The sequence below is a fragment of the Camellia sinensis genome, chromosome 11 (genome assembly GCF_055761805.1).
Source record: "Camellia sinensis isolate YWXY chromosome 11, ASM5576180v1, whole genome shotgun sequence".
Classification (NCBI taxonomy): Eukaryota; Viridiplantae; Streptophyta; class Magnoliopsida; order Ericales; family Theaceae; genus Camellia; species Camellia sinensis.
In genome coordinates this window covers 131795837-131867925 of record NC_138971.1, presented here as the reverse complement: position 1 = coordinate 131867925, position 72089 = coordinate 131795837, and the positions used below count along the sequence as shown (strand labels likewise).

Genomic DNA, 72089 nt, shown 5'->3' with positions numbered 1-72089 from the left:
TTAGTGGTGACATTTGGCTTCTCGAGAAGCGCAATCACTTTGTTGTCAATGAGATCTTGAATCTTATGACGTAAACTGAAGCACAAATCAATATCATACCCATGTTGCTGATGGAAGGCACAATACTTGGCCGGGTTATGTGAGGGAGGGAGGTTATTTGGTAGTGGGCGTGGTTTCAGGGGCTTCAGATGCCCCTTTCTGATTAGAACCCCCAAGGCTTTAGACAGAGACATGTAAAGTGGGATTAAAGTCCTTTGGCCCCTGGGTCGGTACTTTGCAGGTTGTATGGTGGCTCCAGATGAACCGGTGAAGGGTGTGGTTATTTTTTGAGGTGGTGGTGGTGATCATGCCTACGTCAGAAGTCCTCACAACTGCATTGCTACTTGTAACTACATTCAAACTGTGGGTAAAGGCCCTCTTGGGCTGTTCTTTCTCTTGGTCAATCAGACCTTGCTTCATAGCGTCTTCTATCTATACCCCAATCTCGTGAAGATTAGCAAAGATGGGGAGGGGTAAGACAATCATTTTCTGCAGCAGCTTCGGTTGCAGATTCTGCACGACCATCTTTTTTTGGTCTTTCTCGGTTGGCCTGGTTGTCATCATGGAGGCCTTAGTCCTCCACCGAGTAACAAAGTCAGAGAAGCCCTCTTTTGGCTCTTGCCTGGTTGCCTCAAGATCACGGGTTGTGACCTCAATTTGAGTATTGTATGAATATTGAGCAATGAAGGCCTCGGCCATCTCCTCTCAATTCCTCTTCACTAAATCCTCCAGTTTGGCGTACCAAATGGCCGTAATACCCGACAGGGTCTGACCAAAGAGGGATAGCTTCTACATTCTAATCAAGCCCATCGGGCGCAGAATATCTGAAAACAACCTCAAATGGGACATAGGATCGCCTGAGCCGTCGAAACGGTCTATGTGAGGCATTTTAAATCTATCCAGTAATGTCACCGCCGAATCTGTGTAGCCATCCTCTATGTCCAGGATCGAGTTAACTCCCTGAGCTTGTTTAAATAGCTTTTCGAGCTTGCTTACTTTCAAAGCTGTAGGATCAACCTCAAATTCGAACGGTGTGTCAGTTGGGTAGGCCGGTGCTTTTGAAGTCTGTGGTAGGACTGGTGATGGGACTGGCCCTGTAGGAACGTCCGTATTCTCCCGGATGTTAACTATCTCCCCGGGTGTTGGAACCCTAGGTGGGGGTGGATGCGAAGCAGAAGCTCCGACTTATTATGGTTGCTGTGTAGATGAAGCTTGGAAATCAGCTCAGCTTGCTGGGCTACAACTTCTGCTTGTCGAGCGGTAACCTCCGCTTGGCGAGCAGCGTCCCGCTGCATGCTCTCGATAGTTTGCTGGAGCTGACGCATCATTTCCTCCATACTGACTGAAAAATGCTGATCTATCAGACTCTGTGTACCCTCTGAAGTAGAAGCAGAAGCAGAAAACTGGTTCTCACTGAGCACAGGTGACTGATGAACTGGTGAATTATGCCGAACTCTCCTATGTCTTGTAACCGGGAGAAGCGAAACAAACACAGGTTGTCCTCTCACAAGATCCCTAGATTGATAAAGCCTTCTTACTCTAGTCCAGAGTGCTTGGGGCGTAACTGCCTCGTCGGAAGCAATGATGAAAATACTACCTTGCAAAAACAGAAAATAAAGCAAAAGAAACAAAAATAAAAAAAACGCACAACACCTCGGCTTAGATAAAGACAACACACAGTTGAAATCGTAAGCTGGACATTCTGTACTCAAACACTGATTTCTGCCCCCCAAATTTTCTGCCATAATACTGATACCCTCAAACACTGATGTCCTCAGACTGTTACCAGACTTGCAACTGATACATACATTCCCTGTAGAGACACACCCTAACAGCACATATCAAGCAAGTGAGAGCCAAAACACCCCTATGGTGGGGTAGGGTTTCCCTGTCCTTGTTTCGTCAGGAGCTAGGGTTTCACTACGCACGCATGCAGTTTCAAACAATCCTGCATTCGGGTAAGCAACCTGTCCTAGTTTAGAACAGTCTCTACGACTTCCGATATGCAACTAGGTCAAATGGTCAAAAAATGGTGCCTCAGCAAGACCACCTAATATACCTCTCGCACCTAACACTGAGAAGTGAAAGGTGGATCAAACGGTACAGCGGTAGTCCAAATCCAAGATTTGTGTTCCCATCGTGGCAGAGCCCGCAACCGATCAGCCTTATGGCACGCTTTTCCAAGCAAGCCTCCGGCAAACCGTTCAGAAAGAGTAGATGGCAAACACTGTGACATAGGCGCATCTATGCAAATGCAATGCAAAGAAACACATAAATGTAGATAAAACAATATATCGTGAGTTTCAAGTCAAGTTCTCTAAATCCCTAGCAGAGTCGCCAGAAACTATAGACTTGACTTTCTCTGCGCGCTGTAGACACCCCATTTTGACCGGCCCTAAGACTTGGGCGCTTTCTTTTGATTACCCAATGATGACAATTAGAATGTATTTCTCACAGAATCCTCAGTAAGAGAGATAGAGTTTGAACTTTAATCCCAACCTTCACCATGATGGCTAAATTGTTTAACTACTAAATATTTTATTAGTTTAGTATTTTGTAATTTTGGATAATTTTATGTGTTTATTCATATTTTTGGTATTTTTATATAAATTGGTATAAATTATATATTTTATATATAAAAAAGAAAATAATAAAAAAAGTTATATTATTATATTATATGTTTAGTATTTTGGTATAAATTATATAAATTATATATTATATTATATATATTATAAAAGAAAAATAATAAAAAAATTTATGTCGGTCAGCCATCCAAATCCAAGCACATAATGCATATATATATATATATATATATATATATATTAGATATATATTATTATTTTATACTTTTTTGTTTATATAAGGACAAAGAGGGAGAGGCTTAGTAGGAAGAAAAAAGAAAAAAAAAAAGAAAAAGAAAGGGGAGGGCTGATCAGAGAGAGAGAAAAATGAAGTGGTGCGAGAGAGTCTGAGAGAAAAAGCATCAGAAAGAAAGAAAATTAGTTTTTTTTAGAGAGAGAGAGAGAGGGAAAATAAAATATTTTCTTTGATATTTTTATTTCCATTTCCTCAATACACCATTCAAAAACCAACCACTAAAGATGTACTTCCAAATTTTGAACTAAGAATTGAGAACAAATTCCACAGACTTGAGAGTAATCAAAAGAAAGTTTGTGACTTAGAAAATTCATCATTTCCCCAGAAGGTGAGTTTTCACAAATTTTCATTTACCTTAAAAATGTTATATAATTTATTTAAATACTTCATTTATTTCTTTTCATAACTGTTTTTTTTTATCGCTTTAATGGGAAGGCTGCATCACCCACATATCTGCTGTAAATTAAATATTGTATATAAACTGGTGTAATTTATCACTTTAAATGATTTATCCCACCGGATGAATAGTAGCCTTCAGTGATGAATAGTAACCTCGATAGTGAATAGTAACCTCCGGCGATGAATAGTCCCTCCGGCGGTGAATAGTAAAAGTGATAGGTTTCTCTCAAATTCTTTTGGGGCTGTTTTTTAACATCTAAACTATGTGATTTAAAGTTGTAAAAGTGGAGAGGTTAGCCACCTTCCTTCCACTTGTTTACTAACTTGATCCTATTTAATTTTGTTCGCTTTCTATAGCTTAATTTCAGCACTATTATATGTTATTTTGGTGGCTGTTTAATTTATTTCAACGATTTATGTTTTAAATATCAAGTTTGTTTGTACTAACCAATTAATCAACTTCGCATAATCATCTCTGTAACCTCCCTCCATTCTTTGCTTATTTCGATTAAAAAGTTGTGAAAAATTAAGATTATGGTTCAAGAATAAGAAAGGAACTCTTCCATACTTAATGGTTTAATCTCTTCGGAGGTTCATTACTAAGGCATAAAATGCTCTATGCTTAATGGTCTAATCTCTTTGGAGATTCAATACCAAAGGCATAAAACGTTTTATGCTTAGGAGGTTCATTACCAAAGGTATAAAATGCTCTATGCTTAATGGTTTAATCTCTTTAGAGATTTACTACCAAAGGCATAAAATGTTTTATGCTTAGGAGGTTCATTACCAAAGGTATAAAACGTTCTATGCTTAATGGTTTAATCTCTTTGGAGATTCATTACCAAAGGCATAAAACATTTCATGCTTAGGAGGTTCATCACCAAAAGTATACAACGCTCTATGTTTACTGATTTAATCTCTTAGGGGATTTACTACCAAAGGCATAAAACGTTCTATACTTAACGGTTTAAATTCTTTGGAGGTTCACTACCCCAAATGTATACATGTTCTTATACTAAAACACAATCTTTTATTTTTTATTTCTCTTTATTCATCAGTGTGTTTACTTTTAAGGGACTAATTGACCCTTGGAAATCACCAAGGAAAGTATCATTATCACTTATTATCAAGTTTGAATTTCAAGTCATTATCACTCAAGTTTGGATTTTTCTAAGTCATTATCACTCTTTTGCGTTTGACTAGTCCTTGTTACACATCTTGAGTTTGACTTGGAATCCCTTATCGCTTGTAAATAAGTTTGACTCTTCCTTTGTAATTTCCCCCGAAGATAATAAGATTTATTTCTCGGGTTAAGTTGATGCTTGTTTCTCTTTATTGCGTTTTGGACTTAGTGGACGTAAATATCACTTTTGCACAACCAGGAGAAAAGATAAAGAAATGGAAATGTAATAAAAAAGGCTAATAAAATTGGTTAAAATTGGATTACAACTGACATAAAGAACCAATATGATTAATTGAATTTGGTCGGACGTTATACCGAGTTTATTGTGTCAAGGCTTGGCTCACATTAATTCATAATAATTTGATGAATCTTGAAGTGTCTCTACTTCCCTTCTTGAATTCACTTCATGATAGGACGGAGGGGAGGTTGTTTATTCATTGCATTTATTGATCCTTGTCCAAATTGTATCTGAGATCATCAAGCAATCAACTTGCTAATTGATGGTTTTGGAGATGATTCCAACCCTCTCTTGAGTGTTTTTATGATAGCGAAGGGTAAAAACAAAGACAAACATGGCTAGGAATACCCTGTCTGCACTGTTTCACCTCAGGTACAAAAAACAGATTTCCACAAGAAAACAAAGTATTGAATTTATTTGGGGCTCGACTGAGTCGCATTTCAGGTTGGCAAGGCTCCAATAAATTGCAAAACAATACACTTTTCGAAAGCAGTAACTAGGGGTGAAAGATAACAAATCCCAACAAGGCAGACAGAATAATTCCTGAGGAGCATCGAGCAATCATTGCATATTATTATTGTAATAAATTAGATAGCCCCTTTTCATTTATTATTCATTCGGCTTTGTAATAATTATTTGTTCGAACACTTGGACATTCGGACCATCCTTCGCGAGGACAAATATGTAATAAGTTGTATGTCTTCCAACCCCCATTCTTTCTTTCTTTTATTTCACTGCTTATGATGGTTAGATTAGGGACATCATGTTTAATTAGCATTTTCCATGATTTGCATCCATTCGTTTATATGCATAAAAGTTCGGCTCATCATATTATTCAAATGTCAAATTCAAACTCCTTCCTTGCATACATGTGCTATCACATGCCTTGAATTGACTCACATGCCATACTAGTAGCCGAACCTTAATTGCACATTGCATGTGTTGCATTAGTCATTAAATTAGGATCATGCATTTTTTTTCTAACTATTTGCTTTCTTTTTGGACTCGCCTTTGGACATTAAGGTAAGCATTTTTGCTTTAGCATATTGTATAAGTGTGAATGCTGTCATATCAAAACATACTACCATGAGGCTAACTCCTTATTTGATATGCCCGTTTGAATGCCTGTGAATGAAGGCTAATCACTTAAATTGGGATACTTTGATTCATGTATATATGAGATAACAATTTTCAGTGATACATATTCAAAACATTTTTTTCAAAAGAAACATGATATCAAACGTTCCAACTTTTCATGAAATTAGTCTATACTTGTATGTTACGTATAGAACAAGAGCATATATTGTACATAAAACCACATCACGATTAGTAGAGGCCGATCTTTGATCGGGTGAGTGGGGTGTTCAATTATTGACCTTCCCCTCTCATACCTAAGTTCCCGAACCAAGACACTTTGGTGACGACGGACTAATGGCCTTTGGCACGAGTCGCGGGTTTCCTAAATTTTCCAAAATAAATATTTAGGTGGTGACTCTAAAATCTGGCAAAGCAGTCTATTTTTGGCATTTGATTCAAACATCGATTTTCCAAAAGAAATTGCCAGATTTGGACTCTTTTTGTGTTTCCACTGTTTCACATTGCACTTGTGAAATCAGATTCAAAACCAACACAAATGGAGTCCGAACTGTAAGGGCTATTTCATTCTTTCGAAAGGGAGCGCGAAAAGCTGAGCTACAGTTTTTGGCGACTCTGCTAGGGAACTAGAGAACTTAACTCAAACTTCATGATGTGAAATTTTATCTACATAAATATGTTCTTTGTATTGCATTTGCATTGGTGCGCCTAAGTCCCTGTGTTTGCCATCTGTTTGTCCTGGACGGTTTTCCGGAGGCTTGCCTACAATGCTTGCCAAAAGGCTAACCGGTCATAGGCTCTGTCTAGTTGGGAACATAACCTTTGGATCTGGATTACTCCTGTATCGCTTGATCCTCCTTTCACTTCTCGGTGTTAGGTGTGAGAGGTATATTAGGTAGTCTTGCTGAGGTTCCCTTTGTGACTATTTGACTTAATGTATATAGTATGCTCTAGTGACTATTTAAATTAGGACAGGATGCCACCCATACAGGATGTTATGAAAACCACTTGCTTGAAATAGTGTAACCTAGATCATGTCAAAATCTAGGACAAGGTAACCCTCCCCTCTCATAGGGGTGTTTTGGTTCTTTTTATGTGGTATGTGCTTTTACAGTGAAATATACAGGGTGGTTCATAGCAGTGGTACAAATGAGCAATTAGTTTGAGAACAAAGTTTAGTGAGGATCACAGTTCAGCTGCGTGTTGTGATTAATTGAGAATTGGGGCCGAAGTGCTGTCCATTTTTTTAAAATATGTTTTCTTTCTTTCTTTTTGCTGGGTAGTTTTTCATCATAGCTTCAGAAAGACTCGATATCCCCCGAGTTGTTTGGACTCGTTCTCGCAGGCTTTGTAAAATGCAAGATCTTGTTGACGGTCAGCCAGTGTTAGTTTCTCTCCCGCCGGTTACTCGATGAAGAAGGAATACACAGTCAGCATCAGTACCAAGCACTCAGCAAACTCTTGTTCACTCACCAGCATCTACTTTATCCAGAGTTGCTGCCATGATGGCGGCAGTCAAAAGGACCATGGATACGGTCAACAAACGGATAGATGCACAGGATGAAGTCATCGCTGATCTGCGACGCCCATCTGGGGCATCTGCATCTACTGTACATCTGGTCTTGATCTCCCACCACCACTGGAAACTACTCAGGTCCTAGATCCACAGGAGATGTTTCTAACAGCTTCAGCTTACAAACCTCCGGTATAACCTCCTACGGGAACCATTCCCTTCGATATGAATGAAGTTGATCTAGCCATGATCAAAATTGCTAGGCTTGAGAAAGCCTTGAAGAAATCCCAGGGTTTCAATTCAATTCCTGACATTGAGGACGGGTACACTGAGGCTTCAGTTAGGTTGCCAGAAAAATTCAAAATGCCTCGCATCGATAGATTTGATGGGAGCGGGGATCTGATTGTGCATGTTCGCCTGTTTTCAGATGTGTTGAGGCCCATGGGTTTATCTAGGGCACAAAAACTCTTATTATTTAGGACGACCCTGTCAGATGTAGCGGCCATCTGGTACACCAAACTGGAGGACTCAACGAAGCAGAATTGGGAAGAACTGTCTGAGGGGTTTGTTAACCAATACTCATACAGTACTCAGATAGAAGTAACAATCAGTGAGCTAGAAGTAACCACTCAAAACCCCAACGAACCCTTCATTGACTTTGTAGCAAGATAGAGGGCAAAGGCAGCCAGAATGACGAACAGACCTTCTGAAAGAGAACAAGTCAGGTTAGTGGTTCAAAACCTTAAGCCAGACATGTTGCAGAGAATGATAGTGGCACCATTGTCCACATTTATTTCATTACATGAGTTAGGGGTTCAAATTGAGAGCGCCTTCAAAAAGGGCATCGTCTACAGAACAAGTGAACTCACAAAAAAACCATTCACTCGGAGTACTACTGCTAGTACTAGCACTATTCCGTGGCCTGCAGATGTTAGTACCATTGCTACATCATCGGCTAAGATGGTCGATCCCTTTGTTACTGCCATAAACTCACAAACCGCACAAAATAGTCAACCTTGGAACCGAAGAACTTTTTCCCCCCTCCATATGAGTCCAACTCGCGCCCTCAAGGTGTTGATGGACAAGGGGCATCTCAAGCCTCTTGATCCTCGCCCTCTCCCAGACCCACTGCCAACTAGACACGACCCAACCCAATATTGTACTTTTCACCAACAACATGGCCATCATACAGATTCATGCTATCGTCTACGTCATGAGATTCAGAATCTCATTGATAGCAAAGTCATCGCCCCTCCTAAACCAAATGTGACAACCAACCCACTTCCTACACATAACCAAGCTCCTCCCCCTAGAAATATTAACCACATCCAAACACTACCACCTACCTTCAACCCAAGCATATATATTACCTCGTCCCACCTACTAAAACCAGAGGTGGTTATTCCAAAAGGCACGGGTATGTGCATGTTGGATCTAACCCTACAAATCCAACCCAAAAAGGTTGTGGCAGGAACAGAGAAAGAGGAAAGTGCATTAAAGACAAGGTTATCTGATACCTGTGTCATAAAACAGGGGGCTTCGCTTGCAGAGGAGTATGACCCCAGTTTATACATTGAGGCCATTGATCAACCAAAGCTCGTGGTCCTATTGCCTGATGTTCTCAGTGTCAATGCTATCGGGGAAGGCCAATTAGGGCAACATTAGAACGATTGGCCTGAACAAGGCCTAAATGACTTGGCCGAACTGGAAGAGGATCTAGTTCAAATAGAAGAAGACCTAGCCAACCTCTACTTCTTTGAAGAAGAGGAAAAAAGCAGTGTCCAGATAGGCTGGTTAGATTCAAGTTAGCCGGAAATAAACAATGGTTGGTTTGGTAACGAAGAGCTAGATGAGGTGGAACACACAAAAAGGGTCAGGGAGGAAAAGACGAGACCACGTCTAGTACAGAACAAGTGCTGGAACAATTCCAGCAGGAAAGAATGGAAGAAAATCAAAGGAAGATGGCCTTGCTAGAAACCAAAACCATAGTTGGAAAGGAAATGTATGTTGCTGAGGGGCGTGATGTGAACGTACTCCAAGTAGAGTTTGATAAAAGCTTGGCCATGACTACCGGAAAGTGGTGGGAAGATAATGATCTGAGTCATGCATACACGGACGAAGGGTGGAAATCCAATACCCCCGACGATACGTGATATACAGACGAAATCAATCACATGACCCGGAGTGGTCGGTACTTCAAACCTGCGGCTGTAGATCAACCAGAATCCTCTAACAAAGAGGTTGATAACACTAGAGAGAAGGACTATGAAGACAACCTGGTTTTGAAACAGCTTAAGAAGATTCAGGCAGATATCTCAATCTGGGGATTGATAATGGTTTCCCGGGAGCATAGGCAAGCATTGCTAGAGGCAATGAATCGCACCAAACTGCCTATCGACACTACCACTGATCAACTGGTGTCGTTAGTCACATCCGGCGATGTTACGCCCGTGATATCTTTCACGGATAAAGAGCTACCACCTGAGGGTGCCAACCACAACCGGCCCTTGTATGTAACTCTGGAGAGCTGAAAGAAGTGGATTCCGGTAGTGTTAGTAGATATTAGATCGGCGATCAATGTGTGTTCGGCACGGACTGCTTATGCCATAGGTTTGAGGCCTGTTGACTTCACACCCACAACTCAAGCCATCCGAGCTTATGACAATACAAGCCGGGATGTCATAGGAACATTCAAGAGCCATATCCTGATCAGCCCGTCCGAACATGAGGCAGAATTCCATGTAATGGATGTTCCGGCTACCTTCAATCTACTATTGGGAAGGCCTTGGCTGCATCAGATATGTGTCATCAACAGTCCATCAGTTGGTGAAATACCCCTTCAAATGTGGGATTGCTACGGTGTACGGTAATTCGTCGATCCACCCTTCCCAGGGAACTGCCACACCAGTGTTGGAAATCATACACGGGGAAGAAGATGTATTCCTCTCTGGCTTCTCACTAACAGAAGCCCGGGTAGTCCAATCTATTATGGCAGAAGCTGATGGAATTTATGTGAGTGCTCAGTCTATCTACATGATGAACAAACAGGGGCATATGCTTGGATCAGGACTAGGAAGGAGTGGCAGGCAAGGAGGCGCTGTTACCAAGGAGCTGATTCACCACCCTCACGCTTTTAGGCTGGGATACTAACCTACTGCTAAGGATTGGCAAAAGAAGTGGGCTGGGTTGAAAGGAAGAATTAAAGCACAGAAGGATGGAAAACAATATGAGTTAGTTCACAAACCAATACGGGGAACCTTGAACTGACGCTTTGTTTGCCAAGGGGAAGATTTCCCCTTTTGTGGATTTCCAAAGCCTTGGTTTGACTAGGAGACGAAGACAATCTATCCCAGGTTTGAGATCTTCTTCGGGCACCAGTTACCGGAAGAGGAAGAGGAAGATGAACAGATGGACCTGAGTGCTAATACAAGTCAAGGCAGGACTGTAACTGTGAACGTTGAAGAAGAAGAGCTGTTGGGAAAAACACTGACTGACCTACTAGCAAATTCTACTGTCAGAACTGAGTCTGACAACTTGGGGGATAGTTTTACTATCTTAATGATCGGGGATAAACCAGAAATGGATTTCTCTAAACTTATTGTGGATGCATCTGAGGCTCCACACCTAATCTGGAAATTTGAAAAGGGCATCATCGGCAGTTCTGAATCGGATAATAAGTCCGAATCTGATTCCATCGAGTCTGTAGAGTTGGAGTCAAATTTGAGTTCTTCTAAGTCTAGTACTTCCGGGAGTGGTAACCCGGATGCCAAAGTCCTGTCAAAGCCTTCTTTTAGTTTTTCTTTTGAGTCAACTGTAACCGAGGACCCAGACTTTACTAATGGGAATGTCGTAGAGTTTGCTTACTTCTCTGTGCCTTTAGTTTGTTGCACTGATCTTGATTTTCAAAATTTTGACTTAAACGAAGAGGAAGAAATTCCTCGAGCTTTGAAAAATTTGGTTGACCAAGAGGAGGAGAGGCGCGTTAAACCCTACACAGATGAAATCACTGCAATTAAAGTGGTTACTAAGGAGGATCCCCGTCTGGTCCAAATCGGATCCACGTTGTCTTCGGAGGAACGCGAGTGTTTAATCGTTTTATTAAAATATTTCAAAGATGTTTTCGCGTGGTCCTACGAAGACATGCCTGGAATAGATCTTGAGATTGTACAACCCCGGATCCCTCTTAATCCTGAGGCCTAACCAGTCAAATAGAAACTGCGCAGAGTTTGCCCAGATTGGACATTAAAATCAAAGAGGAGGTCAGCAAACAGATTAATGTAGGCTTCTTGATGGTATCTGAATACCCGACTTGGTTGGCTAATATCGTTCCAGTTCCAAAGAAGGACGGCAGAATTAGGGTCTGCGTCAACTTCCGGGATCTAAATAGAGCAAGTCCAAAAGATGATTTTCCATTGCCACAAATCGATGAACTGGTAGACTTGACAGCTGGCCGTGCTTTGCTTTCATTCATGGATGGGTTTTCCGGGTATAATCAGATTTCGATGGCACCGGAGGACAGAGAGAAAAATGCTTTCACCACGCCGTGGGGTACCTACTGTTATAGAGTTATGCCTTTTGGACTGAAAAATGCCGGGGCTACATATCAGCGGGCCGCAACCACCATTTTGCAAGACATGATCCATAAGGAGGTTGAGGTGTATGTGGACGATATGATCGTCAAGTTTAAAGAGCGAGGAGGTCACTACACCGCACTGGAAAAAATCTTTGAGCGGATCAAGGAGTATAGACTGAGGTTAAACCCACAGAAAAGCACCTTCGGGGTAACTGTAGGAAAAATGTTGGGATTTCTGATTACACAAAGGGGAATTGAAGTAGATCCCTCCAAAATCAAGGCCATCGTAGAAATGCCACCACCAAGGACTGAAAAGGAGGTGTGCGGCTTTCTGGGTAAGGTGCAATTCATAAGACGGTTTATCTCAAAATTAACCTTGACTTGTGAACCACTGTTTGGTCTGTTGAAAAAAGGAAAGAAATTCCAATGGGATGATCGGTGTCAGTTCCCCTTCGAGCAGGTTAAGCAGTACCTTCAGAATCCTCCTGTATTGTCGCCACCAATACCGGGGAAACAACTGATCTTGTATTTATCAGTAACAAATTCAACCATGGGGTGCATGCTCGCGCAAGAATCATAAGCGAAAGTGGAGAAGGCCATCTATTATCTAAGCAAGAAGATGCTAGAATATGAAACTCGCTACACTTCTCTCGAGAAAGCTTCCTTAGCTTTGGTTTGGGCAACGAGGAAGTTGAGACATTACCTGTTAGCTCATTTTGTAATTCTGGTTTCGAGCTTAGATCCCATCAAATATCTCTTTGAGAAACCAGCACTTACGGGTAAGCTAGCTCGTTGGTTACTTCTTCTCTCTGAGTTTGACCTCATGTATGTCATGTGCAAATCAGTCAAAGGGAGAGCTGTAGCTGAATTTCTAGCAGATCACCTAGTAGAAGGAGATGATGAAGCAGTGGAGTATCTATTCGCAGATGAAGACATCCTGCAGACAAAAGAGGAACCATGGATAATGTACTTTGACGAAGTGTCTAATCAGTATGGTTATGGGATCGGTGTGTTGCTCATAGCACCCGATGATTCACACATACCTTTAGCCGTCAAACTCCGGTTAAAGTATCCAACAATGAAGCAGAATACGAAGCGTGTATTGCTGGTTTGGAAGCTGCCCTAGAACTAGGGGCAATTAGATTGGATGTTATCGGAGATTCGAATTTGGTTGTCTCAAGCTAACGGAGATTGGCAGGTTAAAGAAGAGAAAATGAAGGTTTATCATCAGGCCCTGGATGTGTTAATTCCGAGGTTTGAGAAATTGACATTCACGCATTTGCTCAGAGAGAACAACCGATTTGCTCATGCGTTGGCAACTTTATCCTCCATGGTGGACATTCCGCTTGGAGTGAAGATGCATCCGATCATCATTAAACAGAAGTATACGCCGGCGTATGAGACCATCGTCGTGATAGATGAGGTTCAAGACACGAACCCTTGGTATTACGACATCTGGAATTTCCTGGACAAAGAGGCGTACCTACCAGGGACAAGTGCCAAGGACAAAAGGGGAATATGGCGTCTGGCCATCCAATTCATCATCTGTGAAAACAAGTTGTACAAAAGAGGCCATCTGGGAATGCATAAGTTGTGTGTTAAGGAAGGAGAATCAAGGCGCCTTATGGAAGCTATCCATAGAGGAGAGTGCAGAGCTCACATGAATGGTGTGATGCTAGCTCGGAAAATCCTTAGACAATGCTACTACTGGTCAACCATGGAGGAGGACTGCATTGGCTTTGTACGGCGATACCACAAATGTCAAATTCATGGCAATCGCATGAACATTCCGCCGTCGAAACTCTACAATATGACTTCACCATGGTCTTTCTTAGTTTAGGGAATTGACGTTATTGGTGCAGTCATGCCAAAGGTGTCAAACGGGCATGAGCTCATTTTCGTAACAATCGACTACTTCACAAAGTGGGTGGAGGCCCAATCTTATGCCGTTCTAAAGGCATCGCATGTGGCAAAGTTCATCAAGAACAACATCATCTGTCGGTATGGGGTGCCCAACGAGATCATCTCAGATAATGGCTCGCATTTCAAGAAAGAGGTGATAGACCTACTTGAGAAATATAACGTGGCTTTCCGTAAGTCATTAACATATAGGCCGCAGGCCAATGGAGCTATTGAGGCTGCAAACAAAAACATCAAGAGAATTTTGCAGAAAATGGTAAAAACCTATAGGGACTGGCCGGAGAAACTTCCATTCGCACTCTGGGGTTACAGAACGTCAATCCAAACATCTACAGGAGTAACCCCTTATTCTCTTGTTTATGGGATAGAAGTTGTTCTGCCAATCGAGATTGAAGTACCGTCGCTAAGAATTATGGTTGAGTGTCAAATAGCGGAGGCAGACTGGCAACAAAGTAGATTTGAAGAATTGATATTGTTTGACAAGAGGAGGTTGAAGGCATTGTATCATATCCAAGGTTACCAACGTAGAATTGCGAGGGCTTTTAATAAGAAAGTCAAATCTAGAAATCTCAAAGTAGGAGACATGGTGCTCAAAGACAACTGAGCCCCCATCCACGACCCTAGGGGCAAGTTCAGACCCAATTGGACCGGTCCTTATATCATCAAGTCAATCTGATCCAGAGGAGCAATTATTCTTATGGATTTGGATGGCCTGGAGTTTTCTCAACCGATCAACATGGACAAGTTGAAGAAGTATTACCCCTGAGAGGCTCATTAGGCCGAAAACCCGAAATAACGACCTAAGCAAAAGTTAGAGCATAAAAAAAATTAGAAATAAAGAAAAACTGAGCTCGCAAGGCCAAAAACCCGAAAGGGCAACCTTAGCAAAAGTTAGAGCACAAAATGAGAGAATAAATACTCGAGTGAACCCTCTCCGAACTACGTAAGGCCTGATTCTCATTTTTGGGATACGTAGGCAACTTCATCCCGAAATTCGGCCATCACTATTTTTCAACCCAACTATCTTGTTCATCTGGTTTAATCAATCCGTCATTCTCCACCGTTTGTCGACTTGGTTATGATCTTCTGATTTGGGGCTATACAGCCTTAGGATTAATTCTATATGTATCCAGTGGTGACCATTTCCGAAAAATAAAAACAAAAAAAGGAAAAAAAAATTGTTTTGAAACGTTTTAATTCAATTTTTTTTGTTTTTTTCTCAAAACTTTACCGTTTACAACACAAAAGGAAACTTTTCAATACTCACTTTAATTTTATTGATTTATCACAAGTACATTCTCCAAACCAAAGTTGATTTTCCATAAAAACTTGAAAAGAAAAGACAAAGCAATAAACTAGCAGCATAGATGAGTCAAGTGTCAGTTCTCCGTCTCTTTTTCATGCCTGTGGAAGTTTCTGTAACCGAGGTCAGCCTAATCTGTTCCTCATCCTTGAGCCAAACCAAGTATTTGTCAGAAAGGATGGAATTGAAAGTAAGGGCAGGGGCCAGAAATTCTCTCTTATTCCAAGCACTGAGGTACTGAGGCAAGTACGAACCACGAACGGGAAATGAAGCTGGGTACTTTATCCCTTCATCCGAACAAATCTGATCATGCCCAAACTGGTGTCTGAACCTGAATGGAAAATAGAATACACAGTGTGTAAGGCCAATCAACTGTATACCTGGTTGCCAGGACATGCTGTAACTCATCTTAGCCAAGTTAAGCCAGGGGCTACACCAAGCAATGTCAGCCACAGATCTACTGTGCATCCAGTCACACCACATTCCCTCTGAGGAGAACTCCACTAGCTGTGGATGAAGAAAGTAAATCTTGGCCGAGTACTCAGGGCAAGGATCCACCACTTTCAGCTTATCCATCAACCATATATGGGGAAAGAGATGAAAAATAAGAGAGATAAAAGAATAGAGAGATGTACGTTGAGAGAAAAGTAAGAAAAGGGTTTTGAGAAAAAAAAAAAAGAGATTGAATGACGAGTGATGTAAGATCATAAATAAAGAGAGTGGGAAACAATACCTGGAGAAGTAATGGACTCCCCACAAATCGAGTAGTCTCTCCGCGTTGAAAAGCATCTAAGCCCGTCAAAGTCTCGGCCAACACTAAGCTCATACAACTCTTACCCTCCTTAAGGCATTCGGCTACTTCAATCAGTTTAATGCTAACTCCACCGCGACTACGGGCAAAAAGGAAGTGTGTGAGTAAGCATAAGCAATGGACATGCTGACAATAACCTCGCCAAATGAGGTCGTCTTTGTCACCGGTGATGGAAAACCGACGAATCAAATCTGGAATATTTAGTTTCCCATTGTGAGCCAAGGATCGAGCTTCGTGTAAGGTAAGCCCACACATTCATCCTAAAGCTTGAGCATGGCCAAAACAGGGTTGAAGCATGATTTCTTTATCACGTTGAGATTCCATCAATGCATGAAATTCTTCGAGTGTCGGACACATCTCTTGTGAACCGAAAAGAAATATATGTGTGATTGGATTCCAGCACCGAGCAGCGGCATGGAGAAATGGAAAGCAAAGTGAAGTGCGGCTCAACGAAAAAAGAGTATTTAGGCCGAAACTGTAAAAGTTCATCTTTTCCGAGCCATCCAAAGTGGTTATCCAGTCTTGGAGCCTATTGGTGAGCAACATCTCCATTTTTAGAGCAAAATGTAAAACCTTGCTCTTTTGTCAGAAACAACATTATAGGAGTACCATTTATAGAATTTAGATGGAGTAGTGATGATAGCCTTTAGTGGTGGGTGGGCCAAACATTGTGTTGTATTTGTGGAGTGCACTCCCAGAAGATTCCCTTTGTCCTCTTGTGTCCTTTTGTCCTCTTGTGTTGTGGTTGTATTTTAAGTCTTGTTTTATTACCAAGTCTTTTGTTTTAGTATGTTCAAGTTGTTTTCATTATGTTTCTTTTGTCATCAAGTTGTTTTTTTTTTTCATTTTGTCTAGTTGATATTATTATCCGATTCATGAACCAATTCAAGCGCAAGTGTTCTTCAAAGATTATCATGCAAGTGTTATCCTGTCATCATATGCAACCACAGTACAAGATATTTGCAAGAAGAGATCATCCACAATAACACTTGATAAAACTAGTAGGTCCAACCTCGATCATTGTTTTACAAAATAAAAAACAAAAGAGAAGTCTTTCAAAAAGAAAAGAGTCTATCTGAAGCTAGTGTTTAAACTACAAAGAAAATATAAAAAAAACAAAAGGGGTTTTTGGTTGGGGCTTTAGTTTTCAAATTCAATTGTGCTATCTTGCGCATCAATTTCAAATTCAATCGCGCTATCTTACGCATCGCAATGTCTTGTGCATCTCAAATCAATCGCGCTATTTTGCGCATCGCACTACCTTATGCACTCCCAAGGTCTAGGAGACCTTAAATCCTCTAGAGGTGCAATTCCTTTGGTGTTTGTCGTACCTAAACGACTTCAGGTAGTCTGGTATAGCCACCTGCCTGTGTTTCCTAGGAGACCAACTGCGACGGTGGAAACTAGAGTTCGAATGGCGATGCCTAGAACACAAAGGTTTGGAATTTCTGAGACTAAAGTCTGGTTTAAATACCCAGGGGTATATCCCCGGCCTGAAATCTGTATGGTAGCCCCATAGGTTGCGGTAGCGTGTATGTGCCTTAATTCTGGATACTGAACCAACCTAGTCTATCACCTCGTTAGAGAATAGGAAAAGTTGTGAATATGATCCAAAAAAAAAAAAAAAAGCATCTGTGGCTTCTGCATATAGAGGTTACCCCTAATCATTCTATTATACCTTCTTCTGTACGCGCGAAACGCGTTTGGATTTTGACTTTACCTTCCTTCTTTTCACGTGAAACGTGTTAAGATTTGATGTTTATCATTTCAAGTTCACAAACTCCTCTCGCATAAGACGCGTTTGGATATCAAGTTCACATATTCCTCTCGTGTAAGATGCATTTGGATCTCAAGTTCACATACTCCTCTCGCGCAAGACGCGTTTGGATCTCAAGTTCACTATTCCTCCTCTCGTGTAAGACGCATTTGGATGTCAAGTTCACATACTCCTCTCACGTAAGACGCGTTTGGATCTCAAGTTCACATACTCCCCTCGCGTAAGATGCGTTTGGATCTCAGGTTCACATACTCCTCTCGCGTAAAACGCGTTTGGATCTCAAGTTCACATACTCCTCTCCTGTAAGACGTGTTTGGATTTCAAGTTCACATACTCCTCTCACGTAAGACGCATTTGGATCTCAAGTTCACATACTCCTCTCGCGTAAGACGCGTTTGGATCTCAAGTTCACATACTCCTCTCGCGTAAGGCGCGTTTGGATCTCAAGTTCACATTCTCCTCTCGCGTAAGACGCGTTTGGATCTCAAGTTCACATACTCCTCTCATGTAAGACGCATTTGGATCTCAAGTTCACTTTCCTCCTCTCGCGGACGAAACGTTTGGATCTCACATTCACTACATCTAACATTTATGATTTCATTCAGTGTCACATCATTTTCTTGATTGCATTTCATTACATGATCATAAGTTATGTTTTACATATCATTCTTCATCTTGCCCCTAAACTACGCAGGTTTGATTCCTTGCAAACGGGATACGTAGGCAACCTTCTGGTGCAACCACTTGCATTTGCACATTTGTTTGTTTGCCCAAGTCTTACGGCCTTGTCAAAAGAGTCGTCTTCCAGCTTTGACATTCACTCACGCCATGAAATGACTTCTAACCCTGTCAAAGAGGGGCAACTGTAGACACTCCATTTTGACCGGCCCTAAGACTTGGGCGCTTTCTTTTGATTACCCGATGATGATAATTAGAATGTGTTTCTCACAGAATCCTTAGTAAGAGAGATGGAATTTGAACTTTTATCCCAACCTTCACCATGATGGCTAAATTGTTTTAAACTACTAAATATTTTATTAGTTTAGTATTTTGTAATTTTGGATAATTTTATGTGTTTATTCATATTTTTGGTGTTTTTATATAAATTAGTATAAATTATATATTTCATATATATAAAAGAAAATAATAAAAAAAAAGTTATATTATTATATTATATGTTTAGTATTTTGGTATAAATTATATAAATTATATATTATATTATATATATTATAAAAGAAAAATAATAAAAAAATTTATGTCGGTCAGCCTTTGGCTGCCGACATCCAAATCCAAGCACATAATGCATATATATATATATATATATATATATATATATATATATATGTTATATTAGATATCTATTATTATATTATACTTTTTTGTTTATATAAAGACAAAGAGGGAGAGGCTCAGCAGAAAAAAATAAAAAAAATAAAAAAATAAAAAAAAGGTGATCAGAGAGAGAGAAAAATGTAGTGGTGCGAGAGAGTTTGAGAGAAAAAGAATCAAAAAGAAAGAAAATTAGTTTTTTTTTTGAAAGAGAGAGAGAGAGAGAGGGAAAATAAAATATTTTCTTTGATATTTTTATTTCCATTTCCTCAATACACCATTCAAAAACCAACCACTAAAGCTGTAATTCCAAATTTTGAACTGAGAATTGAGAACACATTCCACAGACTTGAGAGTAATCAAAAAAAAGTTTGTGACTTAGAAAATTCATCATTTCCCCAGAAGGTGAGTTTTCGCAAATTTTCATTTACTTTAAAAATGTTATATAATTTGTTTAAAAACTTCATTTACTTCTTTTCATAACTGTTCTTTTTTTTATCGCTTTAATAGGAAGGTTGCACCACCCACATATCTGCTGCAAATTAAATATTGTATATAAACTGGTGTAATTTATTACTTTAAATAATTTACCCTACCAGATGAATAGTAACCTCCGGCGGTGAATAGTACATCCGACGGTGAATAGTAACCCGACGATGAATAGTACCTCCGGCGGTGACTAGTAAAAGTGGCAGGTTTCTCTCAAATTCTTTTGGGGCTGTTTTTCAACATCTAAACTATGTGATTTGAAGTTGTAAAAGTGGAGGGGTTAGCCACCCTTCCTTCCACTTGTTTACTAACTTGATCCGATATAATTTTGCTCGCTTTCTATAGTTTAATTTCAGCACTATTGTATGTTATTTTCGGGGCTGTTTAATTTATTTCAACAATTTATGCTTTAAGTATCAAGTTTGTTTGTACTAACCAATTAATCAACTTCGCATAATCATCCCTGCAACCTCCCTCCATTCTTTACTTATTTCGATTAAAAAGTTGTGAAAAATTAAGATTGTGGTTCATGTATAAGAAAGGAACTCTTCTATACTTAATGGTTTAATCTCTTCGGAGATTCATTACCAAAGGTATAAAACGTTCTATGCTTAATGGTTTAATCTCTTTGGAGATTCACTACCAAAGGTATAAAACACTTTATGCTTAGGAGGTTCCTCACCAAAGGTATAAAATGCTCTATGCTTAATGGTTTAATCTCTTTGGAGATTCACTACCAAAAGCATAAAACGTTTTATGCTTAAGAGGTTCATTACCAAAGGTATAAAACGTTCTATGCTTAATGGTTTAATCTCTTTGGAGATTCACTACCAAAGGCATAAAACGTTTCATGCTTAGGAGGTTCATCACCAAAAGTATACAGCGCTTTATGCTTACTGATTTAATCTCTTAGGGGATTTACTACCAAAGGCATAAAACGTTCTATACTTAACGGTTTAAATTCTTTGGAGGTTCACTACCCCAAATGTATACATGTTCTTATACTAAAACACAATATTTTATTTTTCATTTCTCTTTATTCATCAGTGTGTTTACTTTTAAGAGACTAATTGACCCTTGGAAATCACCAAGGAAAGTGTCATTATCACTTATTATCAAGTTTGGATTTCAAGTCATTATCACTCAAGTTTGGATTTTTCTAAGTCATTATCACTCTTTTGAATTTGACTAGTCCTTGTTGCGCATCTTGAGTTTGACTTGGAATCCCTTATCGCTTGTAAATAAGTTTGAGTCTTCCTTTGTAATTTCCCCCGAAGATAATAAGATTTATTTCTCGGGTTAAGTTGATGCTTGTTTCTCTTTATTGCGTTTTGGACTTAGTGGACGTAAATATCACTTTTGCACAAACAGGAAAAAAGATAAAGAAATGGAAAGGTAATAAAAAAAAGGCTAATAAAATTGGTTAAAATTGGATTACAACTGACATAAAGAACCAATATGATTAATTGAATTCGGTCGGATGTTATACCGAGTTTATTGTGTTAAGGCTTGCCTTATATCAATTCATAATAATTTGATGAATCTTGAAGTGTCTCTACTTCCCTTCTTGAATTCACTTCATGATAGGAGGGAGGGGTGGTTGTTTATTTATTGCATTTATTGATCATTGTCCAAATTGTATCTGAGATCATCAAGCAATCAACTTGCTAATTGATGGTTTTGGAGATGATTCCAACCCTCTCTTGAGTATTTTTATGATAGCGAAGGGTAAAAACAAAGACAAACATGGCTAGGAATACCCTGTCTGCACTGTTTCACCTCAGGTACAAAAAGCAGATTTCCACAAGAAAACAAAGTATTGAATTTATTTGGGGCTCGACTGAGTCGCATTTCGAGCTCGGCAAGGCTCCAATAAATTGCAAAACAATACACTTTTCGAAAGCAGTAACTAGGGGTGAAACAGAACAAATCCCAGCAAGGCAGACAGAATAATTCCTGAGAAGCATCGAGCAATCATTGCATATTATTATTGTAATAAATTAGACAGCCCTTTTTCATTTATTATTCATTCGACTTTGTAATAATTATTTGTTCGGACACTTGGACATTTGGACCCTCCTTCGCGAGGACAGATATGTAATAAGTTATATGTCTTCCAACCCCCATTCTTTCTCCCTTTTATTTCACTGATTATGAGTTTAGATTAGGGACATCATGTTTAATTAGCATGTTCCATGATTTACATCCATTCGTTTACATGCATAAAAGTTCGGCTCATCATATTATTCAAATGTCAAATTCAAACTCCTTACTTGCATACATGCGCTATCATATGCCTTGAATTGACTCACATGCCATACTAGTAGCCGAACCTTAATTGCACGTTGCATGTGTTGCATTAGTCATTAAATTAGGATCATGCATTTTTTTTCTAACTATTTGCTTTCTTTTTGGACTCACCTTCGGACATTAAGGTAAGCATTTTTGCTTTAGCATATTGTATAAGTGTGAATGCTGTCATATTAAAACATACTACCATGAGGCTGACTGCTTATTTGATATACCTGTTTGAATGCTTGTGGATGAAGGCTAATCACTTGAATTGGGATACTTTGATTCATGTATATATGAGATCACCATTTTCAGTGATACATATTCAAAACATTTTTTTCAAAACAAACATGAAATCAAACGTTCCAACTTTTCGTGAAATTAGTCTATACTTGAATGTTACATATAGAACAAGAGCATATACTGTACATAAAAACCACAACATGATTAGTAGAGGCTGATCTTTGATTGGGTGAGTGGGGTGTTCAATTAATGACCTTCCCCTCTCTTACCTAAGTTCCCGAACCAAGACACTTTGGTGACAACGGACTAATGGCCTTTGGCACAAGTCGCGGGTTTCCTAAATTTTCCAAAATAAATATTTAGATGGAGACTCTGAAATCTGGCAAAATAGTTCATTTTTGGCATTTGATTCAAACATAGATTTTTCAAAAGAAATTGCTGGATTTAGACTCTTTTTGTGTTTTCACTGTTTCACATTGCACTTGTGAAATCAGATTCAGAACCAACACAAGTGGAGTCCGAACTGTAAGGGCTATTTCATTCTTCCGAAAGGGAGCGCGAAAAGCCGAGCTACACGCGCCCCCCTTTCGGAGAGGCGTGAATTTGTCTTACTACAGTTCAGACTCCTGTCATGATTCTGAATCTAATCTCACAAAGTGCAATGTGAGACTGATAAACACCAAAGAGTCCAATCCGGCAAATCATTTTGGAAAATCAGATATTGAATCAAATAATGCCAAAACTAGACTGCTTTTCCAGATTACAGAGTCGCCACCTAAATGTTTTATTTTTGTGAAATTTAAGAAACCCTGACTCGTGCCAAAGGCCACGTGTCCGTCATCACCAAAGTTGCCTCAGCTTGGGAACTTGGGTACGAGAGGGGAAGGTCCTAAAATGAGCACCCCCGCTCGCCCGATCAAGGGATCGGCCTCTACTAACATGATATGCTGTTTTATAAACCTCATGTGTTCTTATTCCGGTTATTAGCTAACTTTTCTATGTGTCACACACATACAAGTATAGACTAAAATCGCGAGAATTGGAACGAATTCGACTCATATTTGTTTTCGAAAATGGTTTGAAAGTGCTACTCGCAAGTAGGCTAAAGTGCAGATTTGCCACCCTCAAGTGGGCTTGAAAACATGACTTTGCCACTTCAGGCAATCAAGCCTACACCCACAGGCATTCATGCAGTTACTCACTTAAGCACATAGCCTTATGGCAAGTATGCTATCATGGCAACACTCACACTCATGCAAGTATGCTAAAGCGTAAAACTTACAGTGTACTCCAAGCCAAAAACAAAAGCTAGTTAGAAAACAATGCATGATCCAAACTATGTTAAGATGCCTAATGCAACACATGTAATAATGCAACTAATAGACTCGGCTATCTAAGATGGCATATGAATGCAACAATTGATACACGTATTCAAATAGGTATTGAAATACGATGCAGTTTGAATGATGCACCGAGCCTCGGTGCATGCAAGACAAATGAATGATGCACGCATGCAAACATAAGGTATGCTAATCAAAACTTGCCCTATAACTAACCATCGAAAGCGATTAAGTAAAAGGGAGAAAAAAGTGGGGTTGGAAGACATGCACACACACAAGCACGCATGCTTATTACAACATTGCGCCCTTGCGAAGGAGGGTCCAAATAAATAAGCTAAGCTACACTAAACTAAGCTATTTATTACAAATCAACTAATTAACTATTCTAAGCTAATTATTACAAACCAAATTGAAACAAATAGCTATGCTAAGCTAATTAGAATATTACAAAACAAATTGAATGATTAATTACACAGACTAATCATAAGCAGTGAAATGGCCTCGCGGGCGAGGGAGACATGCATGCTCATTTGGCGTCATCCTAAAAATCCATTGCTTTGCCACCGGTTGCCTCTGTTTGCACTCTCCTTGATTGTTGAACATCAAACCAACACCCAGACTGCCTCTGCCTCAAAACAGGAACATTTTGGCACAAAAATGGACTTCGGTCGGCCACAAAAAGTGGCTACCGTCCATCTTAACTAGTCGGTCGACTAGTGAAAGTGGTCGGTCGGCTACCTCAAGTGTCCGGTCAACCACCTACTTCTCCAGACTTCTGGTTTTGCTGCAACAAAGGCACAACAATGTATTTTACAGGAAATGTGTGTACATCCACTCTCCTCATCATGTCTCAAGCTCAAAGGAAGGTGGCGCTTGGTTCTTAAGCCACCAACCAAGCATCTCAATGCATGATGGCCCAAGGACCAAGCTTGTATAAGCTTAGTGAATGCGCACATAAGACCCAAATTGCCTCTCCCCTATCATGCATGATCAAGGGGGGATAGCAACCAAGAAATGCAACACATTTCATCACTTTGAGTATGAAACGTCTCGCATTTCTTGTGTTTGGATTAACGTCCGATCCAAACACATGCAATGCAACATGAATGCTTATCTTATACGTGTTTTACTTGGTCCATTTCTTGTTTACTCATTTTACATTACCAAACCATTCTTTACTTGATTTGTCTAATGCAAAAGTCCTCTAATAAGAGAGGGGTTAACCAAAAGAATGGTTTAAGGCATGAGAGAGATCATGCCTTTGGCTAGGAGGAATCCTCATAAGAGGGTTAAAGCCATTTGAGCACAAACTCTATCAAGCTTAAACATAAGCACAAGGTAAACCAACCCTCAAAACAAATCAAAAGTGAAGAATTGTGGGAGATGGCAGATATCTAAGTGCTAAAGTGGCATGAAAAACAATACAACAACATACAAACAACACGTGCACAACATGTTAAGGGCCAAGAGCATAAAACTAGTGAAGGACACAACACTAGAGGCATGCAATAGAATGCTCAAATGGCCAAACCAGCCCTAGACAGACCTCAAACATGCTAAAACAGTGACCAAAACAATCTGAAACGGTAGCATGAAAAGCAATAGAGACATGCTCATGTATTGGCTCATAAACAAGGCACAAAGTACACCTCACGAAAGCAATTAAAGAGCGATATATATGAGAGTGTGACAAAGGTATATGCTCTAAAATCACATGCTAAATGATTCCATACCATGCAAACATCACAAACAAAGCATGCTAAGGGCCTTGAAACACAAAACTAGTGAAGCTAACTACACTATAGCTATACAAAGCAAGGCTCAAGGGGCCAAGACCACTCAAAACAGAGTTTAAGCATGTCAAAGCAAGGCCAAAAACATGCTGGAGTGGAGCCAACACATGCTAAAACAATAGGCTACAACATCAAGTAAGCTAGGCCAGCAAGCATGATTACACTACAAGTGTAAGAAACAAGCAAGAGGTGCTCCAACCAGCCCAAAACAGAGTTATAACATGTTAAAATAAGGCCAAAAACATGCTGAGAACAAGCCATAAGATGGTAGAAAAACATGCTCAACTACTAGGCCAAGAACACATGCAAACAAGATGTGAGGAGGGGGGACCACCCCCCTCCCCTATTTTGGTCCTCAAAACCAACTTTCTACCACTGAAAAACCTCTGAGTTTCAGTGGTAGAAAGGCCAAACAAAGGGTGTTTTAAAAGCTTTAAAGAATGGCACAAAGCTTAGCAAATAAAACTACAAAAGAGGGTGGACCACCCCTAACTCCAAAAAGGCCTTAAACAACCATTTTTAACACTTAAAAATAGAGGTTTTTGTAGTTGACAACTAGGCCAAAATAGCATGCAAAGGTGGCCCAAACTAGTGTACAAAAATAAGCTTAAAAGGGGTAAATGCCTTACCCTTGAAGCACAGCAGTAAAGAAGCAACTTCTGAGCCAAAACCAACTTTTTGAGCCCAAACAAAACCTTCAAGAACCTCAGCTCCAAGGTAGTGGTGTTTGGCTAAGGGGTTATGTGTAAAAATGCAAAGAAAACTCACTTTCAAGCAATACGGAGAGAGAGAGAGAGAGAGAGAGAGAGAGAGAGAGAGAAAGAGAAAGAGAGAGAGAGAGAGAGAGAGAAAGAGAGAGAGGGAGAGAGTGAGTGAAATTTTGCTTCTAAATTTTCAAAACCCTCAAATAGGGGGAGGGAGCTCCCCTTATATAGAACAAGCAAGCAAAAAGCTTGCTTTATCCCTCCATACACGTGTATGGAGGATGCCTTCAATGCTCAGCAGTTGGCTCAAAAGATCTAAAAATATCTAAAAAATGAGAAAATTAGCCGGCCAGCCACCTATGAGAAAATTAGCCGTCGGCCACTTGAGGTGGCCGGCCATCCACTCCAAGTGGCCGGTAAGTGCCAAAAGTGGCCTGCAAGGCCTTTCCCCCCTCCCCCCCCCCCAGGCAAGAGGCATCAAGGTTTGGCCCAAAAACAAGGTCAAAACACAAAGAGTTTAGAGGCTTAAAGACAAGGCACGCAGCCGAGACCTTCGGGCGCTCAAAACAAGCACAAACATGCACAATCATCGCGCGCACAAACGATGACATCTGAGTCTTAAGGTCGGTCAAAAATAGGATGTCTACAGGCCTTCATTGCTCAGTACTCTTACAATACTCAAATCAAGGTCACAACTTGTGATCTCGAAGCAACAAGCCAAGAGCTGAATGAGAGTTTTCTGCGTTTGTGACAAGATGGAGCGCCAAAGCCTCGATAATGACCATGAGGCCTTCCGAGAAGGACCAAATCATAATGGTTATTTGGAATCTGCATGGCAAGCTGTTGCAGAAAATGATTGTGCTCCTGTTATTTACGATTACAGAACTTCATGAAATGAGAGTGAAATCGAAGATGCTATGAAACAGGGGCTTATTACGGATGAGAAGGAGCTGGCAAAAAGGCCATTTGTTCGTTGTTCCATTGCTATTAGTAGTAGCACAACTGCGAGGTCGTCGGATATAAGTGTTGTTGCCACAACAAAAGCCACTGATCCCTTTGCCAACACAAGCTCACGAACATCGTCCAACCCTACCTGACCTTAGAGGACTTTTAACCAACTATACATGACTCTGTCTTAAACCATGAAGGTGCTGGTCAAAAAAGGGCACCTAAAACCCTTAGAACCTCGCCCACTTCCTGATCCTCTTCAACCCAAACACAACCCCGCAAAATACTGTGTTTCACCAACAGCATGGTCATGACACCGACCAGTGTTTTTGATTGCGTCATGAGATTCAGGACCTTATTGATAACAAGGTGATCGCTTCACCTCAGAAACTGAATGTAACCACAAATCCACTCCTAGCCCATAATCAAGTCCCCCTACCTCGAAATCTTAACCTGATCCATACACTGACCACCTCTTTTGACCCCAACGTATACATTACTCCCTCACACCTTCCAAAACTAGTGTTGTTCATTCCTAAGGGCACGGACCTGTGCATGATGGACACGTCTAACCTACAACTTGAGCTTTTCTAGATCAGCAGTGACAACACCCGCCGTAGGAGAGGTTCTGATTGAGGAGGAAGGTACTTTTCTGTTGTTGGAGTGTCTTGGAGACTTAATTGAGAGGGTGTATGACTTGAGTTGTTATATTGTACCAGCTAGTCAGACTAGGCCTGAACTGGCACTACCAAGCTTGGCGGATGTCAATGTAGTCAGGAAAGATGGCCTGGGCCAAGGGTTGGATGATTTGGTAGACCTGGAAGAGGACTTGAACAATTTTCAATTCTTCGACGAGCACGATCAGGGAAATGTACAGATCGGATAGTTCGACTTGAACGGTTCGATTGATAATACCAGATGGTTGAGTGATGAGCCAAATAAAGAAGAAAAAACTGGAATGAAAACAGAAGGAAAGGAAGTAGAGATAGTTGTAGTAGCCAGAATGGTGGATGAGAAGGGAAAGTTGCCAGAGAATGCTAGTACAGAAAATCCAGCCTATGAAGTAGGCATTGTGAACACTGTGGATACTGAACAGGGAGCTGCACTGAGGCAGTTTGAACAATAAAGAATTGAAGATAGGCGGGGAATCGTAATTTCACGGCACTCTATGGGGGACACCTATGATGTGAAGGTGATACAAGAAGAGTCGAACAACTATTTGTCGGCCGCTGAGGGCGAATGGTGGAATGATAACAATCTGTATCTAGCCCATTTTAACGAAGACTGGGGTGATTGCATTCCGAATAATATGTGGTATGCTAAAGAAATAGACCATCTCACCCGCAGTGGATGGTATTTTAAGTTGCTGCACCTGGATCAAGCAGAGGTGTCTGGAAAGGACAAAGAGGCCGTGAAACATAAGAAGAAACAACTAAAAGAAGAGTCAGTATTGAAACAGCTCAAGAAAATCCAAGCTGACATCCCCATCAGGGGTCTTCTCATGGCCTCACGAATGCACCGACAGGCATTGTTGTTGGCAATAGACAAGGCTAAATTTTCCATTAACATAATGCCCGAGCAGCTTATAAGTTAGGTACAGTGTGTGAATACAGTATGGAAGTGCAATGTTTCAGATGCAGTGTATCAGTGCAGCGTGGGGAGGTTTTCAGTTGAAATGTCAATTTCAGTGTGTCAATGGAAATTTGATGACTGGAATATGAGAAAACTGAAAAAATGACCTGAATGCTATGGAAGCCAAGCAGTGCCTCCCTCCTCAATATCATACCCTTAAATGAGGCTAGTAGCTCCAGCAGATCCTCGGTGTATCCTGGGGATGCCTACAAATGCATTAGGAATGATCAGTGTCCAGAAGGAACAAATATCAGAAAGAGATGGCAAAACTAAAAAATGTAGTACATGCTGGGGGTGCGTCATGAGCTCTAACATATCTATGCCCCACTACAGCAAGCTCAATCGGGGATCTAGTATGCCTTCCCAGTATACCGCCAACATGTGAGTGCAGTAGATAACTTCAGCCAACCGATCCTCCGCCCCGCATGGGTAGCCCCTCTGCCATGCAGTCTGGTCGCCCTAGTCGCTTTGGGCACTCTAGCTCTCTCTCTCTCTCTCTCTCTCTCTCTCACTTGGAGCCCCCGCCCCCTCACCTCCACGAATACCGGTCAAAAGACGCATGAGGTGTGTCCAGATGAATGTCAAATACTCCCCCTCCCCGCGAAAGTAGTCAGCCTCCAAGCCCTCAGTGAACAAAATAATCTCCTGGAAGGTGAGTCTCTCTGTAGCTCTCATAGATGGAGGGGGCGCCATGAGAACTACCAGCTCAGGCAAGCCTATGGTCTGGTGCAAGAACCGCACGCCTAAAAACCAGGCACAACAAACCAAGCCCTCGAACAAAAGCCGATAACGGGAGGCTCCCCAAGATCCAGCGAACTGGTCCCTAACCCTGGCTAGCATCGTCACTCAGGGCTGCCAAGTGATCTGTAAATAGAGAATGCACAGATTGTTAATGGTCATCAGATATCGAAGCATGAATCAGAGCTCAAGTAGAATAAAAATAACTGTGAGTTTTGAGTTACCTCTGTCGCAGTCACGGTGTCGAAATACTGACGGAATAATAGAAAAGTCTTCCTGGTCCTCTGCAAGCATCTATTGTCGTACTGATAAGAGTACGGCACAACGGGGGGCATCTTCACCTCCAACTCTAGAGCAAGAGTCGAGAAATATGCATACACCCAAAGCTGTAAGGGAAGGGGCAATAGTGAGTATACAATGTATAGTGTATGGAAAGTACAAACATAGATGCAGAAAGCAGAATGTGTGCAGAAGGTGTGTACAGTGTACAGAGGATATAGATATGGAGGATGCAAAATGTACGGTGCAAAAAGCGCAGTATATGGGTATAAACAATGTAGTGTGCAGTGTACAAAAAGTGCAAAGTAGAAAGCATAGAAATAGAAAGTGAAAAATGTAAAACAGAAATGTAAAGCATACCTCCCAAGCTCGCCAGTAGCCTCCGACTTTGTCTCCACTCCCGCGAGATGTCGAGCTCATATAACCGTACAATGTGGCTAGGCCAGCACCGCTCCAATCGTAGAGTCCGACCTGAGATAAATCTACCAAGGTGCTCAAAAGATACAATCATACAGTGTTCCCCCTGTTAGCGAACAAGCTGGTGCCGAAAAAAAAACATCAAAAAACCTCAAGCGTAATGCTCGATCTCCTCTAGGGTCTCTAGTTTGGCCCCCCGAAATTGCTATGCGAACCGACTGTATCGCACCATCCCTGGTTGGAAGTGAGATGGGCATGTCCCTAACAGATAGATCCAGGTGGTCTCCCACTTGTCCATGTCTGTATCATAAGGAATCGAGTGACCCCCTATTTCTATGTCGGTGAGCATGGAGAAGTCGTAGGGAGTCATCGTCATCTCCCCCACAGTAGAGAAGTGGAAAGAGTTGGTGGTATCCCGCCACCTCTCTACTAATGCTCCAAGTAAGGACCGACTCGCGATGATGTGCGATAACCCCATGCAGAATAAGCCAAAGTTGGCCCCGTCGATAATGTGGAGGACACTGGCAGGAAGCTCCATGTACCAATCCCTCGCGGACATGGCTCCATAGCCTCTAATAGAGCGAAAATCCTCCTGTGATCAAAATAGTGATATATAGTGGTGTGAGAACAAGTAGATAAAAAGGCAGTGTAAGAAATACAGTGCAAGAGTGTGATTAGGGCAAGAAATGTAGTGTAAACAATACAGTTAAAGCAAGGAACATAGTTAAAATAAGAAATGCAATGTATATTGAAAAAAACATGAGAATACAGTGCATACCTCAGTGGCGCCATGTGACAAGTGGGAGTCTGGCTCTCGTAGCAGGAGGTCCTCTGGTGCACCTTGCGCAAACCCTTTTAAAGCCCGGATACTCTCGGGTGGTAGCACATGCATCCGAGGATGATATGTCGTCGGATTAAAAGGTCGAATCTTGGGTAGTAGTAACACCGGCTCATGCTCCGCCTTCATTTCTGGAGACAATTGGGGTGGGATCTCCAGAGAAGCTCCATCGTGGGGTAAATCATCCGCCATGTGGAAAGAAGCTGAAAAGTCCGCGAAAAGTGAAGGAACATAAGGAAAATATGTAGAAAATGCCAAAAGTCAACCCTAAGAGAGAGAAAAGGAAAGAAAAAGTCAAAGCCTAGAAAAAGGCACCAAACCCAAGAAGAACTCAAGGGAAACAAGCCTCAAGTGGTGAAACTCCAAGAAAAATCACCGAAATCAAATTTCAATATGTTCAAAACAGAGTAAACTATGAGGGTTTAGCGAAGAAATGTGCTTGGGGCGTTGGAAAACACATAGAAAGCGCGGATCTAGAGAGAAGGAAGGTCTAAAGAGAGAGAGGGTGAAATTTCGGATGTCTTGGTGTGTGGAAATGAAGCCCCAAGCTTTATATTTAAAGACCCATGTGTGAAAAGACCATTTTGGCCTGATCTGCTATCGGTGGCTGACAGGCCCCATTGGTGGCCGACAATGTTTAGGGGTGGCCGATACCCTCACCTTGGGGCCGTCCAGCTCCCAGTGCTCCTCCATTGAGTCTTGATGTTGTTTTGAGTCCTTATTTCTCAAAAAGTGCAAGGAAAGTTCACTTTGAAGTTTGGATTGCCTCTGTGGAAGCTCCAAATCGTGTTTTCAGTGCATGATGTTCATTGCTAATCAACATGAATGAGGTGTATCCTTTTAAAACATGTTGTAACTCTTCCGAGAGGTAAATCAGAAGAGGCTACTCAATTTGTTTTGCATAGAATATGTTGTCAATACACTTGCATAGAATATGCACTTCTCCCTTCATGAATAGGACATTCTGTCAATACATTTGCATAAAACATATTGTCAACACATTTGCATAGAATATGCTTACATTATTGTAATCGTGCATAGAACATGGACCCTTACTTTGTTGTACTTGTTGAGTTTCTTTTTTATGCAGGCACGATATTTTATGTGCGTTTCATTCAGAGGAGCCAACACAGTCAAACGATATTATATGTACGGTTCATTCAGCGGAGTTCCTGGTGAAATAATTCGTGCCCTTCGAATCACATCCTTTCACTCCCTCTCCTCGCGCATGAGACGCGTTAGGACCACTCCTTTTGGTTAAAAACATTTGGATGTGTCCCAGTGTTTACACCACTCCTTTTGGTTAAAAACATTTGGGTGCGTCCCGGGGTTTACACCACTCCTTTTGGTTAAAAAACATTTGGGTGTGTCCCGGTGTTTACATTACTCATTTTGGTTAAAAAACATTTGGGTGCGTCCTGGTGTTTACACCACTTCTTTTGGTTAAAAATATTTGGGTGCGTCCCGGTGTTTACACTACTCCTTTTGGTTAAAAAACATTTGGGTGCGTCCCGGTGTTTATTTAAAAAACTTGGGTGCGTCCCGGTGTTTACACCATTTCTTTTGGTTAAAAAACATTTGGATGCGTCCCGGTATTTACACCACTCCTTTTGGTTAAAAAACATTTGGGTGCGTCCAGGTGTTTACACCACTCCTTTTGGTTAAAAAACATTTGGGTGCGTCCCAGTGGTTACACCACTCTTTTTGGTTAAAAACATTTAGGTGCGTTCCGGTGTTTACACCACTCCTTTTGGTTAAAAAACATTTGGGTGCGTCCCGGTGTTTACACCACTCTTTTTGGTTAAAAACATTTGGGTGCGTCCCAGTGTTTACACCACTCCTTTTGGTTAAAAACATTTGGCTGCGTCCCGGTGTTTACACCACTCCTTTTGGTTAAAAACATTTGGGTGCGTCCCGGTGTTTACACCACCTTTTCCCCTCATGCATAAGACGCGTTGGGATTGTTTGTTTTGGTTAAACACATTCGGGTGCGTCCTGGTTTTCACACCACCATTTTCCTTCCATGTGCAACACATTAGGATTTCGGTTGAGATCTTGGGTGTGCCCGACGGTTGCTCTTTGCCTTTCCTGCGCGTCGCGTAGTTAAGTTTACATAATTTTCTTACATCCTTTCTGCATGAAATGTGGTTTGGTTTGGAATTTTCATGTGTGGCGTGTTTACTTACTTACTTTTGTGTTTGAGGTTGCTATACCTTGTTTCGGTTTGTTTGAATGTGGCATTTTTATTACATAGCATTTGCATCTAAATGTTTCATTACAGCCTCATTGCATGATTATAAGTTATGTTCCTGCATCGTGCATATCACTTGCATCTTGCCCTAGAACTACGCTGGTTTGATTCCTTGCAAAGGGATACGTAGGCAGCCTGCGGGCGCAATCGTTTTTGTCTTACTTGTTTGTTTGTCTAAGTCTTCAGCCTTGTCAAAAAGGGTCTCTCTGGGCTTTGACATTCACTCCCGTCACTTCATGACTTCTGAGTTTTGTCAAAGAGGGGCAACTGTAGATACCCTATTTTTGACCGTCATCAAGACTTGGACGTCATCACTTGTGCATATGATGATTGTGATTGCATGTGTTCATTTTGAGTGCCCAAAGTCCTCGGCGGAACACCCTGTCTTTGAGCCTTTAAACCTTGTCTTTTCTATGCCTTGTTTTGGACCAAAACTTGGTGTCTGGACCTTTTGGTAACCTGTCGGCCACCACCATAGGCTGTTGGCCATGGCTCATGGTTGTCGGCCAGTGGTGTGGTCGGTTGGCCACCAGTGTCTTTTTCCAAATATTTGTTGACAGTTGTGACAATTGTTGGCACAATGAGCTGCATCTGCCTACACGTGTATCGTAGGATGATTCTAAGCTCAAAGTATGTTTTTCTATATATATGGGGGTTTCTCCCCCATTTTGGAGGGTGAGAAATTTTGGAACAAAAAATCTCTCTCTCTCTCTTGCAATTTTGTGCGTAGTTGCTTATTTTCTCTACACTTTTACATACACTACCTTAATCAAAGTTATTTCTCTTTGGGCTGAGGTTATTTGAGACCCTCTTTGAACTCTAGCAAATGGTTTTAGCTTGGTTTGGTGCCTAAACTTGAGCTTTGCTTCAAAGGTATAACACATGCCTTGTTTACTTTGTTTCAATATACTTGTTTTACCATCTTTTTTTACTATTTTGGGGTTGGTTTTAAACTGTAAAAAGTTTTGTTTTTGTGACTTAAAAGTGGTGGTTTGAGCCATTTTTTAGTGAGGGGGTGGTTCACCCTTCTTGCTTCTTAGTTTGTAAAGTGTTTGTGTCTTTATTCATCACTTTCAAACCTACTTTTTTGGGCCTTTTAACCACTGAACTTCAGAGGTTTTTCAGTGGTAAAAAACTCATTTTGAAGTCCAAAATTAGATGGGTTAGCCTTCCCTCCTTGCGTCTTGTTTGCATGCCTAGTTAGCCCCATGTATTAGCTTAATGGTTTAGCTTTTTGTGGCTCAAGTCCAGCATGCCTTAAACTCTGTTTTGAGCTATTTTGCCACTGTTTTGGCTGTTTGGTTCATTTTAAGTCTTGTTTTGCATAGTTGTAGTGTAAGTTCTTTCACTAGCTTAATGTTTAAGGCTTGAACTACCATTGGTTTGAGTTGGTTTCATGTTTTAGTGCTTTTATCACTCATTTCCAGTACTTAATCATCTCTACAACCTCCATCATTTCTTGATTTTGTTTTTGCTTTGAAAGTGGTTCAAACCATTTATTTGTTTAAAGCATGAAATTGAGGTGTTTGTGCTTAATGGTTTAATCCCTTTTGGGGTTCATTACTAACGACATGAGGTCTCTTTCATGCCTAAAACAACCTTTGGTTTAAGCCCTCTTTCCAGTAGAGGACACTCACCAATGGACTTAATGGATTAATAAATGATTTGGTAAGTAAAATGAGTAAACAAAATTGACAAGTAAAAGAAGCAAGATAAGCATCTCTTTATGTTGCATTGCATGTGTTCAAATCGGACGTTAATTTGAACACAAGGTAAATGGGACATTTCATACTTAAAAGTGATTAAATGTGCCATTTTCGTAGGTCTCCATTGCCCTTGATCATGCATGATAGGGCGATGGACATTTTGGTCTCATTTTGCATTTATTAAACTTGCACAATTGGTTTCACAAGCCATTATGCAATGAAATTTCTTGATTGATGGTTTGTAAACCAAATTTTGTCCCTCCTTTGATTTTCCCATGAAAAGGAGAGGCAAAGTGTGCAAACAACCCTTGGGAAATACATTGTTTTGTTCTGTTTTGCTCTCTATTGCAGAAAGGAAGTCCAGGTTATCAATGGCCGACAGCCACCACCAATAGCCGACCGGCCACCAATGCTAGCCGACCGGCCCCCTGTCGGCCACCAATGAAGTTTGCATGGTGTGTTGGTAAGGTGGATTAGAGGTGTTCTAGAAGTGGGCAAAGTTTTTGGTGTTTAATGCGCAAACAGAGGCTTGCAGCAGCAAAACAACGGCTTTTCAGGTGGAAATCGAGTACGTGCATGAGCCTCCCTTGCATTTCAAGCTTATTTAACGCTTAAATATCTAGCTTAAATACGTGTTGTAATTAATTAGTTGTAACTAATTAAGAGTTGTAAATAATTACTTAGTTTAACTAGCTATTCGATTTCCTTTTGTAATTAGTTAACTAGAATATTTAATTAATTCGAGTTTTGTAATAATTAGTTAGCTTAATTAGCATAGCTAGTTAACTTTTATTCATTCGGACCCTCCTGCTTCCTTTCTAAACTACTTGAATACCTATGGATGAAGGCTTGTTGTTTGAATTGGAACAATTTAACGAATGTGTGTTTTAAGCCTATTTTGTTGAGTGGCAAATCATATTTTAAGCCCACTTGAGGTGGCAAATTCAAACCATTTTCGCAAACAAACATGAGTTGAATTGTTCCAAATTGAGCAAATTAGTCTATACTTGCTTGTGTGCATCACATAGTAATGCTAGTTTAATAACCGAAATAAGAGCACATAATGTTTATAAAATATCATATCATGATTAGTAAAGGCCGATCTTTGATCGGGCGAGCGGGGGTGTTCAATTCATGACCTTCCCCTCTCGTGCCTAAGTTCCTGAGCCAAGACAACTTTGGTGATGACGGACACGTTGCCTTCGGCACGAGTCAAAGTTTCCTAAATTTACCCAAAAATAAAATATTTAGATGGCGACTCTATATCTGGAAAAGTAATCCAATTTTGGCATTTTTGATCCTAAAATCAAATTTCCAAAAGATTTGTTGGATTTGGACTCTTTGGTGATTATCAATTTCACATTACACTTGTGAGATTAGATTCAGAACCGCGGGAGTCCAAACTGTAGGGCTTCTTTTCGAGTTTCTAAAAGGCGGCGCGAAAAAGCCTAGCTACACCATCATATCTTGGGAGACAGACGTCGAACAACCTTCAGCACCTAACTGATGAGGCATCGAATCTGTTTTAAGGATACTATCAAGTGCAGGCTTCGATTTGCTTCCCTTTGCTATTTTATTTTATGATGTATTGTAATTTTCAACATGGTTTGCTTATTCTGAAATTTTAATTGTCAATTATGAATCTATTTGTTTTATGTTATCAAACAATTTATACAATAGATAGTATTTAGACCTATTTGGATGTAAGCGAACCTGTGTAATGTTCGTAAACTTTGGTCTAACATTCTATGGCTATCGTATTATTTTACTGTGTGTGACAAAAATTAGGCTTCATTCGAACTTTGATGAAAATATGGATTGTTCTTTTGTGTGAGTTATGTAACAATAGGAAAGCATTCTTTCTGTGAAAATTAAAGTTGAACAAGGCACATTAGAAAGAGTTAGCTTGTAACTATAGACCTTTTCATCTCAGTTTTGCTTGAATTCAACATTACGAAAACAAGATGATTGAAACTTTAAACTAATGTCAACCTTCTTCACATACTCTCCTTTTTACTTTAATTTATGGAATAAGAAAATTAAGGTTTTGGCTGGTGAGGAAGAGCATCAACAATACGTGAAAAGAAAATAAACTTTCTGTGAAGTAAAAATCAAATATTAATACTGTGCCAAACCAAATTTGAACGTAAATTTCACAGTTTAGATTTGATAGTTTAGATATTGATTTTATGATTGAATTGAGAGCTTTGTCACAATGGATTTCAAATATCAATACAAAATGAAAGTAGTTATTTCAACTTTTTCACACTAAACTTGTGTTTGAATCAAACATTTGAGTGGAGATTTCTGGAGGGAAAAGGAAAAGAATGGAAAAAGTGATTAAAATCATTCCCTCACAAATCCATTCTCAAATCCTCTAGATCCAAAAAACAGCCTGAGTGTTCTAGCTCTACAAGATCCTAATAAATTACTTCTCTTTCTCTTTTTAATTTATCTTCCTAGTTTCTCAATCCACCTATAATAAGTTCAACCTCCTACAACCTCATATCTTTCATTTGAAATCCATCCATCCATCCAAACAAATTGTTAGATCCTAGATTAACAAGTAATAATGAACTTCAAATCAAAGTAGCCAATAAAAAACAAATATTTTAAATTCTTTTCCCAGCAAGTGTAGTAACAAACACTTCAAATGAAAGTTGATCATACAAAACAGAACATATTAGAAAATTAGAACAGAATTGAAAGCATATAATCTAGCATTAATCAGAGACGAAGAAATCAAATAAATTGAATCCAAACAATTAACTGTTAGTAGTACCTCTCAGAATTGCAAAACTACGAAAAGTTGAAAAATTAATCTTATTCCTACCCACAAAAGTTTGAGATCTGGGTTTTGAAGAACAAGAAAGGTTTGGTGAAAAGTGAATAATTTATGAAAATATGAATATCTTCTTTTTTAATCCAAGTGTTATACAACAACATCAACATATAACTGCTATACAACAGTTGGTCCCTTCTTTTTTAATCTAATTTTCCATGAAAACGGTTCTAGAAATAATTGCAACCAGACAACAACGAATGAGGGTTTTTGGGCTTACTTGATGCTGCAGATCCAGCAACGACAAGGACATAGACGAGGAGTCTGGAGGCAGTGTCGATGGCCGATGGTTTCGTCGTGAGTTGTGGGAAGGAGTTGCAGAGGAGAGCAGTGGCGAGAATGAGAAAATGGCAGCAGAGGCGAGAAGGAGGAAATGAGCAAGTGTTTTTGCCGTAGCCCCAAATTGTTAACATGGAGGGTAGTTACGTAATTTCACGAGTTTGCGTTTTTAGCACTTCCCAAATGGTTTTCTTGCGTTTATGGTTGCCCATCTACGTTTTTCTCATGTTGCAAAACGCAGCTTTTTACTCTCATCCCAAATGGCCACTTAGTGTTACATATTGAAATTATATATTTAATCAAAATTTATTAAGGAGTTTTCATACTATTTTTAAAATATTTGAAGAATCTCACATCCTTTTGAAATGTTTAAAAAATTTCATATTTCAAGTCATTCCAAATAAAAAAGATTATCATATAAAAATTCATTTCAAATTTAATTATCCTAGTTTGTGTATCTTAGATTTCTAGAAGGAAAAAAAAAATAAAGGTATAACCATAAATTTAATTTTTAAATAATATATCAAATTTACCTTTTCAAAATTAATGAGACTAATTGATTTATAAAAAAAATTTAGAAGTAATCAAATCACCATTTTTTAAAATGGAATTTGTAAATAATTTTTTTAAATTTTAATCTGAAAAAATTACCTTTTTAAAAATGTAAAAGCATCAAACACTTTTAGCATTAATGGAGAATGACAAAAATATTTATGATATTATAAAATTCTCTCACACCATCTCTAATATTCTCCATTTCTTCCTAGCCAACCACACCCACTGCCACTTTTACATTTCCCTCTTCTTACTGTTACTTTTCACCTTTAACTATCAAAAATTATTGATTGGTACATATACGTCACCTGATCATATATCTCACTAATTACAATTTATTATATATTTTTATTATTTAATATAAACTTGTAAATTTCATTCTCTTCACCAATCATAACACTATTAGATCATTACATGACGGTAACTCAATACCAACTAATAACTCCTCTTTAACCATTCTGACTCTTATTAGCTACATAAGTACCATATCTATTGCTAATACAAAGCTCACGCCACCAACACCAATGCCAACACCAGCTCCATTATCTACCCCCTCTTATTAGTTATAAATCGTAAATTATTTGATCAATATATGAAATAAAAACTACAAACCCCACTAATCTAGTTATTTTAATCTTGATATATAGAGAAAAACCACGACAATGAGACAATAGTGTCAATGAGAAATGATGTCAATAAAGGCCTCGTTTGGAAAGTGGCTATTTTAGTAGGCTATTTGGCTTTTTGACTATTTTAGTAGGCTATTTTAGTTTTTTGTTTGGGAAGTTGGGTTAAATTTTTATTTGAATTGGTGTATTAAAAAAAGTGTTGAAAATATGTTTGTAATTAAAATGACCATTTTGTCCCTACAATTATAATTTTTTTATTTCCGGCTAAGGGGTAAAACTGTAATTCAGCTGTTGATGGAACAATTGCCGGCTGTGACAGTGTAGGTGTCCAGCGCTCAGGCTATATTTTTTTTTTTTTTTTTTGAAAAAGCTGGCAACAGGGTTGCTTTTGGGCTATTTTATGGAAATAGGCTACAATAGCCTCGTTTGAGGCTTCCCAAACAGCACCAAAGTAAGAAAGTTAGAATAGAGATGGCAATCACAAAAATAAGAAAGAAGAAGTTAAAAGAATAATAAAACAAAGAGAGATAAATAAAAGACAGGTAAAAATTGAAAGAACTAACACCATAATATTATGTTCATTTTTATAACTAATTCCCCAATTTCTAATGTTGAGTGATTAATTGAAATGCAACTCTGATATCAAAAGTATGCAGTGTAATTTTTTCAAACTCTGAGAGCATAATGTGTTTTATCCAATTTGCCGGGAAGGCCATTGTAATTTTATTTTTATTTTATATTTTATTTTGGGTTGATACAGAATTATTCTTGGGATGCTTGTCTAAGTCAAACCTAATGAACATATTTCCTAAAATTTAATCCAAAGGCATTTACATCACAAATTATTTATTTATTTACATTTAGGGTAAATTATAAACATATTTCCTAAAATTTATTTAAAATACGGATCGTTCCTTATAGTTTTAAAAAGTACAAATATTTTGTTGACATAATTTTTTATTTAATAGAATCAATAGAAAAAATAAAATTCCTAATTACTCTTCTATACAATAATAAAATTATAAAAAGTATTAATTGAAATGTATTTTTGAAATTATTAAAACTATTAATTAACTTAATAATTTAATAATAAAATGAATTATTTATTATGTAATTAAGAAATTAAAAGATCGAGATATAATTTTTAAAACTATGAGCAATAAGATGTATTTTAAGTAAATTTGTTTATAATTTATCCTTGTATATTCGAAGCAAGAAATTTATGTAAGAGTCGAAGCTCCAAAAGGAGAATTAGGAATTTTTCTGATAAGAGATCATAGTGTTTTTCCTTGGCGATGGAAAATCCGCCCGCCAGGTTTTGTCAATTTGCAAATTCTTTACAGGTTTCCAAAACGAAACCATTTTGAAAAAAAAAACCCTGAAATGTTAAAAATGATGTAGAGCGAGACAGATGAAGTAGAGAGAGAGAAACTTGGGAACAGAGTAGAGAGGGAAGCTACAGCAGTATCAAAGTCGCTATTGAAAGAACGAAACCAAGTTGAGAAAAATTGTAACATGTGAGTTTTTTAGTTAAAAAAAATTAAAAAGTTATTAAAAAAATTATTAAAAAATAAAAAAATTAACAATTTATATTAAAAGTTAAAGATTTTTTTTTTACATATATTTTTATAAAAAATTAAAAAATTGTTCAAAATATACTAATTTTTTTACATTATATTTTAATTAAAAAATAAAAAAATTGCTAAAAAATCTATCCCCAAACAAAAGCTAAGGCCTCGTTTGGCAAGAGGTTATTTTAGCCAATTAGCTAAAAAGTTACTAAATTAGCTAAAAAGCCAACAATCCATACTAAAAAGTCAAAGATTCTCTTTTCTCTCTACTTCCCAAACGAGGCCTTAGTTTTAAATTTTCAAAAATTGATTTACAACCAAACAGAAGGTAGGATTTTTTTGATTTGGGGCTTTGATTTAGAGATTCTTTTTCTGCCAGAGCCACTATGCATAGTGATAATGATGGTTCTCCATTAAAGATATAAATGGATGCGACAATGATTCATCTCACTAAAAATATTATCACTAATAATATTAATGTATTAAAAAAGTAAAAGAAAAAAAAATACAACTTCAAGATCAAAACATCACATCATTAATGACGGAACCCACTGCCACCTAATTAGTGGGAGCACTAATTAGTGCTCCCAAGTATTTTTCTAAATGGATGTCATAGTTGATTTGGGGCTTTGATTTGCTGATTTGGACATTTTTCCCCCCATCAAACCGGTGTCGTTTTGGAAAACTGTAGAGGTAACTTGTAGAGGATCCGAACTCAACAAAAATAAACCCTAACTAAACCCTTTCGACATTGTAACTGATTCATTGCTTGAACCTCTGTGATTGAAATTTTTTCCAGTGTTTTCTGAAATCTGAAACAATCTACACTATCTCCATTAAACTATTGTTCATTCTCTCTCTCTCTCTCTCTCTCTCTCTCTCTTTCTCTCTCAAACTGTATAACTGTTGAAACTGCAAAAGACAGTGGTTGGTGGGAGAGAAGATGGAAGTAGATAGAGTGGATGGTCGCACACCGAACCAATTGAGACCGCTCGCTTGTTCTCGTAACACACTCAATCGTGCTCATGGCTCTGCCACTTGGTCTCAAGGTCATATCTATATCTTCAACTCACAAATGTTTATTTGTTCTGTTTGTTTCTCAATTTTTAATTTTATATTGTGGGTTTTTTTTTTTTTTTAATTTTTTAAAATTTTATTGTTTTGGAATCAGGGGAAACAAAAGTTATTGCTGCAGTTTACGGGCCGAAAGCAGGAACCAAGAAGAATGAAAACCCTGAAAAGGCTTGCATTGAAGTTGTTTGGAAGCCCAAGACTGGGCAGATTGGTGAGATTATATTTCTTTTCAACTGTCTCTGCCAAATCAAAATTTTATGCCATGTGAATAGAGTTAATAGTTTTAATGCAATTTCTGCACCAATGAGTTAATTATATAATGGTCAAATTACATCTTCGAGTCACATATAGTTTAAAGTTGCTTCTTTATGTAACCATTTATCCTGACCCGTTGGTTATTTGGCACATGCTATTTGAATTTGGAAGAAGTAAAAGCGTGGTTAAAAGCGTTATTATTATTTTTTTGGAAAAAAGATTGAGACCCACAATTCAAGTTCCACAATTTTATCGACAATGACATGGAAAGTTGTCAACTTTTGCTTTGTCACAAACTCAACCATGTAAGGTCCGACTCCCTTGTTTTGTCATTGTGGGTGAATAGTGGGTCTCTAGCATTTTTCTAAATTTTCACATCCTGTTGGTGGTAAATACATCGCTGATCGACGCTGCATAAGTTGAAATAATTGTTTTGTTTGATGAGTTTGTAGCTTATTGATTTTGCTCCACTTGCCGTTATTGTATGATATTGATGGAAATAAATGAAAACCAAGTCTGAAATTTCACATACTTTAGTGTGTACTTATTCCAATAATGTAGCTTATTACTCATTGTCCATCTTTTGGCAAAAATCCTTCGCTGTCTAGGGAAACCAGAGAAGGAGTATGAGATGATCCTCAAAAGGACTTTGCAAAGTATCTGTCTTTTGACTATCAATCCAAATACCACAACCTCAGTTATAGTTCAGGTGAGGCGGTTTGATTTATTTGGAAATATCAGTCTTTACGTGGCTTGATATGTGATGCCTAATGTGTTGTCAGCTCCAAATATGCTTTAATTTATGTGACAGTATCATTAGGCTGTCTCATTGCCATTTATGGATTATTTGTTTTCCTCGTTAGTGTCAGCAATCCACAAAATTCGGAGTTATTTTTTTCCTTCAATATTTCTAGTAGTATGTGAAACATGCCTTCTTACAAATAACAAAATTGTACTCCAAACTGACAACTTTATGGCATTTTATAACAAAGGCAAGTGACCCCAATATGATTGAAAGAAGGTGCTTTCTCTTTGTTAAGTTGCATCAAAATTTTGTGAATCTGGCAACTGATAAAACTGTTCTCATGTGCTTGCAAAGTTATTGGATCATCTCACTGATGACATGTGATATTACCTAAATACCCTTGTCCTTTGATTCCTAAATTTGGTTATAAATGATCATTAAAAACTTTCCTTTGAGGATGGCTTTATAGACATCACATTCTGATTATTTTTTTGATAAGTAAAGATTCAATTCAAGAGGCCACAAGGGGCACGACCTTTGTACCAAAGTAATATACTTACAAAAAGCTCAAAATAAAAGTTACAAAAATCCCGAAAAAGCTCAACACAAAAGTTGAGCTCTCCTATAAAAAATCAACGAGAGATATTCAAATTATGGTTAAACTTAAGAGGGAATGAATAGTAAGCAAAAAGAATCTAGCTTCATTTATATCTCCCTCGCTACCTAAAGGTTCTACTATTGAGCGAACTGTTAGCAACTTCACAGAGAAAGAATACATAGTCACCTGGTTTAGTGTCTAGCTTCCATAACATGTATGCCCAATAAGCAATCTCTTCTATATAATGTTTTAATCGAAAGGTTAGCTTAACTTCCCACAAAGAAGCTTTATCCTGAGAGGAGCTTTGGTTCACTAATTAGGCTGTTGGCTGGAAAGCAATCTGGCTCCGATATGGAGGAGATGCAGCAGAGGAAACAGTGACATTGTTACAAATTCTTCACCCATGTATGGTCTTGGATTTAAATATGAATTATAGCCATGTAATTCTCCTACTTGACCCAAAGATGGTGATAGATATTTTGAAATGTTGGTGTATGGATTATGAAGCAGGTAAGGTTTGAAAGAGCACCCTAACTGAAATAGGGACTAAGGCCATAATGATTGGTAATCTAACTAGACAAAGTGCCAGGAAGCTAAAAAGAAAGCTTGCCTTGCTAGCATAAATTTTGGTTCTAGTTAAGGGTTCGTACTCTACATTGGCATGTGGTCTGGACCGAAGTAGCTAAATCCTTTTGAACTTTTAAGGACAGCAATTTCTTTGAGTTGAGTGTGAATTTTGAATGAATTGTGACTTGGGTTTTGCCCCTTTACGTTGTGTTTGGATCATGGATTTGGAAAGGGACAAGGAAATGGATAAAAAATTTAGCTTATATTTCATTCACATTGTCCTCCTCACCTTTTCCCTTTTTCTTTCCAAATGCCTACCCAAATCTATGATCTAAACACAACCTTAAAACGTTATTCCCTAGACGTTTGGATGTTTTCAGTATGTGTTACATATTTTGCAACTCTTTGGCTGAAAACTTTGCAGATGAGTGGAAATGAGCTTTTTACTTACTGGGAATTTGCATCAATTGTGCATAAATGACAACTCAGTGTCTGTTCAAACTCAAGATGATAAGCTTCGCAATGTCATACAATTTGCTTTCAGAATTAATTCAGCTGAGAATGATAGAAAAGTTCAGAGACAGCTGTAAGAAAAATTGATGTATATTATTGATTGATTGTATTTGTGTAGATATTACAATTACAAGGATTCCTATTATATAGGAGTGTGTTTGGGAGTAGGTGGAGAGTAGGTGAAGTGGAGGTGGTAGTGGTGTAGTGGGTTAGGTTTAGTGGAGTAGGTGAGGTGGTAGTGGTGTAGTGGTTTAGGTTTAGTGGAGTAGGTGAGGTGGTAGTGGTGGTAGGTTTATGGTAAATTCTAACAGCCCCCCGCAAACTCAAGGAGGATAGAAACTAACCAACTTGAGTTTGAAGAGAGGAACAAAACAAGAAAATACATAAAAATAAAAAAGGATAGGAGACACTGTATGGTCGTGTCAGACCGTTGTAGCAGACAGTTTATGGGGTCATGTCGGACCGTTGTAGCAGACAGTTTACAGGGTCATGTCGGACCGTTGTAGCAGACACTGTGTGGTTGTGTCAGACCGATGTAGAAGACAGTTTATAGGGTCATGTCGGACTGTTGTAGAAGACAGTTTATGGGGTCATGTCGGACCGTTGTAGAAGACAGTTTATGGGGTCATGTCGGACCCTTGTAGAAGACAGTTTACGGAGTCTTGTCGGACCCTTGTAGAAACTAACCGGAATCTATGTCGGGACAGTTTACAGAGTCTTGTCGGACCCATAAAGGAGCTAACCGGAATCAATGTCGGGACAGTTTACAGAGTCTTGTCGGACCCTTGATGGAGCTAACCGGAATCAATGTCGGGACAGTTTACAGAGTCTTGTCGGACCCTTGTAGAAACTAACCGGAATCTATGTCGGGACAGTTTACAGAGTCTTGTTGGACCCATAAAGGAGCTAACCGGAATCAATGTCGGGACAGTTTACAGAGTCTTGTCGGACCCTTAAAAAGTCGCACCCTCAAAAGGTGTGCCCAATTTTTCAAAAGGCGTGCCATCAAAAGGCGTGCCCAATTCATCAAAAGGCGTGTCCACTTTATCAAAAGATGTGCCATGAAAAGGCATGCCAGTTTGTCGGGCGTCTTGGCTTGCCCGCCCGTTTTGTCGTCTGGTGGCAAGAGGCGCGCGATGCGCGTGGCTACCTCGGCTATTAAACCAAGACGGAGGCTGAGGCTTGAAAGCATAACTAACCAGTGGAAACCTCTTCGTTCTCTGAGAGAGATTTCTGAGAGAGATACTCTGTAATACTCTGGTGTCTCTGTTTTCTGAGAGAGATTTCTGAGAGAGATACGCTGTAACACTCTGTTTTCTGAGAGAGATTTCTGAGAGAGACACTCTGTAACACTCTGTTGCCTAGAAAATGGCTTCATCGTCTTCCCGCGGGCTGCTCACCCTCTTTCCCGACCTCAACGAGTCAACGAGAGAGAGAACTGGTGCGGCGGCACTGGAAACTCAACCAAGCGCCCCGGAGTTTGCTCCGTTGAACTTTCCGATGCGGTCGGTGGAGCAAAGAATGGCAGTGCAGTCGGATGTGGAGGCCAATCAGTATACTTTGAAGGCATGTGTGGAAAGCATGACGGCGGTCACAAACCTGTCGAACCGGCTGCAGAGTAGGACAAATGAGGTGCAGCATTTAAACTCCCAACTGGCTCTGCTCCAACGCATGTATAAGGATGCGCGAGCAGAGATAAGTGTGCTGAAGGCGGAAAACAAGGAGCTGAAGCGGAAGGCCACCGTGATGTTCCGATTTGGAGGTCCACCATATGTTGTAGTGGAGGAGCAGGGAGGAGGCAACTTGCTTGGTGGTCTAGGAAGCACGGAGGCAACACCGGCAAGGACCACCCAGGACGGAGGCAAGAAGAAAAGACCGGCGGCTGAGTAGAGAAGAAAAAATCCCACTGTGGGTGTGGTGGTTTTGTTTTTGTGTTTTTTTTTTTTTTTTTTTTTTTTTTTTTTTTTTTTTTTGATGTAAAATGGTGAACGGGGGGAGCCCCGACATGAATAAAAGGAGTGTGGTGTGCAAGGTCGTCTTATGCCTGGTTGTTTTTTTTTTTGTTTTTTTTTGTTTTTTTTGTTTTTTTTTTTTTGTTTTTTTTTGCAAAAATAAAAAAAAGAAACAAAAAAATAATAATAATAAGAATAATAATAAGACTAATAAGAATGGGCTGTGCAATAGATTAAAAGAAACATAGATATATATAGATAGAGATATATTAAAATAAGAGAAAGTGGAGTGGGGTGGATTAAATAAAAAAAGGAAAAAGAAAAGGGGCTCTTTATGCAGGTGTATGTCGGCTAGTGGAAAAAAAGAAAGGAAAAGAGGGTGGCTGAATATGCCTTTCACTATGCTAAGGCCCATGGTAGAGAGAGAGTGTCTGCAATCCACAAAGCCAACATCATGCAGAAAACTGACGGTCTCTTTCTTAAGTGTTGTCGCGAAGTTGCCGAGAAGTATCCTGACATAACATATGAGGAAGTTGTTATTGACAACTGCTGTATGATGCTTGTGAAAAATCCAGCTCTTTTTGACCTTCTAGTGATGCCTAATCTGTATGGTGACATTATCAGTGGCCTTTGTGCTGGGTTGATTGGAGGCTTGGGCTTAACACCAAGCTGCAATATTGGTGAGGGAGGCATTGCTCTTGCTGAGGCTGTGCATGGTTCTGCACCTGATATTGCTGGAAAGAATCTGGCAAACCCAACAGCTCTAATGTTGAGTGCTGTAACGATGCTTCGCCATCTGGAGCTGCATGATAAAGCTGATCAGATACCATGTTAAAGTTGATGACAGATCTGGCTTCAACCCGCATGGTTTCGAGCCATGGCTTGTTCTAGAAAGAGAAAGTATGAGAGAGATCTTGCGAGTTGATGGAGGTCTCAAATTGGTTGAGGTCCGGCGGGCGGTCAAGGCAAAGTTGCCGCCCGCCGGAAGGCGAAGAATACCAAGAGCTTAACCTTGCTCTGATACCATGTAAGAAAAATTGATGTATATTATTGATTGATTGTATTTGTGTAGATATTACAATTACAAGGATTCCTATTATATAGGAGTGTGTTTGGGAGTAGGTGGAGAGTAGGTGAAGTGGAGGTGGTAGTGGTGTAGTGGGTTAGGTTTAGTGGAGTAGGTGAGGTGGTAGTGGTGTAGTGGTTTAGGTTTAGTGGAGTAGGTGAGGTGGTAGTGGTGGTAGGTTTATGGTAAATTCTAACAACAGCACATGACAAATTTTAGAAGTTTTATGATTTAAGTTTTCATTAGTAGTGGGTTAGTGGCCATGATTAGCATAAGGATAGTTGATCTTTTCTTTGCATGTGTTATCTAAATGAGTTTGTTTGTACTTCTTGGATTCCATTTGCTACATATTTACATCTTCTATTTTTAGAATTTGTTTCTTCATATGGGGTTAGTGAGCCAGAGGCAATTTCCTGTTCATTTTCGTTGGTGTTCATGCTTGTTATATGGTGTGATTGCATTAATATCCTCTTCCAGTACAAGCATTGAGTGCTTATGCTTTCTTTTCAGGTTGTTAATGATGATGGTGCTGTATCCTTGTGCTCACATTGTTACTTTTAGTGCAATAATTACTATTTGGACCTTCGCCAAAACTCTTCTAATCATTGCATTCTTGGTGGCTACTTTGTTCTTTAAAAACCTCACCAGATCTACATCAAATGGGCGTTTGGAAATTCCATGTAAAATTTTGCACAGCCGGCAATTGTGATAGATATTTAATTTTAACCTTTTTCCCTTTTTTTTTCTTGGTTAAATGGCATGGGCTGCAAATAGGAGCTTGGCCTCCTTTTACCTAATGAAGTAGCAGGAGATGCCAGAATCTAGACATCTTGTGGTAGCTTCAATTTTTACCCTGACAAACTTCTGATGTCCTACTGTTTTTCTTTGTGGACGGTGTTTGGATGTCCATTGGAGAAGAATTTGTTTTGTTGTCTTTTATTCAGCGTATATATACATATATATTGGGTTTATAGTTTTCATAACATTAAACACGGGTTTATTTGTTGTCATATATCATAATAGAACTTCAAAACATGACACCATCTGTCAGTTTTTGGTGAACTTTCATTTGTGCATGACTTAATTTCATTGTTGTGTGGCTCCCTTCTATTCTAAGGATGGATTAATGTTATTGATAACAAAATAGCCTGATTTCATTATCATGGAATGCCCAAATTTTCCCTTCGACTTATTGTATGTGCCACTTCTTGACTGAACCTTGTCTAGCTTCTCCCATGTGCAATAAATGCTGCATGTGCTGCCCTTGTGGATGCTGGAATTCCTTTGAAGCATCTTGCAGGTAAACAAGATCTATGGCTACATTTCCATTTTATTGTTTGGTGAATGTGTGCTAATTTTTATTCACTGGTTTTTGCAGTTGCAATATGTTGTTGTCTGGCAGAAAGTGGATACATTATACTGGACCCGAACAAGCTAGAAGAGCAGGTTATAGTAATTTCCTGTTTGAATTTCTAATCGCCCTTCTGGTTATGATTCAAGGATCAAAATTTTGTTTAGGTGTGTAGTTTTGGTCAGCTTGGAAATGAAATTTTTTTAGAAACACTTAAAAAACACGAGTAAAATAGTTCAAATTTTTTGAAACACGCAAAAATGTTTAAAAACAAAACTAAAACTTAGAACTGTATATGTAAGCTAATAATTTATAAAAAGAAAAAAATAAAAAAATGCTAAATTCTAGAAGTAAAAAGGAATAAAAAAAAAAAGGTACTTGTAACAAAAATGAAGTATGTCCTCTTTCTCTTTTCTTTGTTAGTGTGCTCTATTCTCCATTCTACTTTCTCATATTTTCAATAAACTTTTAGACATTTTATTTGTTTTCCGAACTTAAAAAAGAAAAAAGAAAAAAGAAGAGAATATAAACTTCTTGGATTTTTGATAGGTATCAAAACAAATTTGTGTTTCACTGTGTTTTGTAATGTTTCAGTGAGTTTCAGTGCATTTCGGTATGTTTTTTGGATGAATGAAATTTTATTTAAAAAAGGGCCTAAAAGGGGGCAAACCCTGAACAATCAAAAAGCCCAAAACCTAAAATCTATGCATCCACGGTTATGTACAAATGTCTAAACAAAAGACAACAGAGAATGGACACTTCTCTCTTATCGAACAAAAAAAAAAAAAAAAAAAAAAAGAAAAAAAGAAAAAGAAGAAGAAAAAAAGAGAAAGGAGTAATGATCCTTTCAAACTATGAACAGGTATTTCAATACTCTCAAAAGTCCGCCTACTGTCTACAAAAAACCAAAGCCACGTCCTCTCTTCTCCTTAGGACATCCAAACCTCCAACATGTATGCAAATCACCCACAAAAGCATGAATCACTGAAGGAGCTCAAAAAATTAGAAAAAAAAACTAAACTCTATCACTAGCCAGCCACCCAACAAGGGATAAGAAGGTGATTAACACTTCTGGTATGTTTTGATGGAAATGATAGAATTTTGGTTTCCACTAATGTTTCGAGTGCATTAAAGGAAATGAAAATTTGTTCTTCGTTGTGAATGAGGTTTTTTGACTATTGTCGCTAAAATAGAATTGATTGTAAGTTATGCACTGTTTTGTATTAATGGTTTTACTCTTGTGACATACTTTTATATGAAACATAGGCAAAAAAAAGCAAGTCCCATAGAACTGCGAAACAGAATTTACCTTTTAATCCTCTACACATCTTGTGCACTCATTCTTTTTGGAGATTAATGGGTATATTTTGTAGTTTATAATATGGCCAGAATATTGAAAGATAACTGTTGTTTGTTCCTTTCCTTAGAATTTTGAGTTTTGACATCTTTAAATATACATGCATTGGATTCACTCTATAATTTTATACCTGAATACCTGTATATATGGTGTGCAATGGCAGAAAATGAAGGCATTTGTGTATTTAGTTTTCCCAAACTCGATTCTCTCTGTCCTTCCGGGAGCATCATTACAGGTGGGAGATGAGCCGATGGAACATGGGCTAATTACGTCTGTTACACATGGTGTAATGTCAGGTATCTGTTAGATGTTCCTTTTCTTAATCTCTTTCATATTCATGTTATGCTGCATTTTTATCGATTAAGGAGAGGTGAAGGAACTATTTTGAGAAGTTGTTAAATGAGGAAATGGAGGTAGGTCAAAAGGGGAGGAAGTAGGCAGTAATAAGAACAACCAGGACTCTAGGTTCTATTGTAAGATTAGGGACTTTGAAGTGGAGTTTGCACTTAAAAAGATGAAATCGAATAAGGCTTTAGGACCTGATGATATACCTATTGAAGTGTGAAAATGTTTGGATAAGAAGGGAGTTGTTTGGTTGACTAGGTTATTTAGCAAGATTTTGTTAATTTGGAAAATGTCAGAGGAGTGGAGGAAGAGTATTTTAGTGCCAATATATAAGAATAAAGGAGATGTCCAAAATTATAACAATTATAGAGGAATCAAGTTAATGTGTCACACAATGAAAGTGTGGAAGAGAGTGATGGAACATCGATTGCAAGGTATAATAGAGGTGTCCGAAAATCAATTTGGGTTTATGCTTGGTAGGCCAACAATGGAAATGATCTATCTTTTGAGGAGAGTAATAGAAAAATATAGAAAAAGTATAGAGAAAAGAAAAAAAGACATTTATATGATTTTTATTGATTATGAGAAAGCATATGATAGAGTACTTCGGGATATAATCTCGTGGGTTTTAGAGAAGAAATGGGTGACAAAAGGTTACATTGATGTGCTTAGGGATATGTATGAAGGTGTGGTGACCATTATTAGATCGTCTGCTGGAGAGACGAGGTGAGTTTTCAATTACTGTAGGGTTACACCAAGGATCAACTTTAAGTCCTTATCTTTTCGCTTTAGTTATGGATGAGTTGACACGCAATATTCAGGATGATGTGTCATGGTGTATGCTTTTTGCAAATGATATCGTGTTAGTGGATGAGACTAGAGAAGGAGTTAACACTAAGTTGGAGATTTGAAAAAAAAAACATTTGAATCTAAAGAATTTAGGATAAGCAGAACTAAGACAGAGTATATAGAGTGTAATTTTAGTAACAGTCACAATGGAAGCAGAGGAAAAGTGAAGATTGAGAACCAAGAACTACCTAAGAGTAAGTATTTTCGTTATTTAGGATCGATTATTACAACGATTGAGGAAATTGGAGCGGATGTGGTCCATAGACTTAAGGCGGGGGTGGTTTAAGTGGAGGAGTGCGTCTGGAGTACTGTGCGAAAAACGAGTACCCATTAGACTAAAAGGGAAGTTCTATAGAACAGTTATTATGTCAGCGATGTTGTATGGGATGAAATGTTGATAAACTAAGAAACAACACGTAGATAAAATGAGTATTGTTGAAATGAGGATGTTAAGGTGGATTCGTGATAAGATTAGAAAAAACAGAGTTAAGAATGAGTATATTTGAGAATGGGTAGAAGTTGTACTGATAGAAGATAAGTTGAGGGAGAATAGATTGAGATGGCTTGGTCATATACAACGGAGACCAACAGAGGCAGTAGTGAAGAAATGCAATACAGTAACGATAGATGGTAATATTAGGAAAAGGGATAGACCTAGATTAACGTGGACTAGTGTAGTAAATAGAGATATGAATCTTCTTAATTTGACTAATAAAATGGCCTTGGATAGAGTCGAGTGGAAAGAAAGATTCATGCAGTCAATCCCATATGATGGGATTTAAGGCTTGGTTTGGTTTATGTTATTAGAGAAGTACATTGGAACTTCGAGGAATACTAATTGTCAAAACTACTTGTTATACTATTGAAGTTTCTGCCTCCCTCAACTGAAAAAGTGATTAATTAGTGAAATTTTTTTTAGTAAGGGGTTTTTCAAAAAGCTACGATGAATCTTTTGGTGTCCAGGACATGCAGTTTCATGCACTGAATTATTGGTGTCTCAAAACCCAACCAATTTGGTTTGGTTTGGTTTGGTTTTCTTTTTGGGTTTAACTGCTAGGATTTAAAAAATAAAATAAAATAATTTATTGCATCTCTTCTCCATTGAGAAATCCAAAATCCAAAGAAACTTTTGCTATTTTTTGTATTTTTTTGTGGTGGTTCGTTCTTTCGTTACTGAAGAAAGTCTCTACTTGCTTATTTGTATGCCACAGAATTTATATGAAGTGCTGCCTAAATCAACAAAATATGAGTGTGGGAAACACAACCTGTTTGCTTCAATATTCAAGAAAGTTTTGTTAAGGCCTGTTTGGTTTTATTTTCTATTTTCATATTTTGGAAAACATTGAAAGCTTGTAGGCAACTATTTTGAAGCAAAACAGTTTTTGAGAAATTTTTCAGAAAACAATTCACTTTTTAGGAAACACCAAGAAGTTGTTTCCGAATTTTCAAAAGTTGTTTTTGCCAAAAAATGAAAATGATAAAAAATGCTGAGTGTTTTCCAAACATTTTATTGTTTTGTTTCCAAAAATAAAATAAAAAATAAAAAAATACTAAAAAATGAAAACATAACCAAACAGGCTTGACAACAACTATAATTTGGTTCAATGCAGTGCACAATTGTTTATTCAGCGGGCTAAGAGGCTTGAAAATGTTGTTTTCTTGGGGATCAAGGAATCAATTTTTGCTGTATTTTAGGCAAATGAAAATAATTCAGAACAATTTTAATTTCGTTAGGATTCTAGTTCTTTTTTTTTTTTTTTTTAAATTAGATTTGTTTCCTTTTTAGCCAGTGGTTTTATATATTTAGACAAAATATATATGGGGGGACATAATTTTCAAAAAAAAAAAAAAAAAGTTATGAAGATCTTACTTTTGATTGCATAATTGAAACAAGAGAAATTTTACTACACACCCCAAAAAAGGTGCATAGTGCATTTTCAGCTGTGGATTTAGAAGAAATGAATCTGAGCCATAGCACATTAGGTTGTAACTAACACCAATTTGAGCGTTACAAAAGCTACCACAATGGGCCATAGCTAACACTACAATGGGACATAACCAAACACTGTAATGGGACGTAACCAAATTTGATTTGATAATTTGTTGGCTCCACCACTACAATGACTAACTTTATAATACCATAATGGTTTGGAACCAACCTTAATATGGACCATAACTTGCATATAGGATGCACCATATGAATTGTAGCATGACTCTTGAAATTAATTGAAGATTTCAGGAGTAACCTTTGTGTGTGTGTGTAGAATTTCGCACTCTTTTTTCTTCTTTGTTTCTACACTAAGGGTGACACAATTAGAGTTTTTGGTTCGATTTTGAGAGTTGTTTTCAGAGATTGCTGAAAGGAGAGACGTTGCTTAAGGCCATCTTTTCATCTTTTGGTACTGCCACTTGTTTTGGTGGATTAATCTGTTTTCCTCTATTTTGTACTCTCTCTCTGGAAATAATTTTTTTTGTACTCCATGGAAATTGCCTCTACTTCTTCTTCTTCTTCTTTTATTTTATTATTTATAAATGCAGGTCTGTTGTTTGGTGGTATTCCACATTCCAGTCAATTTATAATAATTCGGCACTTTCTTTTCTTAGTTCTTGCACAATGTTTAGGTCATATGGTTGTTAATTGTCTATGAGAATTAAGTGAACTTTTAGAGCTTTTATTTGATTTAAATTGTGAGATATGATGTCTAATTTGCTGAATCTGTACTCAGTGGATGATTATCTTCAGTGTCTAGAACGAGGTCGGGCTGCAAGTGCAAAGTTGTCTGGATTTCTCAGGAGAAGTTTGCAGCCGCAGGTGTCCAAGTAATTTCTCCAATGCCGAGTGATTTTGACATGATTGCAAGGGGGTGTAGATTCTGAAGAGGTAATGCTTTCTCTTGGCACATAGTGTTACTAAACATTGTGTTACTAAACATTGTAACTTATGGGTATGATAACCATTACAATAGAGAGCTTATATAAGATTTGACATTGTGGTACTCCAATACACAATAGAACTCATGTAAGATTTGACAGTGATACATTGGAAGAGTAATGTTCCATTTAATTTCCTAAGTTATTCATGAATCATTTACATCTAATACAAGTGATAACCTCCTTGATCCGAGCTATCGACGTCCGAGTTACTACTAGATTCTCGACTGCCCTTCTTAATCATCCGCATCTCTTCAACCCGACTGATGCTACTGTTGGGGCTTCCATCCTTGTTCTTGTTCCTCTCCTTCCTCATCTTCCATTCCCGTTTTCTATGCCAATGCATTGTCAACATCACTCCTAGACCCAAAAACAATGCGACTGTGCACCCTCCTCCAATAAGCGCAAGTTCCACCAACACCCATCTTGTCCCTTTATCGTGTGGCATAATTGTCCATATGGCAGCAATGTAAGCCGACGACATAAACAAAGTAGACAACCACATGACCTTATGGGTCACTACTAGTAGTTTCATCATGGACTTTCTCCTGAAAGGAACAATGCTCACAAGAACATTGACAATGCCTAGTGACAAAAACAATGCCACAATGTTGCACACCATGAAGACCTTGAAAGGTGTTTGTTTACCCATTATAGCCTTCCCACTCTCTTGGTTAAAGCCACCGGGAGGGTTTACACCAGCGGCAAATGCAACTGTTGCTATCAAAACCGCCACAACAGTTATTGTGTTCCGGGCATTTCGTAGACCCTCCATTTGGTGTTCAATCTGCTTCGCTCTCCGGTGCCGGTGCCGGCGACGCTGGACCTGTCCCGGAGATTCTGAAGTCTTCTTCGGCCTTGAATACGGCAAGTAAGGGATGTTACTGTGATCGTGTGATCTTCTGGAGGAGGCCGGTTCGGTGATCCATTGGATTTCCAGTGAGCTGGGGGGCAGCTGATCACATCTCTTTGCTCCAGCTTCTTGCAATGCTGGTACAATGGCTAGCGCGCCAGAGTTGCTGGCATCGGATTCAACTACATCTAGAGCTGTGTATCCCTTGCGGTTGAGAGCATTTACATCTAGGCCAAGCTTGAGGAGGTAGATGACCATCTATTCTCCCCAAGGAAAAACACAAACAAGAAGAGAAATATATTAAAACACTATTTGTTTTGGAAATATTTTTTGCATTTATTGGTGCAAGTCAAGAGGGAACGTTATCCATGATCAAAATATTAAAAAAAATTATTTGGGCAGAAAACGATTTTAAGTTTGCCATCCCTAACAACCACCACTACCAGTGTACCACTGCATCGCTCAAACACACACCAACGCCATAGTAGCACATTAATTTTAAGGTCACATGACCAAATGTAGGAAATCACTTTCTCCTTAATATATTTTGAAAAATATTTTATGTTGAAACAAATGAAGCATAAGTTTAAGAGATCTTACAGTAGTGAGCTTCCCAGCAGTTGCAAGGTGCAAGACCGTATTGCCATCGTTGTCTGGCAAGTTCACCAGCCTCGTAATGTTGAGCGTCTCGACCAAGTACCTCAGCACCTCGTACTGATTATTTTTCACAGCCAGGTGAAGAACTGTTTCGCCATTTTTGGTTACCATCTCAGCAGATTCAAGGCTCATGGAGAGTATTTCGTCGACAATGTTAACTCGACCTTTGATGGCTGCCCAGTGGAGGGGAGTTCGACCTTCATGGTCCTGTAAAGAAGAGAGATCTGAGTCAGATCTGAGGAGTTCTCTGGTTATCTCAAGGTGACCTTTGCCGCAAGCTAGGTGCAATGGTGAACATCCATGGCTGTCTGTTTTCGAGGCGAAATCAGGGCGTTCTTTCAGTATTTCCTTGACTATCTCTGCAAAAATTAGGACACTAGCGAATAAGAATCAAGTATTCGGTTCCCAAATCTTTGTCTTCTGTTTTAAAACACTCAAATCACTAAATCATTGAAAATTTTGAGATACGAGTAATCTTCTCAATATATGATTTAAGGGATGTAAATGTTTTGGAACAAAGGAATATACAGACTTGGAAACAAAAGATCTCATGTTGTGAATGACTGCCATAAAAGTAACCAGCGCAACCATTTTGTTTATTTTAGTTGAATAACCTTTTATAATTTTTTTAGCGTTCGGTATGATTTAAAAAACAAAAGTAAACAAAAAAAAAAACGTGGGGTAATTATAATAATAAAAAAAAAACTCTAGAGTTTGACCTTTATAATAAAATAAATTTTTTATTTTTTATTTTATCAATTTAAATCGTAATTTTTTAATTTATTTTCAATTTAAACTATTTGTCTATTTTCGCTTAGTGAAACCAATAGAAAAAAAATATTTTCTTTATTAAACTCAATGAAAAAAGATACTTTAGATATTTCACGTACACATATATTGAGTTTAATAGTTAGAATATTCTTTTTCTGTCAGTTTTACTTAATAAAAAAATAGGCAAATGGTTTAGATTAAAAATAAATTAAATCATTAGAGTTTAAATCTATAAAATTAAAAACTCAATATTTATTTTATTACAAGAGTCAAACAATGTTTTTTTTTTTTTCTTTTTTTTTTATAATAATTTTATTTTATTTTATTTTTTTGTAATGAAAGTTAATTTGTTTTGAGCAGAAAATGTTTCACTTTTTTAAGGTGAAAAATATTTTTCGAATATAACAAGATAGACTTTTTTTTTTATCAAATAACAAGATAGACTAGAGTCTTATTTTTTACCATAAACCACTGTCATCGTTAACACCACCATCAACATCTAACCTTTTCCATCATTGCCAGTACTACTATCACCACTAGCCCTATTAGTTTTAGGAGCGCACACAATTTTTAAAGACAATTTTTTTTAAAAATGCCTGGGAAAAAAAATATTTTCTCAAAATTTTTTTTTTATGTTGGAATGCAGAACTACGTAGTCTTATGACCAAAAGAAGCTAAGAAGTAGTTAATGCATTGATCTACCCACATAACAATAATGTCATGTTTGATTGGGTGGATTAGAGGCCCAATTATTTTATATTTGTTTTAACATTTTAGTTTAAGATTATTAATCCAATGGATAATTAATCCAACAAATTTGTAGGATTATTAGTAATGGGATAGGAGTGAGATTATTAATCCAATGAATATTAATACAATTGGATAGTGAATACCACACTAATTTAATAGGACTATTAATACTTCACTATTAATTTTGTGAATCAAGCATGACCTAAGAGAAGTATTATTTTAACTTACAAATTAGATTTACTTTTTGAATTTAATAATTTGATAGCTTATTAGAATATCTAAGAAAACTCTGTCAGTGTCATATATTTTTTAATTAATCTTTAAGTCTGAAAATCAACATATATATCATTTGCTTTACAGAAATAGTACGCAAACTATATTTTCTTACCGCCTTATCCTAGGCATTGTTTTGTAATGCTAATACTACTTAAAAGATCTTTTTGGAATGTTTTGGATTTTTTAAGAGTATTGTTGATTAGCATAATATTATATAATTATTATAATTTCTTAACTATCTATTTTCTCTGTTTGTTTGGATAGAAAATAATTTTTCTTTTTTTTTGTATTTTCTAGCATTTAGTATGATAAAAAACAAAAGTCTATGGCTAATGAAAAACAAACCTATTTAAACAGAAAGTGTTTTTCACTTTTAAAAGACAAAAAATATTTTCCAACCACACTACCACATCCACTATCGCCATCACTACGGCCATCGCCGCCACCACCTTCACCTCCCCTTTTGTCCCATCACCACTACCACCACAATCAAATATAAAAAAAATATTTTCTCTAAAAAAATATTCTCTCCGTAAATAAACGGAGCGTAACTAAACGAGCATGAGTATCAATAAAGTGTGAGGTTACATGTTTGTAGTTTAATTCAGTAAATATCACATGAGATAATGATACCACACTTTGTATAATAATTTTCATTGTGGAAAATTTAGCCAGTGGACTATACAACCGTAGATTTTGTGTGTGAACATATATAACGTGTGGAAAAAAACATGCATGTTGGAGTACAAGGGCCACATCATCTAATGTTGTTTTAGTTAGAAGATTCGGGAAGTGATTTGAAAATAGAGAGAAAAAATATAAGTGAAATATAAATAAAATATGCTTACATTTTATTTAATTTTACAAACATTTTCTCTTCTAGTTTTTAAATCTCTCTTCAAATTTTTCAACCAAACACAACGTAAATGAATTGACATAAAAACAGGACCTTATAACTTTTTGAGCTTGTGATAAAATGATTTATGCATTCCTCCCGAAGTATGTGGTTGTAAATTTCTTTTTCTTCAATTATTAGCTTATAGGATTCTTCAATTCTTCAATTCACAGTTTACCCATATTTTCTTTTCTTTTCTTTTCTTTTTTTTTATAATTTAAATTCATGATCTAAATATAGCTTAAAAGAGGTATTCATAGGCCTCAATATGGTTGATGCATATTCTTTTCCTATCAAAACTTGGAGTAATTATTTTCCAATCTAAGTTCATCACATTATTTTTAATTTTGATAATTTATGACTGACCACCTTAAATAAAGAAAAATCTAAAGGCCTAAATTAAATGACTACATAGTAATTCTAAACCATAAAATGATTTTCTCCATCTTAAATTTTGGGGACCAAGCCTCTTGGCTAGTGGGCCAAATATTGCAACTTATTATTTAAGAAAAAATAAATTATTATCAATTGTGTTGGGTTACTTGAATTCCAAAAGATTGGTCTATTGGGTGCAACCTGGAACTTAGAGATGTGTTTCCTCTAAATCTCAGGTTTAACTCTCATTATTAGGAGCAATCCGGTCCTTAGGGCCATGACTACAGACTATACTTGAGATTTGCCAGATCCACGCAGAGAGATACTTTGCTTGAGTCCTGAAATTAGTCAATGTATGCGCAAACTAATCCAGACACTCGGTCAAAAAAAAAAAAAAAATTTGTGTTACTTGCTTATAATTTTATTAACTCTCATGTATCAAGACAAGGGGTGACCTCACATATGTAATGGACACACCCTTGTCTTTGGAATTTTTGTAAACAAATGAGAAAAAAAAAATTAAAAAATTAAAAAAAATTCTCAGAATTTAAAATCAATGGTCAAAGATTCGCTCAAGATATGTCCCATAATAATAAGCGCATTTTTTTTTTTTTTTTTGGTACAACATGATAATAAGCTTGAATGTACACCATAGATAAGAAATTTCTGGATATTTTTCTAATACCTTAGAATTTTCCTCTTGTAAAATTTTTCTATGCAAGTAGACAAATAAAATTGTTTAGCCCACTTTCTTGACAATAGAAGCCAAGAATTGCACGAAAAGTTATGGGTGTAATGCGCTTATCTTCCACATGTAATTAAAAAATTATAATTAATTTCACTATACCGTGGGGGAAAAAATAAAAAAAGGCTTCGAACTTTTAGGTCTGCATGATTTGCTGTGGGCAGAAGGTTTTATGAATTACTTCTGGATGAAGGTAATGGAATTGATGTATAAACTTGAGAACTTGTCTGGTATTGTCTTTAGAACTTTTTTTTATTTTTTTACTTTGGAAAAATGAAAGTGAAAGCAAATAAACTAGTTGAAAAATGATTTTTAAACATAAATTTTATATACAAAAATGATATAGCAACAGGATTTTTATAAGAAAAATGCTTGAGACCTCATTTTTTGGATCTCATAACTTCTTTTGAATCTCAACCATTGATGTATATGTGAGACTCACTCATGTATATGTGGGGCTCATACCATCAATGGTTGAGATCCAAAGGGGATTGTGAGATCAATGGTTGAGATCCAAACGTGATTGTGGAGTCCCAAAAAAGAGGTCTCAATTATTGTTATTTTTATAATAATAAGTCTTTGTTTGGAATAAATGAGTACAAGTCAACCGCATCATTTTGGATGAAGTTTTCAAATAATTTTTGTATTTGTATAGTATTACTCAAATTAGTTATATTTTTAGAGACAAAAATTTTAAGGACCAAATCAATTTTTAGGGACAAACTAAAGTATTGTGGTATTTTTAGTAACAAAATTAGATATTTAATGATAAATATTATCTTTTTGAGATCAAAATTTTTGCTTCAAAAAAGTAAATTTTTTTGTATAAAATTGTTATCTCTAAAAGTATATTTATTAGTAATATTTATTTTTTTAATTTTTATAACCTTTTAATGATGACTCATATGACAATAAGAATTAGTCTCCCAATGATTTTTGCAATAATTTTTTTTCTTTTTGGAGATGAAAAAGTTTGGTTCTTAAAACTCATATATAAGTTGTAGTGAACGTAGTAAAATTACCAGTATGCCCTCCTGAGGCTGCAACATGGAGGGAACTTGTCAACATATCCAACTCCAACATGAGCAGCCATGGAAAGCTCAAGAGATGCTTCACAACTTCAAGCCTCCCTTTCTCACACCCCACAAATAGAACACTCTGATCATACTTGTTCACTTTATAAGCCACCCATGGGCCAGTCTCCAAAAGCATCCTCATAATCTCCACTTGACCTTCTCTGCATGCTTCATGCAAAGGTGTTTCCATCTCTCTGTTCTCCGCCGCAACCATCTCCGGCCGCCACCTCACAATCGCCGTTGCCAACTCCGTGTGCCCGAATCGGGCAGCTAAGTGTAGTGTGGTGTTTAATGATTCAGGAACTGTTTGTTGGATGAAATTCTCATCTTGTTCGACGAGCCTGCGAAAGGTGGGAAGGTCGCCTTTTATGATTGCCTCGTGGAGGTGGCGGTCCATGTTTGAAGTCGCCGGAGGAGAGGGGTTTGGTGGTGGTGGTGGAAGGTGAAGTTGAGGATGAGATAGAGAGGGGTCTGGTGGTGGAAGAGAAAATATAGGGACAAAGGTGTATTTTTTTCCACAAGTGTAGCCACTACGAAAGTTCTCTCTTTTATTTGTCTATTTGTCTGTTTTTCAATTACAAAAATTACACACCACCAAAATATAATGTTTTGATGCCGACATTCACACTGGTTTGGTGGCTCAAAAGGTAGGCAGTTTGAGAAAAAAGTATAAGCATAAAAAGATTATCAATCAAAATCATTTTCAGAAAAAAGTAGTTAAAAATATTATTGTAAGTAAATAAAATTAAAATATTACCTAATCCATCATATTACTATCGTGATCAAATTGAAAAAGAGAGTAAAATAGACAAAAATGATGTAAAAGTATACCTCTGTCATTTGCTATCTCTCTAGACTTCGATTTTTATGTCTCATGCCAAGTTCTCTTTTTTACATTATTACAAGGGTTGACATACACTGCGTGTGTGTGAAACAATTACCAATTGAAACAATCAGATAGGACATAAAAAAATTGCACCAAACAATTACCAACGTGAATCGACTTCATCTATATTAATTCAAGAATTGATTTTATATAATGGTATAGATATAGACAACAAAAATAAAAACTTTTCATTATTGAGAGGAGAATTTGTGCTGAACAAATGAACCGAGCTAAACCTAACACGGACCTTTGTTTTGGACCACACAATCCGATTTGCTTGTCTAAGATGTTGGATCATGTTGGATAGTGAACATGTGTTGCGGGCCGAGCCAAGCACACGCTTTGGTGATGGACTGGGCCAGGATGGAATTAGGCTGTCAACACGGATTGTGCTGAACAAGGAATAAGTCACAAATATGAATTAGGCTAGATCAAGATGACATCGCTGCCTAAGACCAAGCTAAAGCTCGTAGCTATGCAGATAGCGAATAGTGAGGGTCTTAGCCAAGCTTCGTCGAGCTGTGGGACTAGTGTGGTTGTGAGGGGCATCGATTGATCTAAGAGTAGAATGCCCTTGTGGGATTGACTGAGCCCCAAAGCCGGTTGAGAAACTGGCCTGATTCAGCCCAATGCAAGGTTGTTCCAAGCTAGCACTTTGAGAATGGCATATGTGTTTGCTCAGTTGGGGCGCTCTATATGGTCCAATGGCATAAGGAGAGGAATCCATTCTGGGTAAGCGTCAATACCGTTTGGTGGTTTCGCCAATACTATTTGACAGTATTGATGCGTACACGTGTAAAGAAATAAGAGAACAGTACAGCCACGAGTCCTGCAAAGACGACAGAAGTAGTGTGTGCACAATCTTAGGCTACAAGGCCAACCTAGATAAAGGGCAAGACTAGATTCTAAGAAGGATAAGCAAACTTTAGCCACATTATCTCTCTCTCTCTCTGCATTCTTTTTTCTTCCTCAAGTGAACTAACTTGACCGTCGGAGGGATTTTCTGACAAACTACCCGTTGGGTAACTCACCTTTGTTGTGTTTACAGTGAGTCGGAATTCATTCGGAGCAAGACGAGCTTGGTAGTAAGGCGTATGGAAGGCAAAAAATATTTCTCTCTGGTACAATTATTATTCTCTAACACAAAAAAAAAAAAGTGTAACTCTTTTTTTCTTTTATCTCTTTATATTATCCTATCAAAACGGGGACTCTCTAACTAAATAAAATTTCATCATAACTCATCTCTCTTAGTTATATCAAAAGAAAGGTATTTTTATTATATATTTTATAATTAAAGAAAGGGGTTTTATTAGCAAATCCTTTTTCAACTACTGATATTCCAATTAGTACATAACATATTTTTGTATTCTAATAAGTCTTATTATTTAGGTATTTGATCCACTAAATCGTAATTATCATATTTAAGGTATTTTATAGATAATTTTACCCTTAACAAATTTTTTTAAACGCTTAGCAATTTAGTAATGTGAATATTCATATTTTACAATGTAAATATTCACATTCACACTGTGAATATTCACATCACAGAACATTCACATTATGTTACCCATAGAACTTATTAAAATATAAGAAAATAATTTGAATTAAGTGAAATATAAGTAGGTGAAGAGCAATTTATAAATAAATGCCCTTTAAAGAAAAGAGTTATTCTTTTTTTCTCTCTCATAAAAATAATCATTTTTGTTTGTCTCTCATAAGGAGAAAGCAATAAAAATAACTCTAATTTAGATATGATAATTTATTTAAATATTTCAAGATTACTAATACCTATGCAAAAATAGTTATTCAAAATCACACTAAAAATTCTCCCCTTTATCACAAGAAGCTATTAAAATACATTTTTTTTTTTTTTTTTTGTAATTTGTCTATCCATTTACAATAACCAACCAAACCCCTCCATTTGATTACAACTTATTAACCTCGCAATTGTTAAAAACAACAAACGGACAAGCTAGATTCATTCTATTTTGATAAATGTTAAAAAGTCACATTTTTTTTCCCATTTATTTTCTGGCTTTAGTAATATTTTATAAAAATTTGCATTAAATCCTTTTAGTTTTCAAGTTCTACTCTAGAAGAATCTGAAAATTTTAAAAATTTTGAAAACATCTATAAAAAAATAAAAATAAAAATTATCAAAGACATATTATATCAACTTACCTAAAATTTTCAAATATATATATATTTCTTTAGTATTTGTCAAACGTATCGGTTTTTTTTAACAATTTTTTCTGATCCTAAAAAAGCAAAAACCAAAAACAAACTTAGTAAAAAAATTTTTTTTGCCAAACTCAAATTCAGTTCAAATAAAAAACAAAAATTTAGATTTTAGATTAAAAAAATATATATATATATATATATATATGTCTAAATATAATTATAAATGGATATACATGGCAAATTTATAAGATAAGGTACATTCTAGAAAGGGAAGAAAGAAATATTGATGAAGATGAGTGGAAATGAGAAAGAAATATTGATGAAGAGATTGTGGAAATGACAAAGAAATATTGATGAAGACGAGTGAAAATGAGAAAGAAATGAGACCGGGTCGTGTTAGCTGAGTGTGCGTGTGAAATGTCAATCTATACTATATATTAAGTAAAAAAGAGTTTCTAAACCTCAAGACTTGTGGAAGCTTCAATATGTCAATTCTAATTTTCTAATTTTTTATTTTAAAAAAAAAAAATTAACCTCAGCATTTATTAATTTCTCTCAACCCATAAGATTTTTTGACTTCTCTCATAATTGCTGCAGTACCTTTTTCAAAACAAATAATATGTATATTAAAAAAAATTTAAAACAAATATAAATATCTATATCTATATCTATCTATTTATTTATATCTATCTCTAACCCACAAGTTTTGTGGGAGTCCCAATATCCCAATCTAAATTTCTTGATTTTTTTATTTAAAAAAAAATCTTAGAATTTATTAATTTCTCACAACCCCCAAGCCTTACCCTTATAATAACACTGTAATGCATTAAGAATAAGTATAAAAAAAATTACTTTAAAAATCAAACACATATGAATTCCTTGAAAAGTCCCAACACATATGATTATTATCCCCCATAATAACACTTTAATGCATTAAGAACAGGTATAAAAAAAATTCCTTGAAAAGTATAACACATATGATTATTATCAAAATATTAAACTTTAATATAATATAAAAAAATAAGACATTTAATTCATTGAAAAGTTCAACACATATGATTATTATATTAAACTTTAATATAATATAAAAAATAAAAAAGAAAAAGAAGACATTTTAAAAAAAAAAAGACATTTAAAAATCACAATTCACATATATATCCCCTGATCAGCATTTGTTACATTTTTTCAATTCACATGTCTTTCCACATGCTTGAATTTATTGATTTGATCAAAATTCTCTAATCAGCATTTAAAATCCCGTCATACAGATAATTATAGATACAACCCGTGCATAGTTACTGCAGTACCCTTTTTAATTTCTCCAATACACTATGGTTAGTAATAAGATTGTTAAATTATTATTATAAAAAATCTTTAAAAACATAATTTATATACTAAAAAAATCTAAAATAAATATAAATATTTATAATTATCCCGTGCATAGCACGGGTGATAGGCTAGATTCTAATAAAGCAAAGCAAATAGTTTCAAATAATTAAAAAAATTAAAAATTAAACATTAAAAATGTTACTGCTATTTAATTATTCCATGATAGATGAGGACTCATCTGACTTCATTGCATACGAATATAGAGGAAAAACATCTGACCTCATTACAAATATTTTTTTTTTTATAAATATTTTCTTTTAGTTCTATTCTCAATAAGATTACATTAATTATTTAATTTGAATTTTAGATTTTTTGTGGGAAAAGAGAAATTTTTAAGTTCCAAATGCAACCTCAAAAGGCATGTTTAGTTGCGTTTTTATTTTTAATTTTTTAATTTTCACTTTTCAAAATAAAAGATTTATGGGTAAATTACATTGACCTCTATTTTAAAAATGTTAAAGAGATAAAAAATAAAATAAAATAATGCTGCTAGTATAAAAACACAAAAATACACAAATTAAAATATATGTTTCAATATAAAAGAGATGATCACATTATTTTTTCATTCATATAACTAATGAATTTATGATGAAAAGGGGGCCCAATTAATTATAGGAAAAATTAGTGAAACATCCATTTCCAACTTTGTATAGTAGGAGAGGTTCAAGATATTTTTTTTACTAGTTAAGATCCCTCAACATTTTCACAGAGAAGATTTGACTCAGAGAAATTTTTCCCAACTTAGAGCAATTTCACCCTACTTAGATAAATTTCAGCCCCAACTCAGAGAAATTTGGTATGATAAATTTCGATGTGAAAATTGAAATTTCTCTGAGACGGGGCAAAATTTTTCTAAATCAGGCAAAATTTCTTTGAGTCGAATTTTTTCTATAAAAATATTGAGGGACCTTAACTACTATGAAAATATTGTATGTCTTTTATTTTATAAAATCTTAATATCAGAGATCTTAAAAAAAATTTCCCATTATTATATGAATTAAAATCTTAGGGGAGCTCATGTAATTATACCAAATTTGTGAAGCTTATTGTATTTTCTCTAAACTTTAGGTGAGATCAATATAATTTATCAAAAAATTATTTGACAAAATGATTGCGAATTTTTTTTGGAATTTGTTTTTTTTTTTTTTCTAAAAACAATTCATTTTTAGGACCAATTTTTGAAAACTATTGTGTCATAAAACGATAGCATCTAAAAAAAAAAAAAAAAACTATATTATTAATTTTATTTTAAGAAACATAAAAAATAAAAACAACATATGGATAAAGTAAAATACAAATACAACCAAACAAAAAAAAAAATTATTGTGGTTTCAAAAATCTAGAGAGAGCATTTTGGAATTATCATATACTTAAGGGAAGATCAATATAATTTATTTATTTTATTATAGAGTAAAAATCATAAATAGTCCTTGACATTTGATAAAAATACACAATATCCCCTGGTGAAAAGGGAACTTAATTAATGTTATGTGACTTAGAATCTTAAAAAAGCTCAACGTAATTATGTTAAAATTGTGTGACTTACTATATTTTCTCTAAATTTCAAGAGAGATCAATCTATTTATCATCAAATTTTTTATTAAAAAACTATTTTACCTCTTTATTTAAAATTATAGTCATCATTTAATATTTGACGAAAATACACATATTATTGATAGTTTAGCAGTGTTAATGACACGAGAAAATTGATATTAAATTGATGAAAATATGATATTACAATTTGATTTAGAGTGTAAATGATAAACCATCACAACTAAAATGAAAAGATCAAAATAATATTTTGATAAACGTATAAGGTATTAAGTGTAATTAATTCAAAAACAAACATGCACTAGGATCCTAAAAAATTGAAATAATAAATAATTCATGCGAGTTGATGGGGTTGACCACACAACACTTCTTGAACTTGTTCAATAGACATGAATATTTTTATAATTATATACATCTATAGAGATTAATCTTTTGGAAAGGAAAGAATGGAGTTTAATAATAGTCTAGACTGTGAAAATATATTTTCTGAATATTAACACGTGGCCAAGGTGACGCCGACGTGTCAGCCGAGTTGCCACATGTCCTGATTATTATGCCGAGGTCATCTCGGATAAGCCGAAATTACCTCCGAAGATATCGGAATCCGAGATAAGCGGATGAGGGCCAAGAGTCCTAGAATGAGAGAAGAGTTCAGTTTGTATTAAGATAAGACTCTTAGAGAGTTTATCCTAATCTTACTGGGAGTCCAAGATTAGCAGTAATTCTAAGTCCATTAGAGCTAGGCTTCTATTGGGACTAGGTTTATGTTGGCTATAAAAAAGAGGCACCCTCATGGGTCTAAGGTATGCTTTTGATACTCAAGCTTGTGAGTTTAGCACTTGATTTATCTTTGAGAGATATACTGACTTGATCGTCAGAGTGCCCCCGGGTGGACGAACCACCGCCGGAATCTTCTTTTTCTGTTGCAGGTCAACCAAGTGCCATCTATTCTGCCAGTGCTCTCCAGCTGGTTACTAAGCGGGCAGTGTGGTCAGAAAACCACTCACACAATTTGGTACTGTCTGTGGGAAAGAAATGAGAATAGATGGCCATCACTGCACAAGATCAACGTATCGAAAACGACGAGTTTAGCAAAGATGGAGAATGTGTCGACATAAACGGAGTGAAGACCCTTCCAGAAGGGACGCAAAGACAGGGGGCATGAGTGCTCCCAAGGAGATGACATTCAAGTATAGAAGAGCTCAGCCCAAGTGAGCAGATCCCGGATTCCAGATCCTAGATCCCGAATCCCAGAAGACAAGATCTCAGCTTAAATAAGTAGGTCCAAGAAGACAAGAGCTCAGCCTAAGTGAGCAGATCCCGGATTCCAAATCCTGGATCCCGGATCCCAGAAGGCATGATCTCGGCCTAGATGAGTAGGTCCGAGAAGAGAAGAGCTCAACCTGAGAGAGCAGATCCAAGATTCCAGCAGACAAGACCTCGACACTTAAGCCCGAGAAGAAAAAAGCTCAGTGAGCAGATCTCAGATCCTAGAAGATAAAAAGAAAACATACAAGGTCAGACTGCAGTTAGCCAGGTTGAAGACATTTTATAAGGTCCACAAAAGAGCATGTGAAAGTCATGCAAGGGGCAGAGAGAAGACAAAGATGTTTAACACTTGTTGAAATTTGTGGACAATTTACAAGTTGAAGTTAAACCGAAATCATTGTTTAACACTTGTTAAAATTTGTGGACAATTTACAAGTTGAAGGTAAACCGAAATCATTGTTTAACAATTGTTGAAATTCTGTGTGAATTTACAAATTGAAGTTAAACCGAAATCATTGTTTAACACTTGTTGAAATTTGTGAACAATTTACAAGTTGAAGTTAAACCGAAATCATTGTTTAACACTTGTTGAAATTTGTGGACAATTTACAAATTGAAGTTAAACCGAAATTATTATTTAACACTTGTTGAAATTCTGTGTGAATTTACAAGTTGAAGTTAAATCGAGATGATATTTAATACTTGTTGAAATTCTGTGTGAATTTATAAGTTGAAGTTAAACCGAGATCATTGTTTAACACTTGTTGAAATTTGTGGACAATTTACAAGTTGAAGTTAAACCGAAATCATTGTTTAACACTTGTTGAAATTCTGTGTGAATTTACAAGTTGAAGTTAAACCAAGATGATATTTAAACACTTGTTGAAAATCTGTGTGAATTTACAAGTTGAAGTTAAATCGAGATGATATTTAACACTTGTTGAAATTCTGTGTGAATTTACAAGTTGAAGTTAAAACCGATGTGATGTTTAACACTTGTTGAAATTCTGTGTGAATTTACAAGTTGAAGTTAAACCGATGTGATATTTAACACTTGTTGAAATTCAGTGTGAATTTACAAGTTGAAGTTAAACCGAGGTCGTATCGGAAGAAGATTGGTTTAACACTTCTTGAAATTCTGTGTGAATTTACAAGTTATAGTTAAATCGAGGCCGTATCGAAAGGAAAATGGTTTAACACTTGTTGAAATTCTGAGAAAAAATTTACAAGTTATAGTTAAACCGAGGTCGTATCGAAAGGAAGATGGTTTAACACTTGTTGAAATTTTGAGAAAAATTTACAAGCTGAAGTTAAGCCGATGTTATGATAAAGAATGATGGTTAAAACACTTGTTGAAATTTTTGAGAAAAATTTACAAGTTAAAGTCAAGCTCAAGCAATATCTGCGTACTTGCCGAGACTACCAGGTTGTCAAAACTTGAAATATGGAAAACTGAAGTCTTGATAGAAGACATTGAGAAAGTGACAAGTCCTAAGCAATACTTGTGAAAATATTTGTTACAATATTTTCAAGTGTTAGGACAAGGCCGAGATGAACAAGATTAGAAGTTATGACAGAGGTATTTTACCCGAAGAGATTGCACAGTCAAGGTGTACTTTGAAGACATGCAAATTATTCTAAGTGTAGAATCATACAAAAGCAGAAAAAAGAAGATATTCATTCAAAGAAGAAATTAGAGAAATGCATTTAAAGAAGAAAGAATGAACTTCGGCCTGAATATTGAAAAATAAATTATTCAAACTACAAAAATGGCACGTCAGCCGGATTAAAAGCATACAAAGAAGGACAAAGTACAAGGTACAAGGAGTAAAAAAAGGAAACAAAACTACTCGGCATCAATGGCAGGATATAGAAGACAGCTAGGAAGACTTCTCAGCAACCTTCTTGGCCTCGAGCTCAGCATCGATCTTCCGAAAAGTTTGATCAAAGCTCTTCTCGGCGAATGGCACCTTGGAGTTTGAAGGCAAGGATTGAAAGCAAGAATCTGGAAAGAGACACAGAAAACAGAAACAAGAATGTAATTCGTAATCAAGAATGGTGATAAAGCTATCAGGAAATCAAGACAAAAAGATTGCACAGGTGTGTCAAGCCAAGAACAGTGGCAGAAATCAACAGATGTGTGAACAGTATGTATTCAAGAAGATGATTTGGAAACAATGAGTAAAACAGCAATGGTGATTAACAATGAAACAGAGTTTTTTGGAAAGCAACAAGAAATAAAACCAGGAGGAACAGTGGCTTACCAGAAAGAGGGAAGCCGAAATGAGAATTGCCGAAGTCTGACGACGGATGCGAAAATGACAGAATGACGTAAGCTTCACCGGAGGAGAGGAACGAAAACAGTTGCAGAGCTTGAAAGCTTAGAACAATGACGGATTTAAGCAAAAGAGCTAGAAAGAGAAAAAGCCAGAGGATTGAATGAAAAAAGAGAAAAATCAGAGTCAAGAAGACGACAAAGTTCAAGAATAAAGCCAAGTGCACAAGCACTAAGTAAGTATGTGAAGAACAAGAAAGTAAATGACCTAGACATGATGCTAGCAACAGAAAGTTGGTATAGCAAGAACAGTGCCTGGCATTCAAACAATTCAAAACTTGAAAACAGACGAAAATAAAAGACAACAGGGGGCAAGTAAACGGATTCAGAAGAGTTATGAAAGATTAAGCTTATAAGAGTTTATGAACCTACCAAGAGAAATGAACATCGCCGGAGTCAAATAGATGACTGGAAGTCGGAAACACACCGAAGAATGTAAGTGGAGCAGTTGCAAAGCTCTTGGAGTTTACGAATTAATGGAACAAAGAACCTCGGTTAGGAGGTGTGATCTCGAGCAGCTTGGAAAGCATGAAGCTTGATACTTGACAGAAGTGAACAGTAAAGTCCAGGGAACTTTGAGGTCGGCAAGTTTGATCTCGGACAGAGGGGCACAGATGAACGAACAGTGTAGGTTCCATCACTTCAGAATGTTGAGGTAATAGAACCTAGGGGGCAGTTGTGGGGATATATTTTCTGAGTACCAACACGTGGCCAAGGTGACGCCGACGTGTCAGCCGAGGTGCCGCCTGTCCTGGTTATTATGCTGAGGTCATCTCGGATAAGCCGAAGTTACCTCTGAAGATATCGGAATCCGAGATAAGCGGATGAGGGCCAAGAGTCCTAGAATGAGAGAAGACTTCAGTTTGTATTAAGATAAGACTCTTAGAGAGTTTATCCTAATCTTACTGGGAGTCCAAGATTAGCAGTAATCTTAAGTCCATTAGAGATAGGCTTCTATTGGAACTAGGTTTATGTTGGCTATAAAAGAGAGGCACCCCCATGGGTCTAAGATATGCTTTTGATACTCAAGCTTGTGAGTTTAGCACTTAATTTATCTTCGAGAGATATACTGACTTGATGTCGGAGTGCCCCCGGGTGGACAAACCACCGCCGTAATCTTCTCTTTCTGTTGCAGGTCAGTCAAGTGTCATTCATTCTGTCAGTGCTTTCCAACTGATTACTAAGTGAACAATGTAATCAGAAAATCACTCACACAAATAACTAAAAATGGCCAACAAAATCTTAAGAACACAACATGACGGTACATTAAAACATTAACAAAAGTCAACATGGAAAATACCTAGAAGGTCTCTTGAGTGGAAATGGGAAGGAAATTAGGCATACGTGTTTCTCATGAAAGTGAAAGCAAAAAAAAAAATGATGACATAAAAAAAGAAAATAAATACTTCTACTTTTCATTAATGAATTTGCACCAACAGACCTCTTCATTTTCTTTCATCTACTGAGGAATGATTACATAAAAAAAGGTTAAAGGTAAATTATACTGATCTCTTCTGAAATTTTAAAAAAATACAGGTAAGTTCGTAATTTTAGTATAAAAAAATTACATTAATTTTCCTTTTTGTACGATTAAATAGACCGAAATTAATACAAATCATATGAAAATATAAAAATAAACAAGAAAAATATATATTTAAGTATAAATGAGATGATAATATTATTTTTTTCATTCACATGACTCATAAATTATTGATGAAAAAAGGATAAATGTCATGTGAATTAAATTTTTTTAGAAGGTCAATATAATTATGTCAATATTATAAGATTAGTATATTTTCTCCAAACCTTAAGAGATATGTGTAATTTATTCAAAATATTAATATCTAAACCAATTGACTACAAATTATTGTGTT

The 72089-nt window shown here is 37.1% G+C and overlaps 2 protein-coding genes across 8 annotated transcripts; one reads left to right on the top strand and one right to left on the bottom strand.

The window, feature by feature from the left end:
* Nucleotides 1-41217: 41217 nt before the first annotated feature.
* Nucleotides 41218-56260, top strand: LOC114312005 (Ribosomal protein S5 domain 2-like superfamily protein). Of its 7 annotated transcripts, none has more exons than XR_003646702.2 (9): nucleotides 41245-41652; nucleotides 41775-41888; nucleotides 42541-42641; nucleotides 47884-47904; nucleotides 48601-48673; nucleotides 48752-48819; nucleotides 50245-50377; nucleotides 54002-54156; nucleotides 55680-56260. XR_003646702.2 is itself a non-coding variant. In XM_028258160.2 (9 exons), exons 1-8 carry the CDS (start codon nucleotides 41547-41549, stop codon nucleotides 54150-54152), a joined length of 750 nt encoding a protein of 249 aa, XP_028113961.1. In that variant the 5' UTR covers nucleotides 41245-41546; the 3' UTR covers nucleotides 54153-54156; nucleotides 55680-56260. The 7 variants fall into 7 exon arrangements, 6 of the variants coding, with proteins under 6 accessions (XP_028113963.2, XP_028113961.1, XP_028113960.1 ...); XM_028258160.2 differs by having other exon boundaries at nucleotides 54019-54156; XM_028258162.2 differs by lacking the exon at nucleotides 55680-56260 and having other exon boundaries at nucleotides 41218-41652; nucleotides 54002-54347.
* LOC114312004 (Ankyrin repeat family protein) lies at nucleotides 54198-61489 on the bottom strand. The gene is made up of 3 exons (XM_028258158.2): nucleotides 60551-61489; nucleotides 55660-56075; nucleotides 54198-55317 (listed from the first exon to the last, which is right to left on the bottom strand). The coding sequence occupies exons 1-3, from the start codon at nucleotides 60999-61001 to the stop codon at nucleotides 54370-54372; spliced, it is 1815 nt and encodes a 604-aa protein (XP_028113959.2). The 5' UTR covers nucleotides 61002-61489; the 3' UTR covers nucleotides 54198-54369.
* Between the last annotated feature and the right edge of the window lie 10600 nt (nucleotides 61490-72089).

Coding starts and splice junctions, on each gene's coding strand:
- LOC114312005 (XM_028258160.2), top strand. CDS start 41,547: ATGGAAGTAGATAGAGTGGATGGTCGCACACCGAACCAATTGAGACCG. Junction 41,889..42,540: donor GCCCAAGACTGGGCAGATTG/GTGAGATTATAT, acceptor TTCGCTGTCTAG/GGAAACCAGAGAAGGAGTAT. Junction 47,905..48,600: donor TTGTTAATGATGATGGTGCT/GTATCCTTGTGC, acceptor AACCTTGTCTAG/CTTCTCCCATGTGCAATAAA.
- LOC114312004 (XM_028258158.2), bottom strand. CDS start 61,001: ATGGACCGCCACCTCCACGAGGCAATCATAAAAGGCGACCTTCCCACC. Junction 56,076..60,550: donor AGCCTCAGGAGGGCATACTG/GTAATTTTACTA, acceptor TAATTTTTGCAG/AGATAGTCAAGGAAATACTG. Junction 55,318..55,659: donor CTGCTGGGAAGCTCACTACT/GTAAGATCTCTT, acceptor TGGGGAGAATAG/ATGGTCATCTACCTCCTCAA.